The sequence below is a fragment of the Ananas comosus genome, linkage group 9 (assembly GCF_001540865.1).
Source record: "Ananas comosus cultivar F153 linkage group 9, ASM154086v1, whole genome shotgun sequence".
Taxonomy (NCBI): domain Eukaryota; kingdom Viridiplantae; phylum Streptophyta; class Magnoliopsida; order Poales; family Bromeliaceae; genus Ananas; species Ananas comosus.
The window spans coordinates 4,931,971-4,999,096 of record NC_033629.1 but is presented as its reverse complement, the minus strand read 5'-3'; the positions used below and the strand labels follow the sequence as shown (position 1 = coordinate 4,999,096).

Sequence of the window (67,126 nt, the reverse complement as noted above, 5' to 3'; positions counted from 1 at the left end):
GGGTCCGGCTACTATACTATTATGAGTACGATCGCCTTCGTACTCATAAGTTATTTTCGATGATAGAGCTTCCGAATCGACGATCCACACCGTTAAACATTATTTACAACATTTAAAACTTCTAAAAATCAAATTTTATAATTTTTCGACATCATTTACCTTACGATCAAGGGGTCACAAATTTGACAATTTTTAACGGCCGGTATGGGATACTTGCTAGTTTAACGGTGTAAAAGAATCGGAATTTGTTGAATTTTTGATAGAAAATTCTATTCACTACATAGATAAAGATCAGTAACTCTGATTTTGAATTGAAGGATCCGATCATCCTTTTTTAGAACGTTGTTCGATTTTAACCGTTCATTTTATGCCCACTTGATGGATTTTATTATGATTTCGAAAATTTACAAAATTTATTTTCTAGAAGTTTCAAATACCCTAGATCATATTTAACGGCGTGGATCGTCGATTCGGAAGCTGCATTATTGAAAACAACTTATGAGTCTGAGGGCTCCAATACTCATAATAGTATAGTAGCCACGTCATATATATATATATATAGAGAGAGAGAGAGAGAGAGTTGGGCTGCTGTGCTCTTAAAGAGCACAGCAGCCCCTGTACTATTAAGCCATCCACCATCCATCTAGATAGATGGATGGTGGAGATTGATTTCACTTTTAATATGAAAAGCCACTGTTAGCTGGGTTAAAAAGTTAACGGAACTTTCTCTTTCCTCTCTTTTGTCATTTCTTCTTTTCTTTTCTCCTATCTCTCCCAGGCTCTCTCTCCCTCTCTCTCTCTCTCTTTCTCTTTCTCTCTCCACAGTAAAATGCTCATCTTCTTCTCTTCTCCCCCAATATCTCTCCCTCTTCCTTTCCACTGGAATCGTGGAGCTTCTCCGTCCTTTTGAATGCCGCCATCGGAGAAGACGATTAGCGAAGCAGAGAAGACGATTAGCCTTCTCAAGAGGTAAGCAACTCCCTCCCCAAACCCCTCTCCTAGAATACCACCCTCACCTCGCCCCTTCCTAAACTGCACCGGTGTGACCACCATGCCCCCTTCCCGCACGCCTGCTTTCTTGCGCGAAGACCCACCCATGGCCTGCCCCCTGCGCGCCCCCACTGCGAAATCCGGTGGGACGACCCACCATGCCCGCCGCGCCGCCACTGCGAACCGCCGCGAGGCCCTCTCTGCCGGCGCGATCCACCCATGCCCCCGCCGCCGTCGCCGCCCGCTGCGAACCCCGCCTGAAGCTGCTGCTTGGAAAAAAAAAAAAAATCCTGAAGCCCCGCCCACGAACAAATTTTTTGGTTCTTTAAAAAGCCTCCCCTGTCTCCGAGGAAGAAGATACAAGAAAAAAAACTAATAATTTTACCAAATAATTTAACATGAGTAAGTTTTTTTAGTTTAATGTACTAATATTATAATCAATGTGTGCAATAGAAGGTTAATACAGAATTAAAATTAATAGCACAGAGTAGGTAGCTACCTAGGCATGGGCTGGTCCAGACAAACAACTGTCATGTCAAGTGGATGTTGTTCGGTTGCAATTGTAACTAAAGCTGGCGTTATTCGAGTTATTCACACACAACCTAAGAGCAAAGAGAAAAGAATTTTTTGGATTCCGAACTATGAAAGATCTTCAGAAAATTATTGTGATTTTTTTTATGTGGCGTGATCTAAAAGATTCATGATATCTCCGAAATTGTAGTCTCAATATTATTCCAGGAACCAATAAGTTTTTACGATACGCATCACCCAAAGTAACATCCAGATATCTTCGAAAGCAACAAAATGCGTTAGAGCCAAGTCAACAAAATGTATGAAGAGATTCAAATTTGAAAGCCAAAATCGAAGAAATGTCGCAAGGGTTAATGCAAAATAAAGGAAATTATGAAGAAGCAAATTATTTCTTTTTGTTCACTACTTTATTTGTTATTTGTTAAGTGCTTATTTAATTTCTAAATAATCATTAGTAAGCTTCTATATATGAATGCATTGTAAGTTCCACTGGTCTTTTTTTAATGAAATAATGATGTAACTTCTATATAATGAATCATACTCGCCAGTATTTAGCAGAAATGTTCAAACGAGTTTTGCACCCATCCCACCTGGAAATTAGAATCACACAAAATATAACAACCAAATATGAAGTGGAAAGCTTATGAGAGACTAGAAGCAATACTATTATACATTAGAAAGTTCTCTTTTAGAGAATGAGCACGCACACTACAATAGCGTGGAAACCACTTGCAAAAAGTTAATGCTACCTCGTAAAATACTCTCGACTAATCACAAAATCCTCCAGGAAGAAAATGAAAATGAGATAAGTTATCTCCTATTCACCACCAAAGCCACGGCTAACCATACATGTCAATGTGCATTCCGAATAGTATTCCAAACATTTAACCATTGGAAGTAAAAATATCCAAAGTATCCATTTCAACATTCCAAATAGATTCCAAAGTGCATTACACATATAATTACAAAATTAGCATTCCAAGTGCATTCCAAATACGCATTCCAATATTTAACATTCAAGTAAAAGTATCCAAAGTATCTTAAACATCCAACATTCAAAATAAAACATCTAAAACATTATGTAAATACTACATTTGAAACACCAACGTGGCATTAAACATTCAAGTACATTAAACATGCTCAATAAAAATACTAATATAATAATACTTTCATTCTTTCACATATCTTCATTGTCTTCATGATTTCACTTTTTTCTTCATGAAGTATGGAAGATTATCACCCGGATATATTGGAAGCCTCTTTACAAGTTTCGTACTATTATGGCCTTCTTTTTGGCATAGTTGGCATGTTCCTTATTTCTTACTTTGTTTCAACAGGTGGTTGGTAATCTTTGAGGCCTCCTTTGCCTTTGCATTGCGATTTGCGGGGATCCTTTAGCACATACATCTCGTGACATGTTGATTTATTTGACTTGATTGAGAAATCATAGCCAAATTATGGATCACATGCATCATCATTTCTCTCATCCTCTCTATTTGAACAGTTTCTCCATTCAGTGAGTTTAAGCTTCGTCAATAACTTTCTACTTTTGACGTGCAACCTCAAATGCCGCCATACTTTTTGTACCTTCACATAGTATTGCTTCCACTCCAGGTCGAAGAATATCTAACATTTGCTCTTTCGTGTATGTAGTCTCATTATTTGCAATAATCCCTACTTTGTTTAGTGTTGCCCCTCTCTTGGCATCTTTGGTCTATCGTTTCAAGATATATTGTGTAGGTATGGAATGCATATTTAAGTAAGGCAATACCTTTAGACAATGTGAGCACAAAATTCCGAAGAATTCAAATAATTTACAATTACAACTGACCTTCTGATTAGGCACATCTACAGAAACCATATATGAGCGAAGTCGTCGTTTTTGGATATTAGATTGAGCTAGTGGACTAATTTTGTATAATGCATTTTTTTCTACCTCTAATATGGAATAAGTTGTAGCAGCTCTCAAATGCTTTCTAAACTCGAAGAAAATAGCCTTCGTATAAATATCACGAGCTTGCCTCTCAATTGGATCATAAGACCATAAGTGTGCCTCCCCGTCTTTATTCTTGAAATCTTGCTCATCCTCTATTTCATAACAAGTTGTTGTGATTTTCTCAAATTGCATAATGAACTTATATATGGATGTATGCGAATCCAACAATAGCTTCAACCAAGCATTTATACTCTCACTCCGTTGTGAGGTTGACATGTTCGCAAAAAATGTATCTTGAAAATATACAGGGATCCATTGATGTCGTATGCTCCATAGCAAAGTAAGATGATTGTTATCATTCAAATTGTACTTTTCGATCATTGATGCCCACCCATTTTCAAATTCTTCAACTGTCAAACTACAGTTTATACAATTTTTTAATTCTTTTTCAAATCCAATTTTGGTGCTATATAATACTCCCAAATGCTCCCTTGCCTTTCTCATTACATGCCATTGACAACACCTATGTACGGTGTTTGGAAATACAATCCCAATCGCCTTCTTCATTGCAGGGTCTTGATCAGTAATTATAGCTTTGGGATGTACGCCAAATATTGCTTCATTGCTACTATACTTGTTTGTCATATACGTTGTGTCAAACGGCACTATATCATTGAAATGTTTGTAAGCCATTCTTAATCTCCCATCGACCCAAAATATGTTGCGGGTCATATATTGATCATCAACATCAATAGAATAGAAGAAAGATGAATCTTTACTTTGTAGCTCACGAAAATAGTTTATGGCACTAGATACATCAATTCCAAGAAGTCTTCTATTTCTTTCCGAAACTTCATTCATCAAATCTTTACGTGTGAAGTGAATATTTTGTCGTCCTCCCTCTTTTGCTGCCAAATAAGACATTATTTGANTGACCCACCCATGCCCGCCCCTGCGCCGCACGCTGCCGCGCGAAGACCCACCCATGCCTGCCCCCGCGCCGCCCACTGCGAAATCCGCGTGGGCACGACCCACCCATGCCCGCCCCCGCGCCGCCCACTGCGAACCGCGCGCGAGCCCGATCTCTGCCGCGCGATCCACCCATGCCCGCCGCCTCGCCGCCCGCTGCGAACCCCGCCTGAAAGCTGCGCTTGGAAAAAAAAAAAATCCTGAAGCCCCCCACAACAAATTTTTTGTTTTTAAAAAGCCTCCCCTGTTCCGAGGAAGAAGAAGAAAAAAAAAACTAAATAATTTTACCAAATAATTTAACATGAGTAGTTTTTTTTAGTTTAATGTACTAATATTATAATCAATGTGCATGCAGGTTATCAGATAAATTAATAGCACAGAGTAGGTGCTCTATGCGATGGGCTGGTCCAGAAAAAACTGTCATGCAAGTGGAGTTGTTCGTTGCAATTGTAATAAAGCTGCTGTTATTCGAGTTTCACAACAACCTAAGAGCAAAGGAAAAGAATTTTTTGGATGTCCGAACTATGGAAAGATCTCAGAAAATTATTGTGATTTTTTTATGTGGCGTGATCTAAAAGATTCAGATATTTTCGAAATTGGTAGTTCAAATTATTCCAGGACCAATAAGTTTTTAGATCACGCATCAAAAGTAACATCCGAGATATCTTCGAAGCAACAAATGTTAGAGCAAGTCAACAAAATGTATGAAGAGATTCAAATTTTGAAAGCCAAAATCGAAGAACTGTCGGCAAGGGTTAATGCAAATAAAGGAAATTATGAGAAGAAGATGTATTTCTTTTTGTTCCTACTTTCTTTGTTATTTGTTAAGGCTTTATTTAATTTCTAAATATCATGTGTAACTTCTATATATGAATGCATTGTAAGTTCCACTGGTCTTTTTTTAATGAAATGAATGATGTAACTTCTATATATGAATGCATACCTTCACAGTATTTAGCAAGAATGTTCAAGAGTTTTGCACCCATCCCAGCCTGGAATTAGAATACACAAAATGAACAACCAAATATGAAAGGAAAAGCTTATGAGAGACTAGAAGCAATACTATTATACTTAGAAAGTCTCTTTTAGAGATGAGACTAGCGACACTACATAGGTGGAAACCACTTGCAAAAAAGTTAATGCTACCGTAAAATACTTCGAATAATCACAAATGCCTCCAGGAAAGAAATGAATAATGAGTAAGTTATCATCCTATTACCACCAAGCCACGGCCTACATACATGTCAATGTGCATTCCGAATAGTATTCCAAACATTTAACATTGGAAGTAAAAATATCCAAAGTATCATTTCAACATTCCAAATAGGATTCCAAAGTGCATTACACATATAATACAAATAGCATTCCAAAGTGCATTCCAAATAGCATTCCAAATATTTAACATTCAAAGTAAAAATATCCAAAGTATCTTAAACATCCAACATTCAAAATAAAACATCTAAAGTACATTAAACATGTAAAATACTACATTTGAACATCCAAGTGCATTAAACATTCAAAGTACATTAAACATCCAATAAAGTACTAATATTAATACTTTCATTCTTCACTATCTTCATTGTCTTCATGATTTTCACTTCTTTCTTCATCGGAGTGTGGAAGATTATCACCGGATATATTGGAAGCCTCTTTACAAGTTCGTCTATTATGGCCTTTCTTTTTGCATAGTTGGCATGTCCTTGATTTCTTAGCTTTTGTTTCAACAGGTGGTTTGAATCTTTGAGGCCTCCTTTTGCCTTTGCATTGCGATTGCGGGGGATCCTTTAGCACATACTCTCGTACATGTTGATTTATTTGACTTGATTGAGAAATCATAGCCAAATTACGATCACATGCATCATCATCTTCTCTCACCTCTCTATTTTGAACAGTTTCTCATTCAAGTGAGTTAAGCTCGTCAACAACTTTCTTAACTTTATGACGTGCAACCTCAAATGCCGCCATACTTTTTGTACCTTCACATAGTATTGCTTCCACTCCAGGTCGAAGAATATCTAACATTTGCTCTTTCGTTGAGTAGTCCATTATTTGCACCCATCCTACTTTGTTTAGTGTGCCCCCCCTTGGCATCTTTGTCTACGTTTCAAGATATAGACGTGTAGGTTGGATGCATATTTAAGTAAGGCAATACTTTTAGCCATGCCGAGCACCAAAATTTCGAAGAACTTCAAATAACTCTTACAATTACAACTGACCTTCGATTAGGCAGCATCTACAGACAACCATATATGAGCGAAGTCCGCTCGTTTTGATATAGATTGAGCTAGTCGACTGATTTTGTATACCATGTTTTTTCTATCTCTAATATGGAATAAGCTTGTAGCAGGGCTCTCTCAAAATGCTTTCTAAACCTCGAAGAAAAAACGCCTTTGTATAAATAATCACGAGCTTGCCTCTCAAATTGGACCTCATAAGACACCTAGTGTCGGCGCTCCCCGTCTTTATTCCTGAAATGCTTGCTCCATCCTCTATTTCATACCAGCATTGTTTGTTTTCTCAAATTGCATATGAACTTATATGGATTGCGAATCAAAATAAGCGTTCAACCACAAGCATTCTATACTCTCCCTCCCGTTTGTGAGTTGAATGTTTCGCCAAAAAATGTATCGTTGAAAAATATACAGGGATCCATTGATGCCGTCGTATGCTCGCATAGCAAAGCCTAGATGATGTCATACATTCAACATTGTACTTTCGATCAATCTGATGCCCACCCACATTTTCAAATTGCCTTCCAACTGTCAAACATACATTTATAGCAATTTTTTAATTCTTTCTCTCAAATCCATTTTGGATGCTATATACATCCCAAGATGCTCGCCCTGCCTTTCTCGATTACATGCCATTGACAACAGCTATGTACCGGTGTCTTGGGAAATACAATCCCACATCGCCTTCTCACCTATAGCCCCCGGGTCTTATCAGTAATTATACTTTGGGATGTACGCCAAATATTTGGCTGTCATGGGCTACTAAATACTTGTTTTGTCATATACGTTGTGTCAAAACGGCACTATATCATTGAATGTTGTGTACAAGACCATTCTTATCTCCCATCGATCCCCAAAAATGTTGGGGTCATATATTGTAATCAATCAACACAATGGAATGAAGAAAGATGAAATCTTTACTTTGTAGCTACGAAAAGTAGTTTAATGGGGCACTAGATACATCACATCCCGAAGAAGTCTTCTGACTTTCTTTCGAAATCTTCATTCATCAAATCTTTACGTGTGAAGTGAATATTTTGTCGTCCTCCCCTTGTGCTGGCAAATAAGACATTATTTGAGAGTTGAAACATGTTGCTCACGCTTCCATTGATGAATTATTCTCTTTGATCTTTGTGATTTTCTATGCCGATCTGCCAACAGACTTTTTGAACAGACTCACCGATTAACTCATGATTGTCGCCTCATGTGAAACTTCGATACCACTGACCATTTTCCTTGCTCCAACATTCGGCCACTAGAATGAAACCTACAAACTGCAATTCTTCAATGTAAGGCATTGTCTTTTTTAGGTTGCTCTTTACTCGTGAATAAACCATACATTATTCATCATCTTATACAGTTGGTTGGTTTGGTACTTGTCCTTCCTGTTGAACAAGTGAAAACAAATGGTTGAATCATATTGTCAAACTTCTTAGATTTGTAATGATAGACTTTCTGAATACTAACCCCGCTTTTGAAAAGGCAATACATAGGTTAAAATGATTTTTTTAACTTCATCAGCACTACCCGGATTACTACCATTCCGATATATTCGCGCTCATGCTGATTGGTCGCGCTTCTACGTTCAGATTGCCGAAGCTCATTATCACTATAGAACTTCTATTGTTCTCTCCATCAAGAGAATTACCAATTTGTCGTTTCATACACTCCATTCGATCATGTTTCGATTGTCGATGAAGTATCAATATGTCTGCTTGACTATTATCATACCAAGATGGGTCAGATGTCGAAGCAATTTTAGAGCAGCCTTCATGCCGGCATAATCTCAACTGATTATCCGACTTTAGTGAGATTGCAATTTCATCTACAATATATATATTCTGCATATAAATTAACCAACCAATAATAATAATGAACAACAAATTTCTATCGCTACTATGATCAAGAAAAGACAAATTTTGAGAACTTAAGTAATCACATTAAATGGAAGAAATGTTGAGAAAAAGAAAAAGACAAACTACATTATGTATGTCTTGATTTTCTACATAAACAAGCAACAGAGAGCCTATGGGCGTGAGCTAAATACATATATATCAAAGGTTCCTTCAGAATATAATATATAATTAAACTAAAAACAAACTGCTTCATGTGAAAATTATTGGTAAAATTATTTAGTTTTTATCTTTCTTTTTCTTCCTCGAAGACGGCAGGATTTTCTTTTTAAAAAAAAAAATTTAGTTTGTGGGGGGTTCAGGACTTTTTTTTTTTTTTTCCAATCGCAGCTTTCAAGCGGGGTTAGCCCAGCGGGCGGCGGGTCGGCTGCATAGGTGGGTCCACCGCAGAGATCAGGCCCGCGCGCGGTTCACCAGTGGGCGGCGCCGGGGGCATGGTGGGCTCGCGTCCGCGCGGTTTTGCAGGCGGGCGGCGCGGGGCGGCATGGGTGGGTTCTTCGCAGGCCGCGGCCGCGCAGGGGCGAGCATGGTTGGGTCGCAGCGGTGCATGTTTGGAAGGGCCGAGTGAGGGTGGTACTTCTAGGAAGGAGGTTTTGGGGAGGTGAGTTGCTTACCTCTTGAGAGGCTAATCGTCTTCTCGTTTCGCTACATCGTCTCTTCCGGTGCGGCGGCGTTCAAGAGACGGAGAAAAGCGTCACAATTTCCACTGGAGAGGGAGAGGGAGAGATTTGGAGAGAGAAGAGGATGACATTTTACTGTGAACAGCAGAGAGACGAGAGAGAGAGACAGAGAGCCTGGGAGAGAGAGGAGAAAAGAAAAGAAGAAATGACAAAAGAGAGAAAGAGAAAGTTCCGTTACTTTTTAACCCAGCTAACAGTGGCTTTCAATTAAAATGAAATAATCTCCACCATCCATCTATCTAGATGGATGTGGATGGCTTATATAGCACAGGGCGGCTGTGTCTCTTAAGAGCACAGCCATCCCAATCTCCTCTCTCTCGATTCTCTAATCTCTCTCCTCTATATATATAATATAAATATATCATATATCTATAATATAAAATAAATTCGGGTTCGGGTTCGGGTTCGGGTCGGGTACAATCAAAATCCATATCCGAATCCATATCCGTCGGGTTTCTATTTTTGATATCCATATCCGAATCCATATCCATTTAGCATCGGATATATCCGTTTTATTCGGATTCGGGTTCGGATAAAATTTCGGGTATCCATAGCCATTGACATCCCTAATGGGAACGGGTTGGGTTCAAAGAAGCAACTTATTTTCGTACCTGTCTCTCAAAAAAAAAAGAAAAAAAGAAAATGGTGTTCACACAAACCTTGTATTCTTAGCATGTGGATTTTTATTTTTTATTTTTATTTTTATTTTTTTTGTTCATCTCTGTTTAAAATTTTCATTCCATATGCATACTCCTCCTAACCTGTATAAAATCGATCCCGAAAAAAATTTGAATGGAAAGCCCCCCAAAGACGGCTCACTGGGGAGCGCCAATCCGACGTCCTGTGTTACTTTTATCTTTATTCAAAAGTCATAATCATTTCCTTTATAATTTAAAATTTTAGATTTTAATATTAAAAATACCTAATAAATTGTTGGATGGAGAAAAAATTAATACGTTGCAATGGATCAGATATTGTTGGAGAGCCTAATAAATTGTTGGATGGAGAAAAAATTAATACGTTGCAATGGATCAGATATTATTGGAGAGCTCTCCTCTAAAGTTTTATTCACCAATCTTCAGCATCCTCGGAAGTCTACAACTGATCTTATATGTAGCCACAATATTTTTTACCACGTGGCATGTTATCCTTTATTCTTATAGCCCAACTTTAAATCAAACCACTTTCTCATCTTCTCAACACCCAACCTTTCACCTTCTCACTCCTCTAATTACATTTACATGCAACTTTAAATCCAACTTTAAATCATTCCGCCTTCTTCTCTTCTCACCGCCCAACCCTTCATCCCCACTCATCTAATTACATGTAAGGTGCAACATTTAATTATATGCACGTTATTAATATTCCATCAATGAGTGAGCTTTATAACTTTAATTCACTCCCCTCCTCCATTAATCTCTCACCCTATCTCTTTTGTAACTCTTTTCCATTAATCTCCCACCCCCTCTTTTGTAATTTTTTTTTATGCATCATAAAAAAATATATCATCGTCTAATCTCCCACTCCACACTCATCTCCCTCTTTCTCTCATTATCTTAACGAAGATAATGAGGAAGAAGAAGAAAAAAAGGAGCCTCTGAAGAACATTGTCTCCTTCGAAAGTATCGCAGTTCGCGAGAGCCGGGACCACAGCCTCATCATTAAGTTTCTGCTGATGCCTGGTCCTTGCGGTGTGGCCCTGCTCTCACTCATGTGATTTTAGTCATGCGCAAATTGATGCTGTTTAATATGGGTATAACTTTCTATATATCACTAAACTGTAAATATTTTTGTTTTCAAAGTTTTATTTAAAAAATTTTAAAGTTTTGCTTTCTATTATCTTACCCGCATGTTCCATCGGCGCGTGGTCTCTACACTAGGTATATGATTATATATTATGTGTTAAGTGCTAATTCTGCTATCGGAAGCACGGAGCTTTCTGTGCTTCCAGCTCGTTTTGTATGTGCGACTTTCGAATTCGCCTCGATTCGTGCTCCTGTTTATAACTTGGATCTGTAGAGTATCTTGAAGTATCTAGAAAATAAATTTTATGATTTTCGATTTATTTCCTATGATCGAAGATCTTGCGTATCAGTGCTGCAAACAATATTTTAATGGCGTCGGTAGTAAGCCGTTTGCCAAGTATTACGGTCTTTGTAGAAATTATCAAATCACTGAGGCGGCGCGGAAATTTTTGATATAAACATTCTTTTAAACTATATAAAACAAATCAATATTTTTGAATCTAAAATTTTTAATGTCATATTATATAAACGTTTGTAAGCATTATTTTGAAGCCGTTTAATTTTGAGCCCTCTTCGGTGTCACTAGGTAAATATATTATTGAAAAATCGCATTAATGGTATTTTCTAGATACTTCAAATAATCAAAGATTCATAGTTTTTAACTTGTTTGGCGTCGATCGATGATATTGATAAAGCGCTAACATGCAAAACGAGCTGCAGAAGGCCACGGAAGGCTTCCGGCTATGCCGATAGCATGAGCTAGCCTTACCTTTCTCTCTCTCTCTTATATTATTTATACTTAGTGGGAGTGCGTTTTCGCATGTTCGGATTTCGAATCACGATCGCTCGGTAGAAGTGATCTAGAGTATTTGAAGTATCTAGAAAATAAATTTTGCGATTTTTCGATATCATTTGCCTAGTGATCGAAGGGGCTCAAAATTAATAATTTTAACGGCCGTGGTGAGCCGGTTGCAAGTTTAACGGTGTAGAAATATCCAAATCACATGAAATTTTGATAGAAAATTCTTTATACCATATAAAACAAGATCAATAATTTTGATCTAAAATTTTAATGTCATATCATCATATTTTGAAAGATTTTTATTTTCAGCCGTTGATTTTGAGCCACTTCGATTACTAGGCAAATGATATCGAAAAATTACAAAATTTATTTTCTAGATACTTCAAATACTCTAGATCAAGTCTAACGGAGCCGATAGCCGATTCGAAAGTCCGAACATCGAAAACAAAGTGGAAGCACGGAACCCTCCGTGCTTCTATAAACATCCTAGCCGCACTCTCTCTCTCTCTCTCTCTCTCTCTCTATATATATATATATTCATCAGCGCAAGTGGTAAAAAAACTTGTGGTTGGTACCCGAGGTCTCGAAATAAGCAAAACGGGATAGCATGCTATCTATCTCTCAAAACTAAATAAATAAATAAATAAATATTCTATTCAAATAAATTAAAATTTTATACAAAGTTTACGAGTGTGTACTCACAATAGAGGTAATTTGTATAAGCAACTAAAGATTTTGGGCCTATTATATGTGTTCCCCATATATTATCATATTAATTATTTCTAAAACACACCTATTTATTATTAATAATTTTTAATTCATAAAAATGTACACAACTTATTTGACCTATTTAATAGAACCTTTCAAAATATTGATTTTACTATCTAATCTTCCAATTTGTTTGATTTAATCAGTCGACGATATTTTAACTTTAAAATTTTAGCTAATTACTCATTTTAATGAATTTATAGTTGCGAGAATTATACAAAATACGTTAACTAAACCTGTAAAAATAAACGACTAAACGAAATATTTAAATTTTGAAGTCAAAATGCTGTTAATTGATTCAAATCAAATAAATTGAAGAAATAAGTAATAAAGTTAAAATTTTGAAAGATTAGATTAGATGGCCTATTCACATTAATTCATAGAGTAGCGCAAGTACTGTACATCTTTACCTTTTTAATTTATCAATCAAAGTCATTTGAATTTTCTACTATATACAAATTAAGTCCACACACCAAAAATATAAAAATTTATTTTTTATATTTTTAAAATTTAAATTTATGAATAATTATACAGCGTGAGTTTCAACGCACTTTGATCTCTTTTTTTCTTTTTTTTTTTTTTCTTTTTTAATAAAATGTTATAGGTGAAGCGTTTGACTCCCTCACAAAGGCCAATGGCACCTCCCCAACTCCCAACGCGGCGGCTTCGAAGTTGTGTCGGTATTGGGCGAGTCCGATTCGTTCGAGAACAGCCAAGCTCCTCCCCTACTCTCCCTCGGTCCCTAATTCAAAATATCAGTATGGAATTCTCTCTTTTGCCCCTCTACTTTTCGGACGTTAAAATTCGATCCTACCTAAATAGGAGAGTAAATTGCGTTATTTCGCCTAGTTTGGTAATGTAATACCTAAAAATATTTAGAGATGCAAATGAATCCAGACTAGTGGAGTTTCTGCCCCGATTACCTAAAAATGAAACGGTAAATAAAAATAAAAAAATATAGAAAGATATTACTAGCTCAGAATTCGTCCGTATCCGCCAAGTAAATAAAACGGAAGGCGAAAATTTTCTTTTTTTGTTTTGATCTGTTTTGATTTAAAGAAATATATCGAAAATTTGCTCCAATGCCCATATGTCCCGAACGGAATGGTAAGTGAAGCCAAAAATACAATTAAAATTAATCTGCTTCGGATCATTCCGGATCCAACAAGAAACGGAGCGGGAGATGGGGAATCCATCCTGTCCTCAGATGCAAATGTATTGCTAAAAACATCACTTTTATACTTTAAAAGATTTACAAAAATTTAAAAACGCTTATAATCTTTCTCTCTCCAATGTTATAATATTGCGATATTTTTCAACCACTATTGAAAAAGTTTGTAGTGGTTAAGCAGTACTCACGGTCACTATCTTACCGAGCCAAGCCTATTAAGTGTAAATCTTAACAAATTAATAATTTTCTTTTTAAACAAAATGATAATTGACTGAAAAGACGAAAAATATATTACCAATTGATTTTCATAATATACTTTATCTTCAAACTCTCTAAAGAAAATTTTATAATTTAGTCAATTTTTTATATATTTAACTATTTGAAAGTCACTTTAGTATGTAGTATCCAACACTTTATATTTAATTTCAGAATTAAAGTTGCTTCTTTCTCATTTGATTTTATTTTTATAATTAATGGTGTTTTAATTGTAACAATAAAAAAAATTTATGCGACTCATTTCATTTTAAAATAGTCTTTCAGTCATTTTGTTTCTTAGATTGGCATCTTCAACTTTTTTTTTTTTTAATTTAAGTTTTTATAAATAATAAAATTAAAAATTTTATTAAATATATGGTTCAATTAGTTATTATTGTTAATAACTTAATATCATTTTTAAATATGAACTAAAGTTAAGAAAAAAAAAATATTTAGTTTAATTATCATAAAAATTCTAAAAGTAGACCATAAAATACAAATTTAAATATTATTTATTTTAAAAATAATTTAATATATATATTTTATTTTTAAATTTAGTATGCTAATTAACTCATGCAGCGCACGTAGACCTAGCAACGGGCGGATTGGATAACCCGCGGACGGGTTGGGTAATCCGCGGGCGGGTTATTATACCCCCGGGTTACTTGGGCATGAATAAAATCTACCTGCAAATTTTTGAGTAGCTAACATCTTTACCCATACTCGCCTGCGAATGGGCGGGTGGGTATACGGGTTACCCGCAATTTTATTTTTTTCGTTATTATATTTTTTAAATGCAAAATACATATACATAAGTTTTAAAAGCGTAATATAACTCATTGTTTAAAATATCATAACATATAATAAAAATATTTAAAGTCTTAAAGCAAAAATATTTCTAATATAAAAGATACGTAATAAGAAATTAGGATTATAATTTTTAGGATGAATAAATAAAAAATATATATTAATTAAGAAAATATATTTTGTAATTAAAAAATATATGTACGGGTATCCGTTGGTACCTGCAGGTTATCCAAAATGCTCATTGTTTAATGGGCACCTACCCGTTTTACCCATAATTTTTTGGGTTGAAAAATTTGGTATCCTTATCGGTAAATTTATGAGTAATCCGTGGTTACCCGCGGTTTTGGGTTAAAGATTGCCAGGTCTAAGCGCACGTATGTAGACTAGTTAATCCTAAAATCCGCATAATTAGAATCCTTATTATGTACGCCACCTTCGGCCCTCTCTCCTTATATAATAGCAGGAGAGCATCTTCATTTCTCTTTGCTTATTATTACGATCTCGGCGTCCTCCTCGTCCTTTCTCTCTCTTCGTCTTCGTCTCGTCGCCATTGCAGGCGCTTAATCTCTAATCGATCGCAATGGCGACGGCGGAGGCGAAGCTGAAGAGCCACGCGGGGGTTTGGAGCACCGTGAAGCCCTTCGTCAATGGCGGGGCCTCGGGGATGCTCGCCACATGCGTGATCCAGCCCATAGATATGATCAAGGCGAGATCTCTTTCTCCCTTTTCTAATAGTGGATTTTTTTTTCTTTTTTGTCTTTGTGATTTGTTTGGTGGGAAATGGATCCTGTTAATTGTTGATCGCGCTTGGTTTTCTCTCCATTATTTGTGGTTTTGATGCGAGATCTGATGAATTTGGGGCGTTCTTTGTAGGTGAGGATCCAACTGGGGCAGGGATCGGCGCTTCACGTGACGAAGACGATGCTCGCGCAGGAAGGATTCGGATCCTTTTATAAGGTTTTCTTCAATACATTCTGTATATTTCTATGATTCATTTTGTTGTTTTATTAGATATTTCATGGGAAAAAAAAATTATGTACGGAAAGATCCGTAGATTATGCATCGGGCAGATACAAGATGTTTTGTTCCCACACGGAAGATATTGATCAAGAAATCAGAAACGTGACTCTGCTATGCTGATTGAAGCTGTTTAAGCCTCTGTTGTTTATTTTAGTATCAGTGGAACTCTGATCTGCCACCATGAATATAAGGATTAACTGCATATCATGATCAATCATGAAAAATCCCTTTTTTTTCTCCTTTGCTTTCTCTCGTAAATATCGTAAATATTTGCTTCTGTTTGAGGACAAAATTTTTATTTTTCTGATCCATATCATAGGGCTGGATTTCTTAGATCTACTCCCGTGTTTGAGAGTACACTTAAGGTTGATGTGTAGATGATCTAGGGTGATTTTGTAGTACTAAATTGTTAGGTGGGATAGGAGGAATGCACAGGAGGAACAAAAACCTTGAGGTTGTGATGTCTGATGACAGGGCATCGCGTGAGCTGTGGAAATACTTCATATAACTGTAATTGAGAGTGGTGGGTTTCATAATTTATGTATATTTATTTATTGATGGAGTTGGATACAAGTAGCTAAATTTGTTAATATCGCTCGACAGCAATATTGTCACAGGATTTATCAAGATAGGCACACTGTTTTAAACATGATTCCAAGTAACTTAAGCCGTATGGTGTCAACACTTTCCTAATTCCAACTCTCAAGCCAGTGCGAAACCTTGAGATATTGTGATTGCTCTCTTGAGTGTTGCAGCACTAGTTGTTCTACAAAGTATTCCAAGCTGATTTGTAAAATGTGTTGATGGGGCATTGTGATATAGTATCTGTTTGGTTTTAGTTCTCTTGCGGCTCATCTCCATGTTCTACTTGATCTTCATCCGTGCTTTGAAGCTGTCTTCAACATTTGCCCATGTTGTTTCCTTCCCGAACAATCAACTTAGCTTTTGCAAATTGAACCTTCAGTAATTCTATCATATTGTACCGGTTGAAATCATTATCCATGTCAACCAATTAGGGGCCGTTTGTTTTGGTGTAAGTGGAGGGGTGAAACTCAAGTTCCATTATTTTCGGTATTTGTTTTGGTGTAAGTAAAAAATATAGTGTAACTCAAGTTATGTTAGACCTCCACTTCACCTACTATCGACTTCCCCCTCTAAAGTGCCGAACTCGACTTTCGCCACACTTAACCTTCTCTAAAAAATTTATTAAATAGTAAAATCTAAACTCTACTTCCTTTATAATGGGTTAGAATTATCTTATTTATAATAAATTAGGATTACCTTTAAATAATAATGAAAATTTTAATTATTTAATAGGTTAAATTTTATAGCGGTAAGTTTATCACTATATTCAGAAGATAACAGAATCCACTTACTTGCATCAGAACAAACAATGAAACTAAAAAAACTAATTTCACCTGCACCAAGTTACATCAAAACAAATATAAGAAGTAATTGAATTTTTTTAGATTGTACGAGTTGCTTCAAAACAAACAACAAAAAAATAATCACACTTCAGGAAAACTCAAATACCACTGCATTTGAGTTATGTTGGATCTACAGATTCGTCAATCCAAACCCCCCCTTAATCAATGGGAACTTCTAGGTTTAGCCTTTCATCAATGTCTGGTGCTGCTACCTTGGCCTTTCAAATGATCGCAATTGAAAAGTGTCATCAGATGATTCCCTCAAGTCTTTTACTCTTGTATGTGATTATTAATGTGGCCTAAGTGGTCACCCTACACATCCTAGTCATGGATTTGATGTAATGCTTGTGATTTTGCAAGTATTACGTGTTTTATGTTGTCTATGTTATGACATCCACAATTGATTGCTGAAGTTGGTTTCTCTGTTGTCATGGTTTGCTCTTGGTCGAACTCATAATATTCTCTTGGTCGAACTCATAATATTTCTCAAGTTGGTTTCGACCATAGTACCAGATGTTGACTTCACTAGCGGTTGGGTGATAAATTAGATTGATTGGTCAATTATTCTGACCTTATGCTCAATAATAAATAAATAACTTCTTTTCAAAAGTAAAACCAAGTAAAAACTACTATTAATAGAGATATGGCAGAAATTCTTTACTGAAAAAACAGATTATGTATATTGAAATGTATGTCCATCCATATGACAATCTGCTGTTAGTTGGTAAGCTCCTTTCCTTGTTGACAGAGGTCACCAGGTTGAAATCTATTCAAAGTACAAACAACATCAAGGAATACATACCCTTGTTTATTGTCCTACATAACCGTCATGCCCTTTTCTTTTTGACAGAGTTACAAGGTTGAAACATGCCAATAATTTAGTTTCCTAACTTCCACATATGTTGTAGGACAAAGGGCATGTATTTTCAAAAAGTCAGGCTGGTTTAGACTTTAGAATAGTGACTGGTAGCGACGGCCATTGGAAGGTAGGAAAACAAATTATTGGTGTGTATGAGAGGTTAAAATATCACTTAGAGAATAGACGGCAGAATTTATGTGTAGTTCAGAACAAAGTTCCCAGTGCTTTGGGTAAGGAAAAGAGGTAGTTTCTTTCTTGTGGTCCTCCATGTAGCATCTCCCATTGCTTGTTTTGTCCATTCCACAGGATTGTTAAGTGTGCATTTTATTTTCTAGTGAGTGATGCGTTACAGCTTTTATAATCTTGATTAAAATTCACGATTGCTTTTATTTCATTTTTATGCCAGTAAGCACTCTGAAATTTATTCAAGGAACAAACAACAAGAAGAAATACTTTATTCTATGATATTTACTTTTTAATGAATTATTTCTAGTTCTATAATATTTTCCTTATTTCAGGGACTATCAGCTGGTTTGCTGAGACAAGCAACTTACACAACTGCACGTCTTGGGTCCTTTAGGTAAGGACTGTTTTTTCTGTCAATTATATAATTAGCTTATAATATTTCTAGTTGCTAGTTGCTTCAGTGAAACCAACTACTACATGGGAATATTATGTAAACCTAATTCGATTGCCTCAAAAACACTATACAAGAATATTTTATATTGAGAAGTTCTGACTTTTTAAATTGCTTGCCGAACTTGATGCACGTCTATAGATTATTGAACATTAGTACAGAACATATTTATCGTAAATATCTTATATTCCGCGCTATTTATGAAATTATCTTTGATATTGAGTTAAGAATCAGTTAGATTATCAAGTTTCTCTTGATCATCCATTAGTTTCTTTAATTCATTTCTAGGTATCTTAGGACTTTGTAGCATATAACATTGTCTCTCCTTCATGGAAAGACAATTCTTTCAGGAGAACTCTTTGACCTCATATGTTTATTGTATAGGAAGACTTTTATTCTTGTTTTGCTGCATCTGATATTAAAATACATTGGTTGCAAAGAAAGGATTAAAAAGTTAGTATCAATCTCAGTAGAAAACATCTATCTATGTGGAGTTTTCTTCTGTTTAGCAGACACCCACATGGAATTTGGTTTATATCTTATAGCAATTTTAGCAGTTTCCTTTCTTTCTGGAAATATCATGAATATGCTCAATGATTAACATTGTTATATATTTAGTAGATACTCTCTTCATAAACATGTTTGAAATCCATAAAAACTTAAGGGTTTAAAACTGTTAATTGTTAGGTCCTATGGTTGAAGATAGGCATGTTCTGTCTTTTTTGATGTATGCATTTGCCATATTTTGACACAAGTATTGTGGTCAAATTTGTGTTTTCTAGGCACGTGAAACAAATGGATTTGTCAAAATGATTACACTTTTCAATCCAAACTAATGTCTCCCAAGAGTGAGCTGCTAAAGTCTGTTGCTATCCTCGTAGAAAAGCTCCCTTCACTTGCTTTCTTTAAGATCTTGCTACTTGAATAAATGTTCAATAGCTAGTCATTTTGCAGTAAACCTGTCATTGGTTAATACCGAAAACCAATTGCACATTTCATCTGCGTATAAACTTTTTGCGGGGTATATATGATATTCAGGCATTTCAAGGGTTTGGTTAAAATTAGCCCACTTCTTTTGTTTTTGCAAATTTAGACATAGGGTCTCACAAGTTGCTTATTGTTATTTAGGGTTTTAACAAACAAGGCCATAGAGGCCAATGATGGCAAACCACTGCCTCTCGTTCAGAAAGCTTTTATTGGGCTCACAGCTGGAGCAATCGGAGCATCTGTTGGTAGTCCAGCCGATCTGGCCCTTATTCGAATGCAGGCTGATGCAACTTTACCCCTGGCGCAGCGGAGAAATTACACAAATGCCTTTCATGCTCTTTATCGTATTGTGGCCGATGAAGGAGTTTTAGCACTCTGGAAAGGTGCGGGTCCTACTGTAGTCAGAGCTATGGCACTAAATATGGGTATGCTTGCTTCATATGATCAAAGCGTTGAGCTTTTCAGGGATTCACTTGGTTTTGGAGAAGTTAGTACAGTTGTAGGTAAGATATCTTAAAACTCTTGAATCTACACTTTTATTTCTTTGCTTCATATAAAACCTTCACAACCTTAAACTTTTGGAATTGCAACTTATATTTCTTTGCTTCATATATTGCATTCAACCTTAAAAACTATGCCGTACATCAATAGTTATTTCAAGTAGTATTCAAGTCATGGAAGCAAAAATGGGTAGTTAGACTATCGGTTCAAGTAGAAAAATTATGCTGTACATCATCCTAGCCTCTTGTTATCTAGTGAAGGCTAAAATTCTTTATGTGCCACCTGTTGCGAGCTAATATATCTGCAATCTTGGTACAAATGTAATGCATTTTCTTATTTTTCTTTTCTTAATGAAAGTTTTGATTCACCCTTGTATTTTTAGGAGCAAGTGCCGTATCTGGATTCTTTGCATCAGCATGCAGCTTGCCCTTCGACTACGTCAAAACCCAAATTCAGAAAATGCAACCGGATGCATCTGGCAAGTACCCTTATACAGGATCTCTCGACTGCGCCTTAAAGACCTTGAAAAGTGGCGGGCCTTTCAAATTCTACACGGGGTTTCCTGTTTACTGTGTGAGGATTGCTCCGCATGTCATGGTAAGGCCCCCATTCTTTCGTAAAACAGGATGAACATAGGAGTACCTATACTGAGAATGCGGTGCTTCTCAACTTTGCATATTATATTTACTAAAAATTGTCTTTGCAGATGACATGGATTTTCTTGAATCAAATCCAGAAGATCGAGAAATCAGTTGGCCTGTGAGATTTTCGACCATGATTTTGTCCTGCATTAAATACCTATTATGATGGTAACTTTGCGGCGTGAACAACCTTCCCACTTGCTATAACACTTGCGGTTCTTAGTGGGGTAAGAAAATTTCGTTTTCTTAAATAACAATTTTTCATGAATTATTAATTATTATCAGATTTATACAGAACTACATTTCTTTTTATTGTTTTTTTTCTGTTGCTCACAATACTGAGAGTCCTATATCTATCTTGTACTTTATTTACACCATAAAATGCAAGTGTTTTCCATGGAACAGTTTTTTTTTTTTTTTTTTTTTTCTTTACCCTTATAGTGTAGTGTCCTTTTGTCCTTTCATTTCTTCTTTAAGCTTGCTTACTAATTAAATTAGTGGCGGCTGAGGAGCTAGCTTGCTGCATTATCCACATCTTATACTTGATATGACCAGTATTATATCTTCATAATATCCTTCCGTAGTAAGTTAGCAGGGTGTTTTGTTGCATTCCCAGAATATTTTGTACATGAAAAAAATAAACACTAAAAAATTCCTCCAATAGCTGGTCGCGGCAGCATATTCAGTTCCAAAAGCTGATTTTGGCTCACCATACAGCAAAAGTTGTAGATTCTTTTTGTTTGTCAAGTACATCGCTAGTTCGTCTTCAAATTATAAAAGCTGCTTCAGAAACTAGCTGCTTTGCAGCTCCGATCTAGCAAACTTTATCTACAGGACAAATTGAAAATATGCCTTCTTGTAGTCATTCCTGAAAGTTAACTCGCTAGTTTCTGAATCTCATTCTTTCATCACATCATTTTCTTTCGTATCATAATCTTCACTTCAGGGTGGTACACCCATGTATTTTCAATTATTTGTGAGCCAACGGGGAAATTCATGTTCAGGAGACTACTTGTTCATTACCAAGCCCATCAAAAGCTAGCAAAACCGATCAATTTTAGCATAAGCTCAAATTTGATCTAATTAACCATGAATCCAGCCTAACTAACCTGTAATTCAACCAGGACTAGCTTCAAATCCATCAAGAGGAAAGGAGAAACCAACCAATTTCCGATAAGAAGTCTGCTAGAAGAATTTGGATCAAAAGTCAAGGGAGAAATCCACACAATTTTAAATTTGGCTCACAAGTCCAAATTTCAGCAATTAACTACAACTAACCTAAAATTTAGACGAAAGAACCGGTCCGCAAGATTCACTTCCTCACTAGGTCACCCCAAAGAGTACAAATTCGCTGCGAGAAGATCAAATTTAAGAATCCGATCAAAAGAATCAAGGGTATTCTAAAAAAATTCAAAAATCAGCACAATCATCATTCTAGATCAAAATTAGATCTACTATAATTTTTCTGGCAAAATACACTATAATTTTTTCGGAACACTACACAGATCAGGCCTAACATGAGGACAGTGACCCGTGGCAAATATTTATTGTTTTATTATTTTATTTTATTTTTTATTTTTATCATTGTTATCATCCGAATGGAGGTTCAATCGTGTCGTGCCTATTGCAAAGATGGCTGCTCAGTATGATCACGAGTCCAATAAGAGTAACGATCCGATATCAGGTTTGATTGTGTCGAGCCTATCGTGAAGACAATCACTCGATCACCCCAACACAAGAATCGCCATCATCGTTTGAGCACATGTTGCTAATAACAGAGGCGATATCGGAGAGACGGATGCTTAGTGAATATGCATGCACGATTCAGTAACGACCCAATGCCGATTTGATCAGTCGAGCCTATCACGAAGATAGTCATGTTGATCAAAATGAGATTGTTGGGATACCGACATCTTTATACGCAGTTAGACAAATCCTTATAAGATCTCTCTATAATGACATATCTGTAAGATTTCAAAATGGGATGGGAGGGAAAGGTAGATAAAGCCCTCCAAAACTTTTCAGTATGACATATATATATGTCCTTAAAACGAAAACAGTATGGGAGGAAGGGGGATTTTCACATGCAATTACGCAGAGCCCTTTAAGACGGCATTGGTTTTTTTTTTTTGGGCATCCCTTTATAAGCATTTTTTATTTTGCATCTGGAAACAACCTGATGTATCATGGTTACCGTGCATAACTGATCTGAGAGTGAGTTATTATCGATCGACGAAATGGATTTTGGGTGATAGATTCCTCAAAAGCACCCCAATATGTTGGAGTTATCGCACACAATGACCTAAGGCATGAATCGGCATTCCATCATCAACAACAAAAAAAAACAAAAAAAAAAAATCCTTTTATCATTGAAAACAGCACCCGTGAGGGTTTTCGCCAGAAACATTCTCCTAACTTTTGCGTGCGAGCCTAAAATAAATTTTTTTATAGCGGGGATCCTATTTTTGCCTACGGGATTTACATTGCAGCTAGGAGGAGATTTTTTATTTTTTTGCTTTTCTTGTTTTTTTTCTTTCTCTTTTTCTTTTTTTTCTTTGTTTTTTTTTCTTTTATATTTTTCTTTTTTTAATTTTTTTTTCTTTTTTTTTTTAGGGTCATGAAAGTCTTGGCCGACCTATGAGCTTTATGGTTGTGGATTGAAAATATGAAGCGAATTTGCTAATTCAAAATCTTTAGGTTAAACCATTGCAGAAAATGATTCAATGAGGGATCCTGAACTATTTCAAAATAATGTTTTTAATGAACTACACAATTTCGTCAACTTTTGATTTTCTCAAGGATTAACTTCAACCAATCTAGGAAAGTAGTCCATTACAATGAGAGCAAACTTATACCCTCGAGGCGAGAATGGACTGATGCCTCCAAGATAAAAAAAGGGTTGATTGCCCCATTCCATTTGTTCCCCACATGACAAATAACTAAGGTGCATGGGGTGTAGAGGTTTTCAAATTGATGATATATTGTGGCGTTTTTCTCGAAACAGATGGCAAAGGACCACAATTACTTATGAAAATCGTACTGCCCCCCGACGGCTTAAGCAGCATGCTAATAGCTGATCATTCTCCATAATGTTATCAAATAGGAAGCAGAATAAACTAATGCCTCTGGAATGATGGAGGATTGATCGCCCTCAACAAATAGCCAAATAAGCAACCTTCGGATAAGGAAGACGACAATTGTTAGTAGGAATCATCCTACCCCCTGACGGCTTGAGCGGCAGTTCAGGGCATGATGGTAGTCAGAATATCCTTTGTGGTGGTGCCCAATTGGAGGACTGACATGCCTTGCCTCGATTTCCACCGAGGTAGAGGAGGTGGTGTTATTGGATGACATTACTCCTCTTGAAGTAATAGCTATCAGCCGAATATTTTTACATAGGTCTCCTATCATCATTACTGGATTTGGTCTCAAAGGTAGAGAGTGAAGCCAAGGCCCACCGGGCGTGCCATTTTCTGTGCCACCACGAACGGCCCAACCTGTCGCAGGCTTTTCTCCAGCGAGTGGTCATTCATGTTATCGATCAAGTTTGTTAAGTTTTAATTTGGAATCAACTTTCTAGGTTTATGACTTCCAGCAGACTCAAGAATTTATTGTTAGTTACGCCACACTTGTAGTTTTAAGGAACTCTTGATTAAGAGACCGACTTTAATACTAGTGTAGAAAGAGACCATAGTATAAAGATGAACCTTTATTCATATAATTTTCAAGTACATAACTTAAATAGGGGCATACCCCCACTATGCATATATTAGTGAAATGCTCGGTTAATGGACTTGACGGTCATTCAAAATTGGGTTACTTAGTTTAATGACTTGGTGGTCAGATTTGTTCAGTTTATTGACTTGATGGTCAATCGAAGTTCACTTTAATTTGAACTTGATTTTCTTAATTTAATGACTTGACAGTCAATTGATTTAAATTCGATTTGTTTAGTTTGGGGGACAATTTGAAATTGAGTAGCTTAGTTTAACGATGTGGCGGTCGACTTGAATGCGAATTGCTTAGTTTAAAGACTTTACGGTCGTTTGAATTTGGGTTGTTTAGTTTAATGACTTTGCCATCATTTGAATTTGGTTTGTTTAGTTTAACAACTTTGCGGTCGTTTGAATTTGGGTTTAGTTTAACGACTTTATGGTCGTTTGATTCTGGTTGTTGTTTAGTTCAATGATTTTCTGGTCGTTTGAATTTGGATTATTTAGTTTAATGACTTTGCGATCGTATGAAGTTGTATTGTTTAGTTGAACAACTTTGTGGTCGTTTGAATTTGGGTTGTTTAGTTTAACGGCTTTGCGGTCGTTTGATTTTGGGTTATAAGTCGATTAAGTTGACTTAGCCGATTAAGTCTGTTTGAACCCTTAATCTGCTTCAATTCGAGTGGAGCCGGTTTGCATGATTTGTTAGGGTTGAGCCACGCTAGACTTGTTTGGCCTTTTTGAATTTGGTTTGGGCCGAACCCTTATTCTTTGGTTTAGGATCGGTTGAGACTTGGTTTAGGTCGTACCCTTATGACGTAGTTCAAGATTCTTTGAATTTGATTTGCGTCGAGCCTTCATGGTTTGACTCAACTTGGACCTTTTATATTTCGGCTTGGTTCGGGTTGAACCCTAATGGTTTGATTCAAAACCTGTTTACATTTGATTCAGGTTGAGCCCTTATGCTTCGCCTTGGCTTGGAATCTCTTTGCATTTGGTTTGGGTTGAATTGACATATGGCTCCCTCCAGGTTCGATTTAGATTGAACCAGTTTATGCTTGGGTTTGACGTGGCTTGGTCCTCTTGTGAATCAGTGTAGGTCGAACTGGCTTGTAGTTCGGTTCGGCTTGGCTCAAACCTCCTGTGGCTCTGTTCGGGTTGAATCGGCTTGTTGTTTGGTTTGCCTCGGCTGAGATCTCATGTGGTTCCGTTCGGGTTGAACCGGCTTGTAGTTTGGTTCAGCTTGAGTTAGACCTCATGTGGTTCTGTTTGGGTTGAACCAGCTTGTAGTTTAGTTTGGCCGAGCTCGGACCTTCGGTGGTTCCGTTTGGGTTGAATCAACATATGGTTTGAGTTGAATCCTTTATGACTTGGTTTATGTCGATCTAGTAGGTAGCTCGGTTCGGCTCAGCTCACACCTCTTATGGTTCAGTTTTGGTTAACTTGGCTTGTAGCATGATCTTCTGTGATTTAGTTCAGGCTGAATCCGCTTTAAGTTGAATCCTTTACGGTTCGATTTAGATCGAACTGGCTTGTAGTTCGTTTTAACTTCTTAGATTTGGTTCATCTTTGGTTCAGTGTAATGGGTGTGCTTCACCGCCTTGGATTTGACCTTCGATGCACCATCTTGGGTTCGATTCGCTGTTGTGAGTTCAGTTTAATGTCTTGTATGTAGTTTAACATTTAGGACTTGGTTCACCATTAAGAGTTCGGTTCACCATTTTAGATTTGGTTCACCAACTTAGGCTCAATTTATTTTTGATCCATTGTCAGTGTGAACTGTTGTGTCCAAGTCGGTTTGACTTAGGTTAGGCTCCAATTTATTTATTTTCTTCTCTTTTTTTATTAAATTCAAATTGAACTCATGAGAGAGGGAGGAGATATTGAAGAGAAATTAAAGGAGAAGAGAAATTAAAACACCCAATTTCTTCCCAGTATCTCCTCCCTCTCTCATTCTAACCATCCAACAAATTTGATGGATGATTAGAAAGTTAGGAGCACAAGGGCTGCTGTGCTCTTAATAGCACAGTAACCCTGCTCTCTATATATATATATATATAACACACATTGTTAGTTCGCCATTTCACCCTCTCTTAACCAAATCATTTGTGAGTACTCTGCTTCTCAAAACTAATCATACAAAAATCTTCATTTTAATTAGCGATACTCTCAATTTCCAAATTTGTGGGGGGTGCTGAGATCCCTTAACCCTCCATCTGTTAATAAATTATAGAAGGAGTTCACTGCAAAACGTCGATTATTAGTCCGTCGCCAATTTGATTGAATCACTTTCGTCGTTCACTTTATATAAGAAATTTTAGCCTTTTAACCGGCCGAGCTATTAGCGGCAATGCCTTGGCCAGTTATCTCAGAAAACAAGTGTAATACAGGGGACAACCAACTGGAATTTTCAAGTAAACTTTGAAACATAATACGGAGTTGCGAAGCTAAAGGCCACATCTGAAACTGAATTGCTGCTACTGGTAAGTATTGTGGCAGATTTAGTAGCAGATTTTGCTGAACTTGACGGCGTCCGAACCAATCATTCTCCGACATATCTAAGTTTTTTGATGCAAAATCAAGCAGTAGTATACCTTTCAATAACTGTTCTACATCTGTTCCTCTGTTTGCGTTACACAGTCCAATGGCCTATACAATATGCAGGTATCCTCTATCTAGTGTTCCTCTAAGCTTACATAGTATTACAATTCGTCAATAAGCTACGTAGCATTACATTTCCTCAACTATTATAAGCCTTTATCCCTTGTGTTGGTTAATTCTTCCGGCCGGCCACAGTACGTAACTCCCATCCGCTGGCAATCTCATCTAATCGGTGGAGGGTACGTCTTCATCAACCACAAGCACCCCAACAGCTTCGCCTGAATATAATAAAAAAGATACTAATAATTCTTCTTCATAACAAGTGAGAGATTCAAGGAAAAGGGAGAAAAGAATGCTATGGGTAGGTATTCTTTGAAACAAGCGACAAATTAAGAAAGAACTAGCGCTATAATAGGGTAACAGGCTCAAATTGGGGTGAAAAAACAGTAACAGACTCCAATACTTTTCCTTAATCCACATTTATGGTGTTCTTTTAAAGAAGTGACAAAATTAAGAAAGAATAAATGGCCATCTCATTCCTCTGCATGGACACTTTCTCCTGAAAAAATGTTTTTGCTTGCCTTTTCTTTTTCTCCTCCATTTCAGCTCAGGGATGGCAGAATTGGTCACTGAACCCAGCCAGTGCATTTGATCTCAAACACAGCAGAAAGTTGGACTCCGCCAACACAACAATTCAACCAAAAAAAAGAAAAAGAAAAAAAGGCTCTTGTTTTCTTAATGTTTACAAGGAAATCTCAAACACTGAAAGAAGAGACGTAGAAGTATCATTGTGGCATTCAGTTTCGAACATTAGAACTCTTCGAGGCGTGGTAGGTGTCCGATTGAGATAGTAAGTGGCGTAACCGAATGAGATAGTCTCCAGAAGGCACATTCGAAAATGGCGGACTCAAAGGCAGGAAGTCGATCGGGATATAAATCGGAGGTGGCCGTGAGCAGCGCCGCTGCCGCCACTACTGACGGAGGGAACTCCATGTAGCGCAACTCTGGTAGAGAGTCCGATTCCAAAATTGAAAAAAATTAAATATGAGAGAGAGAGAGAGAGAGAGAGAGAGAGAGAGAGAAAGAGAGAGAGAGAGAGAGATGACAATTACCGAGTTGGGCAACGTGGATTGTCCGAACCACATGGTTGGTAATGGAGCCGATGAAAGGGGACGTCGATATCGAAGGGCGGGCGGAGGAAGGAGAGAAAGTAGTCGAGGAAAGCCATGGGAGTGATGGGTCGCATGCGCCAACGCAAAATGCTCAGGACCAGCTTCTCCATCTCGATGATTCCCTCCGTCCGACTCGATTAGCGGCCCCAGCGCACTCTGATCAATTACCCCCGATCCCAATTCCACGGTGAAAACCAAGATCGCAATATAGAATCCGAATCAAGAAGCACGCGTAAAATGAACAAGGACACGATCGATACTTACGGAGAGATTGGCGACAGAGTAGTCAGAATGTGTCATCTTGGCAGCGAGGGAGATGCAGCTGGCGACGACGTGCACCTCATCATCTACGTGGTTGATATTACCCTGAAGTGCAAGGCAGAGCAAGAACCATCAACATATGCAACTTCTGGGTCGCGTATCAAAAGCGAGGCATTACCACAATGTATATGGTTCTGTCGAGGTAGTTGATGGCGAGGTAACAGCCGTACGGGTCCAGCATGCCAAGATCAACGGCCGGCCTAGAGAAGATGTCCATCGGGAAATTAGAGGGCGACAATGAAGGGAGGGTTTTAGATTTCTTTAGAGCCTGGAGATCTCTTTTCTTTACGTTAAGGATTATTTGGACGGCGTGGCGGCGGCGGCAGGCGAAGTCGACCCTCCTACTGTATGTATAGGCGGATTCGGTGGAGAAGAGGAACTGGACGAAGAAGGGGTCGTCCCTGACCTCCCGAGCCATGTTGAGAGGGTTCCAAATAGATACCATCAACACACAATTCCCGCAGAAATAGTGCTTGCACTTGGTGACGACCAGATCCTGAAATGGCAGACAACATATGGAGCAAGCAAAGGGCAAATCGCTGTCATCATCATCGTCACCATAATAGACATCGCAAGGTTAGAGCAATTATAAAGATAACAGCAGGATCAATAGTTAATCAAGATATTAATGTTAAACTCTGTTGGGGATGCGGGGCAAACTTAATTCCCTTGACTAACATGGCTTTTTGAAAAAAGTTAACAAATGAGAGAGAGGTGATGGGAGTAAAGTAAATCACGAGACGATGCAACACTAATAGCCAGCAAACTCGAAAAATTAATATCTACTCGTGTCACTAGGGGCTAACCAATTAGTTTTGAGGCACCTACAATATATATTCCACATTAACTTTTTGAACATATGTTTCTCCACTTCGTTTGGTTATCATCAAGCTATTTGGGCAGTAATGGAATGACACTTACTTTTAGCTTAAAAATAAAATAAGCAACTAAAATATCAGCAGAAAGATGAATCATAACTCTAAATTTACAGTACAAGAGCGATAGTCAGTAAGAGAATAGCCATGCTATTATTCATTATAAACATCTTGCTACCACCCATTTTTGGTTATACAGGCTACCTTACATGACCAAAAATGAATATCGAAAACTATACAAAGGTTTTCAAGTTTATAATTTCTTGTATTGGACGAGATAGTTAACCTCGAAGCATCATGATTGCCGAAATTAAGAGCAAAATAGAGACAAATGCCACCACATAAACTAGAAAAGCAAGTAGCTTAGATGCCCCGATCAAGCGCCGCCATCTTCTTCCTGATCTCATGAGCTGTGCTGAAGATGCCGAGGGTTGGCTTGTTGCACACAAAGCACTTCTTGTTCTTCGAATAAAGCTACAAATCATAGGGGGGAAAAAATAGATAGAATCAAATGATCCAGTTAAACAATCGATTAATGCAAATGGAACAACTAAAAGAATATGAGGTTTAATCACACGTCACCAAATTAAAATGAAGCAAGTTAGCATATGACAAAAATGCATGCATAACTTACAACCAGAACATTAGCAGACCTTCTCAAGCATTTCGAATAGCACAACTTCTACACATATTAATTACCATACAAAACATGTTTCCTAAGAAAGAAGGTTTAGCTATAAATTCACATAACAGAACAATACCTTGTTGTTAGTTAGCAATTTATCCGATGTCCGTCACACAGTACAAATTTAATAGGTCTCTGCATGTCAAAAAAAAAAAAAAAAAAAAAAAACCCGAAAAGAAAAGAAAAACCCAAGAATCCCTAACGCTATTGAATGTATAGTCACGTATAAAAACACATGATATACATAGTGTGAAAATTGCTTTTTTGCCAGATTTATGCCGAAAAGCATGCATATTGTGTCAAGGCAGCTTTCTTAGTAAAGCTGCAGCCACGGAGTCTTTTCCTGCGCAAGCGCAATATTTGGGACAACTGATTAACAGATCAAGAAAACAGGAAATAATAGTAAAAGCATCAAGAAAATTGCGTCGGCTATTACTACGATGCAAGGAGGACAGAAATTAGTAACCATCGACTATAGCAGAAATTAGCTAGGTACCTTCAGCGCACAATTCCCGCAGAAGTAGTGCTTGCACTTGGTCACGACCGGATCCCGAAACGGCAGCCGACATATGGAACAAGCAAAGGGCAACTCGTCGCCGTTGCCGTCGGCATCAGTGCCGTCGGTGCCGTCATCGTCCCCTCCCTCGCCGCCCGAGCATTGCCGTCGCCTCCTTCTTGGCGTCGTCCCACTCCTTGACTCCTTGTCCAGCTGCCATCCGGACTTGTAATCGCCTCTGTCCTGCAGGAACTTGCAGGCCTCCCCGTACCCGCAGAACCCCGTCTCCTTGTAGTCCTCGCACACGTCCGGCTGGTAGTCGAATCGCGCCGACGCCCGGACGTGAGCCGGCGCCCGGAGCGGGCCGTAACCGCCCTTCCCGCCCATCCCTTTGTACAGGCTCTCTTTCCCTCCGCCTCGGCCGGAGCGCTCGGATTTGGATTTGGGCCCGCGTCTTAGGGTTTCCGCGGCATCTGCGTCGGCGGCGGCCGTGGCGCGGCTGTCGTGGTCTACCTGCACGGAGCCCGAGGAGTCGAAGCAGAATAATGAGGACGACGAGGAACAGACGCTGAGGTCGCCGTTCATATGTTGTTCCAATATAGTAAATATAGTAAATTATAAATATAGTCCTATAAAATTTAACGTTAGTATGTTGTTCCAATAAAAATTCTTATGCTTGTAAATATGCCTCTATTATTAGAATTCGTTATAAAAATTTAGTTAATCATAGATTAAATATTTAATTCTGATTAGTTAATGAGGTGAATCAATTTTTTTTATCCCTCTTTAATTAACAGTTGGGACAAGGACATAGTTGTGATGGTAAAAAGATTATTTTACTTATAAAATAGACAATGCTTTAATTGTAACAATATAGATGAACATATTTAAAAATATTAAGACTTTTACAGGAATAATATATGAAAGTTGAACTTTGTAGCGATATATTTACAACTTATTATGTTTACAGGGACCTGCATGAAATTAATCCTTTATTTTATATTGTATTTGATATGCTAACATGGCCGTGGCTATTTTACTATTATGAGTATTGGAGCCATCGTATTCATAAGTTGTTTTCAATTATGGAGCTTCCGAATCGACGATCCACTCTGTTAAATATGATCTAGAGTATTTAAAACTTCTAGAAAATAAATTTCGTAAATTTTCGAAATCATAATAAAGTCCATCAAGTGGGCATAAAATGAACGGTTAAAATCGAACGACGTCCTAAAAAAAGATGATCGGATCCTTCAATTCAAGATCGGAGTTATTGATCTTTATCTATGTAGTGAATAGAATTTTCTATCAAAAATTCAATAAATTCTGATTCTTTTACACCGTTAAACTAGCAAGTATCTCATACCGACCGTTAAAAATTGTCAAATTTGTAACGTCTTGATCGTAAGGTAAATGGTGTCGAAAAATTATAAAATTTGATTTCTAGAAGTTTTAAATGTTGTAAATAACGTTTAGCGGTGTGGATCGTCGATTCGGAAGCTTTATCATCGAAAACAACTTATGAGTACGAAGGCGATCATACTCATAATATAGTATAGTAGCCGGACCCTGCTAACATACTCCATACCATATTTTTTTAAAAAAAAGGCTAAATTACATAAAACCTCCCTGTCAAAATTTGAATTTTCACTTTCCCTCCTGTCATTTAAAAACCTACACTTTCCCCCATCGTAAAATGAAAAATGCTCACAGGGGATACGGTGTGTACTGTGATAATAAAATGACCATTTTGCCCCTCACCATTTTCGTCTCTTCCCTCATCTTCTTCAACCGCCGCCTCGATCAGCCACGGTTCACGCCTCGATTGGCCGCAGTTTCTCTCCATTTTCTTCTCCACCTGCTCCCCTTCTCCTCCTGCACCCTCGCCGCCCTTCGATTTTGGCGACAGTAGGGAGGAAATCGAGGTAGGCGTGAATGGAGAGGTGGGCAAGGGCAACTAGGGCGAAGACGAGGCGGCGGCGGGGGGCGAAGGGGTGTTTGTGGGCGCGGACGGAGATGTGGGCGAGAGCGAGGCAAGAAGGAAAAGCAACAGGGAAGAGCGGAGGGGTATTTTTAGCATAAAAAATTTTTATAACAGAACCCTAACGGATCACTAACGGTAGGGGGTAAAGTGCACATTTTTCATTTTATAAGTAGCCAAAGTGTAGGTTTTTAAATGACACGGGAAAAAGTGAAAAATCGGATTTTGATAGGAAGATTTTCTGTAATTTAGCCAAAAAGAAAAAAAAAACTCTATTTTAGGTATTTGGATTGTCTCCTAAAAAAAATTACTTTGTTTTATTCTTATAAAAGATAAATTTTAAAAAACTACATTAAAAATAATAAAAAGTTTTATTTGTGGATCAAAGCATGGAAAATTATATAATTCATTTGTAAATTATGTGGAATTGAGAAAAATTGTCTTAAACAAAACTAAAAATAATATAATCAACCAAACAAATTCCATTGATTGATGAGAAGTAGAGTTGCCCCACAGCAAAATCCCTAGATAATTCAATTATAAGTAACCAAATTCGGCCTTATTCTGCGGATTCATAATTGGATTCGGATTTGGAATCACATCTTAGGTTAGAAAATTTTTGGATTCAGATTCGAATTTACATTCAATATTTTTCCTTCGTATTCAAATTATCTAAATCCGAATATGATTTTTTTTGAGTGTTTCATTGTGTAACACTCAAGTTATTTTATATTCCGCATTATTTTTTCTTATAATTCTCAATATATATTTTAGATCTTTTTTTAAAAAATTTTATAAATTTTAGAAAGTTTAAATATATGTTGGTATTTTTGTTTTCAATTTTAGTTTTGAACTAGCCAATTGTAGGTGTAGTCCATATAATACAAAATAGAAACGTAAGAGTAATCTATATTCGTTGCTTATAAGAACCAAATTTAACAAATTTAAATTTTAAAATTTAATGAATAAAGAATATATTATATTAATCTTTTATATTTAATTTCATGATACTAATAAATAAGTGGTTGAGATAGGACTGATAATTTTATAGTGTCTAAAAATAGATATTACATTTTAATAGAATAAGGAATGGTCAATTTGCATAAAAAATTCACTAGTTTTGAAATTTTGTAATAAGCTGCCTTTTTGATTTTTACAGATTCGTCCGATTTTTTTAAAAGATGACTAAACTTTCCCTCTTTCAAAATGTATAAAAAATATATATATGAAATGTTTTGAAAAATATAACTGACAAATTATTATTACAGCTACTTTTTTCTTGAGAGACGAAATTCTCATCTAACATGTAAATAAGAAACTTCAAATTATAAAAAAATGAAGAATGAATGAAATACCCATTAAATAGTGCAACATTTTTTTAAATTGTACAATATTTCCTTTCAAATAGTATAAAATATTTATACAAATAGTACAATATTTGCACAATTTATATAACGTTGTATCATTTTTATATAAATTAGGAATAATATAGTATATTACGCTCAAATAGTATCTATATCTATATATCTATATCTATATCTATATCTATATATCTATATCTATTTCTATATAAACCTATTAATCTCCGTAATTGAATCCACGTGGCATAATTATCTTAAGTCTTACTTTAATTGAATCCACCTCTTCGTCTCCTTAATATTTATTTTTTTCCTTCATACGCATTTCCACCTCTTCATCTCTTTATTTAATTAATTAATTAATTTTTTTCCTTCGTACGCATTCACGTCCCATGGCCCTCTCCTTCTCCCTGTCGTCCACATCCGCCCGTTAGCATTGCTGCGGTCCCCCCATCCCCTCCATCGCTCACGCGCCCTCCTCACCTCCCTCCGCCACCACCCCCTTCGCCTCTCCGCCCTTCGATGCCCTCGCGGGCTTCTTCCGCGACCACCACCGCAGCCGCAATAGCAACCGCCTCGGCGGCCATGCCAACTCAGCGCAACCGAGGTCACGAATCCTGGCGGTATGTAGATCTTGGGGTTCGTCCACATGCATCGGGAATACTATGTGGATCGCGGCCACAATCACAATCTCTGGGAAGAGCCTAGACCCCACGGAGGCTACCGATCTGAGGAGCAAGAAGCGCTTCCCCTATGGAGCTCAAGGTGGACACCAAGGCCGGGATGGAGATTGGGAGCTTCAAGTCGAAGTAGAACGGGAGTAGGGTTTCGTGTAGCCGATTCGACGCCACAATCACGAACGCCAAGGCAACGCCCTTGACCTCAATTGCCAAGTGTGTAAGCCCCGAATCAAGATCCCCCTCTTCCCAAAAAAAAAAAAGGGGAGATTATTATTAATATTTTTTCTTTCATTTTCAATTATGAATATTTATTTAGTTTCTTAAGGCTGTTGAAATATATTTCCTTAGTTTTGTTAATTTTTTGAATTTTTTCTTTTGTGCTCAGTAATTTTAGAGATCTCATTGTGAATTTTTTTAAAAATCAGATTAGTGAATTTTAGGGAGCTCGAAGAGAAGGTCGACGACCTCACGTTGAAGCCGTCTGAAATGCCTTCGCAGAAAGAAGACTTTCTGCCTCTTGATGCTGCTGTTCTTTATGACAAAGAATTATAGGCCTAGCTGATCATTACTAAAAAGGTGAAAAATGTTTCATAAATCTTTGCTTCTTAGATCTGAATTAGTTTACCAAACTGAAGAACTTCACCAAATTTTTGCTGAAACAAAATCTCTGCAGCAGCATCAATGCTGATGTTGGGTCAAATTGTTCATTAAAAAATTAATCATCTCTTAAACTTTTTATCTCCTTTTATATCCATTAGGAATTAACCCATGTTGATGTTTTTTTGACCAATGTATTTTCTTAGGCTTTACATGAATATTTCATGAAGCATGAGCAACTGCTCGCATTTATCGATCGCCAAGTGTAAGCCCTGGATCAAGATCTGGATTTGGTCATTTTGAAGCCGTCCAAAAAAAAGGGTAATTTTTTCTTTCATTTTCAATTATGAATATTTATTTGGTTTCATGGTATATGTGATACTGTTGAAATATATATTCTTAGTTTTGTCAAATTTTTGAACTTTTCTTTTTAATTTTGTGCTCAGTAATTTTACAAACCTCATTGTGAATTATTTTTTTAATCAGATTAGTGATTTTTTGACTGTTGCGTAGGTACAGCTGCAAGTGGTTTCATGAGGTGGAGAGTTGTTTCTGTATCCATAAGTCAACAAATTTTATTAGTCATGATATTTATCCTCATGGTTTGTTTTTAGAATTTGGCTTTCTTATCTACATTAAATATTACATAATTATCTTTGTCATCGTTATTTGTATTTCATTTAGTTTTGGTAATTTATTTTGCCTTAGGAATTCAATTGTCTTCCAGTTAAATTATCGAAAATTATTTTTGTTTTCATTCCTCTTAACTACCTTTTGGATGTTTATATCAATGTAGGTAAATCTGCTACTCTGGCTGCATGGCTACCAGTTTAAAGGTCCCAGATCTCTCCCCGATCTTGCCCTTTTTTTCTTGACTGTTTGATACTTTTAAGAACTTTTAATGTGATTTGGTGCAAATTAGAGTATTAAGATTAGATTTTTAGTAGGAATTGGATATTTTTCTTTCGTATACATCCAGCCTTTTGGTATTAGTGGTGGAGGTTTTTTCAAATTGGGGCTAAACTTGTATGACAACGATGATAAGAAACAACATGAAATCAGTTTCGAGGGGTTATAAAGGGGATTTAGATGTTGATTAGGGGATAAAGGTGGGATTTTTAAGGGAAAAATAAGATGGAAAATAATATGAAGTGAATTTGGAGTGGTTCTAGATAGGAGCATTGATTTATTTCTGAGATGTTTTTTTTTGAAGAAATTGGGATTAAAATTGTATGAAAATGAGGATAAAAAATAATATAAAATAGGTCTTGGGGGATTTAGAAAGGATTTTGTTATGTAAATTTGCAAATAAAAATAAAATTTTTGGGTGAAAAATGAACTTTTTGTTGAACCTGAGATCACTTTTGAAAAAATTGCAGTTTTTGGAGAGAAATTGGATATGAATCTTTTTACTAGATCTAAATTGAAGTGTTTAAGGTTTGATATTAAGAAAAATAGCTAAATCTGGCTATAGAATAGTTGAATTGCCTTTTAATATCTTATTATCTTCATACTGTGAAAGAGGTCCTTAACATCCCTAATATGTTCTTTTTTTATTTGAATTCTTTCTCAACTGTTAGAAACATGGTCTCAAATTACTCATGTCTATATTGTGGAAATGCTACAGTTGCTACAACATTATAACATGTTGGTAAGTTGAGGATGGGTGTGCGTCGGCCAATCTTTTTTTTTTTCCCGAAGAGAGTGGTAAAACAAGAAAAGTTGAGGAAGAAGTGTGTGCTTCGGCCATTTATTTTTTTTTCTCAAAGAGAGATTTGATAAACCGACGTACTTTTTTTTTGTCAAATAAATGGCTAATACCAATTATTTTGCATTATTGATACATACTTCAGTATGCGAATTAAAAGTTAAGATTCTTCAAATTGTATATTAGAATCATGTAACACATCTTTACAATTTTGAAGCAGCTTCATTCTTTTGAAAGGTGGTGAAGTGTTCTGTTATGGTTCTGACCAAATATGCAACCCAATCGATAATTGCTGGACGGCGTATTGGGATGATGAATCGCAATACCTGGTTCGATTCCTCGATCCGATGAGGTTGTAGCCGAGGATAGGGGATCGAAGATGATGGAAACATTATTCAATCGAATACTGATCTTGAGTATCAGTTGATCGAGATCGAGAATTCGAATGCCGTTGAGATCCGAGCTTGAGGGAAGATCTGAGATGAGGATTGGAGAAGAAGAAGATGAGAGAGAGAGGGAAAGAGAAAGGGGAGGAGACGAGCTAGAGAGAGAGAGGGATTGAGGAGAGATTGGAAATTTTATTCAAATCATCGTTGCTTCTTACAGGTAAGAGCTACTATTTATACTCTTCAATGTAAGGACTAAAATGTAAGAATTACAATGGCAAGGGTCTATCAGTAATTGTAATTATACTCAGTGGACTATTGTGGGCCTCATCTTAACTTGGGCTGGGCTTTACTTATTCATCTTCAAGCGTCTCTCTCTTCTGCTCCCGGATTCGGGTTGTCGTCCCCAATGAAAATGGTCGGACTCGTCACCCGCTAACAACATCCAGACTATTCTAAAGAGCGAACCCGTCATCCGATAGCGAATTGGGAGTCGGAGTCGGCCGCGGTGATGCTACAGAGAGAAGACACGAACCCAATACCCGATATCCCTTCTTCTCAAGACTCCACCGCCATCGTCTTCTTCATCTTAGATCCCCTTGTCTCACTCTACTCCTCCTTCTACTTTACCACTCTCCTATCCTGATGAAGCGATCATGACAATATTGGAGGAGATGAGAAATTAAAGGAGAGGATCTTAAAGGAGATGCATGATTCTCCTTTGGGGGGACATTCAGGAAGGCAGCACACGTATAAAAGAGTGAAACAAGTGTTCTACTGGCCCAAGCTAAAGGAGGATGTGAAGAAGTACGTAGAGGAGTGCGAAATCCGTCTCAAGAACAAATCAGACAGTTCTATGTACGCGGGACTTCTCCAACCACTACCAAACTCCATTTACGATGATTGGGCTATTGTGATACAGGTATGGAATTCTTAGTGATGTAATTTTTTGAGCTCATGATGGATTTTTAGAACTAGATCTACTTTTTTTTGTCATCTATTTAGGGAAGAAAGGTAAAATTTTACCAAGCTTTGCTTTGTTAGAAACCTGAATTTGGTGTTATTGTATGACATGGTAAGCTAAAATGTAAGTGTCGACGTGGGCTACGCTACAAAGTAGATCAAATTATGAGAGGTTCTGTTTTCATAGTTAATTAGACAATTCTTGCTCTGTCAGAAGCTGAAATTTTCTATCAGGCAATTAACATCTCTAGCCTCTCCTCTTTTGACCTTTAGTAACACGATATTTTTTTAGTAAAAATAATTTGACGACATAGTAAATTTAATTCATAATGAATAAAGATTCGGCTCTCCATGTCATATCAGGTTCATTATAATTTTCAACATTTATTTGGAAAACTTAATTGTGAGTTGGTGCATACTTAAACATGCAGATGTAGAATTAATTTAATTCAATGTTGTCTCATTTTAGGATTATTTACAGTTGATTCACCTAATAAACATTGAATACTAAAAGAACAAACGACAAAAAGAAAACTATGCTTTCATGCTTATGCATAAATTTGTGTCACTTAAAAAAAAAAGTACAAATGCATAATTTGCTCAAAATTCTAAAACCATACGATGAGCTTTTTATATAGAAAGTATTTGTACATCATAATATGTCCTACAAAGAAAGATGAGGGCAGACGGGTAATATTATGGAAGGAGAGAGAATCCGTTAACAAAAAAGCAAAAATAGTTAGACAATCAAAGATGAGGGTCAAATACAAGCATTATCATCTATTTTGTCAATACTTTTATGTTAAACAATTCGCTTTGCTGATGAATTTTCAGGTGAATGAGCAACCGAAGACCAAAGCTATTATGTACATCTGTAGAATATGATATCCATTTTGGATTTTGAAAATTTTCATGCGTTTTTTCAGTGCTTTTCTCTGAATGTCTGATTAATTCACTTGGTTTGTAAATTTTCAGAACAATGTATTAATGAGAAAGAGAAGTCATAACGAATAAAGATGTGTTCTTTCTTATTCAATATCATTTTTGGGTTGTAAAAAGTTTCACAGTTTTTTCAAAACTTTTCTACTGATATTCGATTCCCTATGTTTACAAGTTTTTAGAAAAATAAACCAATGAAGAAGAAAAATTATAATGTACGGAATCATATACTTTCTTATTTGATTGTGTTGGTTCTTATTTATATTCTTTTCTTTGTTTCATTCAAAGTTGTACTAGATTATATAGTTCTGAATTCAAATACTGTAATATTTATTTTTTATATTTGTTCAGTTCTCCAGTCCTCTATCAACAAGATGCAAGAAGTTACATTGTTAACCAGTAGCGACTGATGACGATGAATATAAAAATAGTAAAGAACAAAGTAGCTCAGATAGCAGTCCAAATCTGATGTCCAAATGGTAACTCTTGCTACTATTATTCCTTCAAAATTGACAAGTAAATATTGAATGGAAGAAATAATGACTCAATCTTACTACCTAAGCTCATTTATAATTAATTTTTTTACTGCTTATGATGATGATATTATTTGTATTGTATTCCTATTTAGTATTTGGCCCAAATTGTTTGGGTGGTGCTTCAATGCAGCCTTTTGGGTGAAAAGCTCTTTGAACACACTGAAGAATATTGAGCATCTGTTATGCATCTAATCTATACTAGGAGATCTATTTCTTATGGTGTACAATAAATTTGCTATCTAAATAAAAAAGTGTGAAAGAGCTTAAATAGTTGTGCCAACTGATGCATTGCTTCATATTTGAACTCATTTACCAATAAAAACTGTCTTTGACGTAATTTGGTATTTTATTCCTATTTACTATTTTACTACTCTTTCTGTTGCTGTTGTTGCTGTATTTTTTTTTCTTTCGGGTTAGTCCATTCTTGAGTTCCTTTTGTTCGCCTTCTATTTCTATTACTGCTGGTTTTGCTGATAGATCTGTTGAACTTTTTCAAAGTTTAAGTTAACTAAAAGTCAAACAATCATTTATTTGTTTATTTATTTTGTTTTCGAAAAATATTGCCATACAATTTTGCCTTATATTTTTTGAACTCACCCTGCTCTCTTAGCTTATCAGTTTTTCTCTAATTATTCATACTCTTATTTGGTATCTATTTAGTATTCTTCGTTTTTTTCCTTTCTTTTACTTCTACCTCTTCTTTTCTTCCCTTTTTTTTTTTTCTTTTCCCAAACTATTTAGAATACTAATGATTGTTTACTTCTATAGAAGCAGTCCGTCGCAACGCGCGGGTGCCTTCACTACTTATATATTATAATATATTATAAAATTCATATAATATATATATAAACGATGCATATGTTGTACTATTTATGCAAATATTTACACCATTTGCATAAATATTACACTATCATGAAAGAATGTTACATTATTTAGATGGTATATTACACTCTTTTTAAAAAAATTAAATTACATTATATATTAAATAAAGTGTCAATTTTTTTAAAAAAGACAACTGTTAAGTTATAATTGCATATACTTTTCTTGAAAGACGAAAATTCACGTTAAGATAAAATAAAAAATAATATAATATAATAATATATATTAAAATTGAGTTCTATGCTTTTAAAAGTACCAAGGCGATTGGTGCTTGTAAGTTTAGCCTTAGATTATTAACAGAATGTAACGTATTAAGATGATGGGACCCCAGGGTTAAGTGGATGGTTGGTTGTAGTATAATCTAACGCGCATGAAAGTGTCAAAGGCGCTAGATCTACGGGTAAAAAATTTACAAGCATAGAGTACTTGGTACTTTACAAAGCAACATTAACACCATAGCCGGATGATATATATTTTATATTTATATTATTCTCTATATTTATTATATAAAAAATATTATATTGAAAAGACTAGAATACTACGAAAACACTTTTACTATCGATTTGATTTTCGCTGCATAGAGCTTCCAAAATTGACGATCGGCTCCGTTAATATATCTAACCATTTAAAGCTGTCTAGAAATCAAATTTCACGCACTTTCCGATATTGTTCTTTTTCTCAACGTGAAATGAAAAAATAAATGGCTGAAATGATACTCTTTAAAAAATGATCATAGGGAGTCTTTGTAATCAAGATCAATGCTATAGATCTTGTTTTAAATAGTTTAAGAATTTTCTAACAAATTTAATTGAGTTTTGGAGTATCTTTACGCGTTAAACGAGGAAAACTCCTTCTTATCGACCATTAAAATTATAATTTGAAACTTTTGATGATTAGGCAATAGATGAGTCGAAAAAGATTTGAAATTTGATTTCTAAACCTTAAAGTGTATTAGATCATGTTCAACGGAGCGATCGTCACTTTGGAAGTTACTATCATCGAAAACAAATCCTGGTGGAAAACGGCTCGTTACTACTGATAGTATTCTAGCTTCAACTGCTCTCTCTCTTCTCTCTCTCTCTCTCTCTCTCTTCTCTCTCTTCTCTCTCTCTCTCTCTTCTCTATATATATATATATATATATATTTAGAGTCCGGTACTATGCTATCGGTAGCACGGAGCGCTTCCGTGCTACCAAGTATGTTTTCGATGATGCCGGTTCCAAATCGACGATCGGCTTTTTTTTTTTTTTTCCGTTGAATTGATCAACACTATTGAAAGTATTTGAACTAAATTTCAATTTTTTTCGACATATTGAATAGTGATCCAAAAGATTCAAAATTACAATTTAATGACGATGTGGTGTGTTTGTGATGTTTAACGGTGTTAAACAATCAAATACGATGAAAATTTATATAGAAATTCTTCTTCACTATTTAGAGTAGATCAGGTATATCTAATCTTGAATTAATCTTTTTCATCATTTTTTATGAGATTTTTTATTATCAGCCTGTTTCAATTTTTAGACTACTTGTTTGTAGGTAAATTGTATATCGAAAAATTATAAAATTTAGGTTTCTAAATCTTTCATATGTAGATTAACTCAACGGAAGGCCGATCAGCTCGATTAGGAAGCGCATTCATCGAAAACAACTTGGTAGACGGAGCGCTCGTAGCTACGATAGTATTAGATAGCTAGCTCCTATAGAGTCCGGCTACTATGCTATCGGTAGCACGGAAGCGACTCCTGCTACCAAGTTGTTTCGAGATGCGAGTTTCCATAATCCGACGATCGTCGTTAGACTTGATCGTCATTATTGAAAGTATTTGGAAATAAATTCAAATTTTTCTTATATCATTTGACTAGTGATCAAAAAGATTAAAATTGACAATTTTAATGGTCGATGTGTGTGTGTTTTGTGAGTTTAACGGTGTAAAACATCCAAACTACGTATGAATTTATATAGAAATTCTTTTTCACTATTTAGAGTAAGTCAAGTATATCTATTTGAATTTAAATCTTTATCATCATTTTTATTGAGCATTTTTATTTTCTCAGGCCGTTCATTATGACTACTTAGTTATGATAGCCGTAAAATGATATGAAAATTATAAATTTTAGTTTCTAAATACTTCGAATAATGTAGATATTAACTCTAACGGAGCCGATCGCTTCGATTTGGAAGTCCAATCATCGAAAACACTTGGTAGCCGGAGCGCTCCGCCAATTGCTACGCATTTAGCTATAGTAGCTAGCTTTTTATATATCTTATATTTATTATATATATAACTAGGCCCTGCTATGCTATTATCAGCACCAAGTCGATTGTTGCTATTCAATTTTTAGTCATTGGATTAAGAGATGTGCGGTTAGCGATGATCTGGGCCTCCTAAGGTTAGTGAAATGGGTTGATTGCAATAGTATATTCTAACGGACAGTGAAAATATCAAGGTAATCTACGGTCAAAAAACTTGTAGCACCAAGTGCTTCGTGGTATTAATAGATAGTAGCCCCAGACTATATAATTAATTATCAAATATATTATTTAATATATATATATATATATATATATATATATTATATATTATTATATTTATATATATATTATAAATTATAAATAAAAAAGTATAATATCCTTTCAAATAATACAACATTTTTTTAAATTATGCAACATTCTCTTCTAAGTAATGTACTATGGTTTACTATGGTTTTTGACCTTTTCCTCCAACTTCCATTGTACAGTTTGATAGCATAGAACTGTAAGCATGTGCTATTGCATGGACACTTGGTACTAAGAAGGACTTGGGACTTCTATTTCAACCAATTTCTAGTTTGTTAATGGAACTACAATGGCTTTTCCCTTTTCTCTTAAGGAAAAAATTTACCATTACATAAAACACCTACTTGGTCCTAAATCTTTTCTGTGCATTTAGTTGGTTCCTTGTTATTAATGCAACAAAAAAAGAACAAATTATCCAACAAGAATCTTAATCTTAAATTTCAAAAATGAAGGCATTACATTACAAATTGAAAAATGATGCACCACATAAAAAACACATACATAACAAATGCCTTTAAATGAGTGCTAATCGATATTTATTGATCTCTTTCTCCTGCAAATTTTAACTTTTTTAGTTGCACAAGATCGAGGATCAATCTATGTTGACACTTTCTTCAACACTTGCATTACTCAGGCACACAACAACAGGCATAATCGACTACAACAACACCTCAAAAACATACAGATAATATATATATATATGCAGTTCCATGAATTTTGCCTGGGGTGCTAATAAATATTCTCTCGATGTCTTTCTCCTACAAAATTTATTTTTTGAGTTGCACAAGCAGATCGATCGGTGTTAACACTTTCTTCAACACTTCTATTTCCGAGGCACCGGACTACAGAAACGATCTGACAAAGCATCTTATACTGAGACAGAACGAATCTAATCTCTCACATACGCTCTACTCCTTGGCCCTGAAAATACATACGGAAAAAGCTAATGAATATGAGATTGCATGGAACTGCAAAGCAGCTTTGGCAAATCCCATTTGAAAGAATGAAAATTATATTCACAAGTACCCAAATAACTCAAAACTTCCTATTAGAAACATCCAGTTCTAATGTCAAAGCAAACCAAAGAACAACTATGGATACAAATTTGAGTGCGAATAACAGCAATATATAATGTAATTTTCTAGTCCATCTACATGCGACTAGAAACATAAACCTTATTAAAAGTGCCTAGGGATCTGTAGAAATAGCAGGGAATGGTTAACATATGCAGATAGATGCCAACACCATATCTATTTTCTATTAAATTGCATTAAAGGGTAACTTAGGGGATCCTCAAGGTGACACATGCCCTCTAACCGCCGTCTTCTCAACCATCTTCATACTTGTATGTTTCTTTTATTAGTTTATTCGAATTATTTTAATCACTTCATTACTAGTTTTTTACGCATATAACTTCACAACATAATCTAATAGTTAATAAACACCTATACCTCTCCTCCACTCTCTTTCTTCTGATCTTTTTAACCAATATTATTCTAAATTGGAATAATATAAGGAAAAAGAGAATAAATATGTGAGTTGACTCACCTAGTCATATACGAGTCATCTGTAGTGTTGATGACAATCTCATCACCGGCTTCAACAAAGGGTGGAGCCTACAGCATGGAAAAATGTCAAGAAAATTGAGATATTTTCGATTTTTTTGAAATGTCCTAGGAGAAAGAAATAATCTCATGAGGATACAGGTTATCTAAGCACAAAGCAAATCAAATTGGTACAGCTTGCTCGTAATGAACTCCAACATTCTACCAAGAGGAAATCAGACAGCACATGATCAAAAAATAGAAAAAGAGGATGAAGATATAAAGTCTAAAATGAAAACTATAAAAAGAAAGAGTAAAGTCTCCCTAGAGTTGCTAAACTTTGCTACAACTTGTCAACGACGAAGGATTACCAAAGAATCAGGCTTATATGAAATCTCAAAAATGCTACGAGGGCAAAAAAAATTACAATTGACGAATATTCATATCAACTCAATGTTCAATTAGGGCTAAACTTTTGCTCTGCTATTGGTCTGGACTTTATCGTATACTCTTAGTTTGCTCATTTATGGCCTACATGAAGGAGTTCGACGTTACATTGCTAGAGGAGATCAATATTTTCAATTATGAAACATAGATTTTCTAGAAATCTGGTATTTATACAGATAGTCTGCATCCAAAAAAAAATTTCCTAAGGTGATCATATCATCATAGAGTCCACATATGAACAAAATATTTTGCTCTCTACCAGACTGCTGGGATCTCATAGTCTGGGGGTTTTGGGGCATTTTCTTGGGTTCCAGTCCCGGCCAGGGGAAGCCTCTGGGGCAGGTTGTTGGGGTTCAAATCTCTGAATTCTCAAATATATATATATATATATATATATATATATATATATATATATTTGTTCTCTTCTGAAAAACCACATATAATTGCATAAATTATTGATTAGTACTTCTCCCATCTCTTTCTCTACAAATGAAGAAAACTCACCTCTAAGAAGTAAATCCTATCTTGAGGACGAGCAATTTTTATTTTTCCCCCTTATGAGTTAAGCATGAAATCAATAGAAATCTAACTTTCGCCATGTAGCATCAAAAGTGAAACAAAACGAAAGTATAGCATATCAAAAGGTAAACCATTCAATTCTATGATATCACAAAATAAACAAATCAAAAAATCAAAGTACATTATTTCTATAGCTTTATTTTAAGAGTTCTAATTAATACATAGTTTGCAAGAAAAATTTGCACCGAAGAAGAGGGCATGTAATTTAGAAAAAGGAAAGTTAATCTCAGTAGAAATGCAAGCTTGAACCTCTAATTGCTCAATATCTTGTTATATGAAAAGATAAGAACATGGAGCACAGAGAATAAAAACAATTGGTATGTATTAGCATGCTAGTGGTACTTTTTATTGACTTACAAGCACTGTGAGACCATTATCCAGCACCACTCGTTTATACCTGCGTGTACAAGAGTTCATGAGAAAACATTCTTAATATAAGAACTTGAAAAGAAAATTACTGTTTACTGCCATTTTATTGCAATTGAAAAGTACTACCAATGGAAGTAGCAAAGATATCTTTTGTAACTGTCTGATCTAAGCGGGAGAAAATCGTGGGGATATTCATTGTCTAATTTCTTCTCTTTAAAGAATCGTTTGGTTCAGGAATAAGCAGCTCTTGCTTATTCCTGGTACAGGTATTACTTCTGGAATAAGTAGAAACTAGATCAAATGTGTTTGGATGAGAATTGAGTTTTTCTCAAGACTACATATAGCGTTTGGATTGTTAGACCGGAATAGTGGGAATAAGAATAATTATAGATTTTAAAAATATAATTTATCAATTAATTGATATCAAAATATGAATAATTTAATAAGTTAATTAATTTATTAATTAACTATAAAATAATTAATTATAAAAATGAGGCAACATATTAATTAGAAAAAATAATAATTTCATAGGTAAATTAATTAATTACAAAATTAACTTAATATATTAATTAATTAACTAATTAAAAAATAAGTGACTATATTAATTATATTAACGAAGTAGCTAATTAATTTCTAATTAATTAGCTTAATGGGGGTGAAACAATTGTTCCACACCCCTTAGGTGGAACAACTATTCCCACCTCTTAACGTGTTATTCTAGAAAAACACGTTAACGGTGAGGAACAAGAATTCCATCCCTTGTTTGGATGTAAGTGAGGGGAATAAGAGCTTATTCCCTACTTATACCCAGACCAAACAGCAGCTAAGAGGTGATTTTTGTACTAGGCATAGTTTAAAAGCACATCAAGGCGAAAGGCTCCTCAAGCCGAGGAAGACATAAGATGTGCCCGAGGAAGGTGAGCCGCATATTTACACAACTTTTCATAAACATACTCATCAAAAAAACAATGTGGCCACTAAAAAAAATAATTCAAGTTCGATTCTTGAAATTCATGTGGTTCAAAAACTAAATTATCACAATAAAGAACTCGCTCTAGCAAGGCAAATTGTACATCGAGAATGATAGAAATGACAAATAGGCTCAACATGGTCGTGGAAAACTGCTTATGCACCCATGCATGCTTGCCCCATCGTGGAGGAGAGTTGTTCTAGTCAAATTTCTCTGATGTGGGCCATCTTAGTGGTGACACATAGGTTTATGCAAAGAAGTTAGCATCTTACTCTATTGTTCACCTAGTGGACTAATATTGAGGATTAACACTAAAACTATGACCCTTTTCCTAGTTTATTAGATATTATAGACGAGCTTTTAAGAATATATTAGTCGCATCACCACCGCATAATCGTTTACAGTAAAATTGCAAGACAAATATACTGTATGCAAATATTTCAAAGAACAACCCATAGCTGTGTAAAAATTTTTGATAAGTTACAAAATGGCAAAACCTTCGAATTTCAAAAATGTGCGGCCAGCACAAAAAAAGATGCCAAAGACTGATAAGCATAATAAGTCTAATAATCATTATAAGATTGGATGAGCAGTATGAAATTCTTAAGATCATGGATATTAAGCTGAAAGTAATTTCCAAACTAAAATAGCACAAACTTCAAGAATCAAAAAAAGGTTCATGGAAAGAAATTGTATAAAATACTTACTGAGGAGCAGCAGTTAACCCCTTCGTGTTAGGCTGTGCTTCGACCACAGTACATGTGACGCGCTGAGGTACCGATGCAGACATTGGCCGGCCATCATAGTATTGTACTGTCACTGACATGTCATCTGTTTCACCATTCAATAACAAATATTTACCATCACCAAAATAACCAAGAACTTTAGCCAGCATCAGCAACATCTTGAGAAAAAGGGAAAAAAAAACACAATAGAAAATAGAACACCAAAAGCTTCAGCACTAGGTGAACAAATAAAATCTCAAAAAGAACAGGCATCTTTATGAAGACAGCTCACACATAGTACCAGTCGTGAAATCATAACAATGCTAAGACAAGATACAAAACACTTCTGTAAGTACTAAAGCTGATAGATAAAGACTTGGAGATAAAATTTAAAGTGATCTTTTAGGTGAAAAGATAATAAAGACACTTCAGAAACTTCTGAATACAGCCAAAGAAGGGCTTTTTTTGCAAATAACCCCCTTACAATTTTTTTTTTTTAAATTGGCCCTGTCAAAAATTTATTTGCAAAAATGGCCCTGGCCCCGCCACGCAAGCGCCACGTCAGCGCCACGCGGGCGGGGCTGGGCCAGATAATTAAGTTGAACACGGTGAACCATTCACCGTATTCAATACAAAGTTTTTGTATTGGACACGGTGAATGATTCACCGTGTCCAATACAATATAGCTAAGATCGAAATATTTGTATTGGACACGGTGAACCATTCACCGTGTCCAATACAAATAATTGGACACAGTGAATGGTTCACCGTGTCTAATACAAATACCTCCAACTTAGCCATCATTAGGGTATTTGTATTGGAGACGGTGAACCATTCACCGTGTCCAATACAAAAATTTTGTATTGAACACGGTGAATGGTTCACCGTGTTCAACTTAAACACCTGGGCCCGCCCTGCCCGCGTGGCGCTGACGTGGCGCTGGCGTGGCAGGGGCAGGGCCATTTTTGCAAATAATTTTTGGACGGGGCTATTTTTGTAAATAAAATTTGTCAGGGGATTATTTGCAAAAAAAGCCCGCCAAAGAATCTTACAGGAGATACGAAGAAAACCAGCATCAATTTTCTTTTCTTTCTTGTCAAGAGTTTGTATATCTACATGCTTAGATGAAGCTCACCATACAAGAAACAACTATCCCTTTCTTCAGATAGTTATACTATGTTTTCTTAACTTTTCCAAATCCGGAGACGAAGGGTATACAAGTTGGTTAAGAATGCAGAGTTCCTCAATTGAATTACTTCAAAAAATGATTCAATCACTTCAAGATTATAACGATGCAAAGGATCAATTTCACAAAGGTTCAAACTGGAATCCTGGAACAGCAATTTGGCAAAAACATAATTTGAATAATACAAATATGAGAATCTTGGGTACATAAACCAGTTCAGTCTATTAACAAAAACATAAACTAACAAAATGCCATTAACAAAACACTTTTCTCATTTTCCATTTAAACCTGGTTTTATTAAAACTAGCAGCCAACAATCCCTAAGCAGGAATTGTTTATTTAGACCAAACAAATCATAACTATGTAAGGAATTTTCCGTTAATTCTTTCAGTATGTTAAAGGTTGTCATCTTTAGAATCAAGTACAGCTATGCACAGACAGGAGTAAATTGGAATTTCAAAGGTACAAGAGGAGAAGTAAAAGAGACATACAAAAGAAAGGCAATTCTACTGATAAATAATTACATGGCTTTCTTCTTTCAAAAACAAGCATATAAATTCAAACTAGTAATCCAGCCTTTTAATATTTATTCTGGAAAAAATGCAGAAAACATAGGAAAACTCAAATAACAACTGTATTTCCAATAATCAAAATTCCAAACAAGGCAAAAATGACAACAGAATTCAATAAACAGATAAAGGATACACAGACAGTTATCTACCCCAAAATCAAATACAAAACCAATAGAAAATTGAAATATTAGCAACAGTAGCATATGTCTCTAGTCATTATGGTTCATTTATAGTTTCACCACATGTAATTGTGTCAATGAACAAGAAAAATCAGTTTCTACTTTGAGCATCGATAATTATCACCTTTTAGGTAGGCAGCAGCTTTTCCAAACATTTCTTTGGGAACTTCTAGTTGCTCAAACGTAGTAGGCCTGATAAAACAATGATCCACAGTTAGTTCATTCACAAAAGAAATTGTATGGATAATGTGAAAATTTAAAATAAGCTATGAAAGTATAAAACTGAAGGAAACCCACTCCATCAACATCACAGAGTCGCCTTCATGATACAAGAATGTGAATGACTTCTCTTCAACAAAAACCCCTGGTCACATGGGACAAAGTTAATTCAGCTTTATCAAATTGGTAAAATATGTAATAAATATTTCTTCCATTTAAGGATAATGTCTCTGCACTCCAATGATTTTCAAAAGATCTCTTAATTTCAAATTCATTATAGATAACATATCAATCCAAGATAATGTTGACTCTCTGTAACTTCACATGCTCCTAAGGCCCAAAGTACAGAGATGGAGTAACTCAAACTGCAACAGTCATTGAAATAGAAATCTTTTTGACTATCATTCCATGCAAGAACAAAAATACTCCCATCTCCTAAGAGTTCTCCTCAAACTTCAATCTATTTCAACCAAAAACTTGATGCAAGATGTGACGAGCCAGTATCAATATCAGGCAAAGTCTACTAACACAGAACATAGGAGGCATGCCATGACAAGTACATAGATGATGAGGCTTCCTTGAGATTGGGCATATCTAGAACAACAGTAGCATCAACACAGAACAACAGCAGCATCTACATGCCATATAATCAGAAGACTAGACAAAAGAGAACCTTCTATCATCTACAAAAATAACTCACTAGAGGATATAATTATCGATCCACACTAGTGCTTTAAAATCCGAATATTCACCCACACTAAATATTGCTTAACACACCCTTCTTAGAGATTAGATCTTTCAAATCTAAGTGAAAATTTGACTGGTATAAAAATCAACTAATAAGATAGAGAGAGGATGATAAACGCAGGAAGTTCTCAAGGTGCATCTTTGGTTTGTCAAATAGCATTCTATTTTAACGTCTTACCCCTAACCTAAACACCATAGACAGAATACTTAATGCAGTCCAAATTCAGTTGAATAAATTAAATGAAGACTAGAGTGAGCACCATACAAGCCTAACAGTGTCTTGATCAACTTATGTGTGCCCAACAGGATATAGGTATAAATCAAGTGAGAACAAAGAGCAATATGCTTATTCAGTGGAATAGTACTTGAAGTGGAGTGAAACCAAAACTAAGACAATATTATGATGAATTGCAATGTTGGTAGTCAGACAGGCTCAAACCAAAAAGAAGAAGAAGAAGAAGAAGAAGCCATCTGAGTCCCTCGATGCTCGTACATGCCAATTCATCAAGTTCTGAAACATGGCACCAATGATATCAAATCAAAAGGACAGCCCTAAAGTGGCTGTACAATAAATGACACGTATTGTGTCGAAGATAAGAATAACTTCAATGGCTTCATAAACTTCCTAAGAGTTAACCACATGATCAACATATAACATAGTCCACAACTCAGTTGACTACCTCTCAATTATAAGTCTTATCGACTTATTAATGGAAAAACTTTAGCATCTTCAAGCATCAACTTGTGCAAATTAGTATATGATTTTTTTTTTTTGATTCCCTGGCACCAACCAATGGTGATCCTTAAGCATACAAATGCATTTTCCAAGTTTTGCTCCAGAGCTATTTTCCATCGTAACAACTCAAATAGTGAAATAGATTATCAGGTAAATACCCTGTCCAAACATCTGCTGATGTTGTTAAAACAATTTTCAACCAACCAACTATTTTCAATTTTTTAAGTATCACAGCAATCAATTAGGGCAAATGTAGGGCTTCTTTCTAGATAAACGAGTTGATGACTAGTTAGATAGAGATAGAGCTAAGATAACATTAAAACCAAGAGTCATCATTTCAGAATGGACAAATATGGACAAATATACGACGTATAAAATTGGGAGGTTCTTGGAAAGGACTAGTGTAGTCAAAACCTTCTGTTCATTTCTAGCACTAGTTTTCCGTAATCCATACATGATGCTCACAGTAATGAAGAGAAAGTGGTCTACATATAATTGTTTCATCCTAACACTGGATATGCAGTTCTAACTATTTTAGGCTAGCACAACACTTTTTTTTGAATCATTACTAAAGGTTAGGTTATGTAATAACCCAGCCCACTAGTACTAATAACTTGATGGACCCAAACAATCGACCCAAAATTATTAAGCCCAATTATTAGTATTGCAGGCTTACAGCCCCCTGTTCCCTATATTCCTATCCGATGTGGCAATGTGGGACTATTGATGCATTACAGACTCCCTTGATTTAGACCCTAACGTCCTCGTCAGGTCTCCAATTCCCAAGCTCAAATCACCAGGCAATGTGAGAGTGAGACCGTTCTTACACTTCCGACTAGTACACCTGCTCTGATACTAAAATGTAACGACTCAGCCCACTAGTAATAATAACTCGATAGGCCCAAAGCCCCAAACCATCAGTCTAAAATACTTAAGTTCAGTTATTAGTATTAGACTCTTTGGTCCTTATATTCTCAATTATATTCCCTTTTCTATCCAATGGGGGATGGGACTATTGGAGCATTATAGGTTACACTTCTGTAAACACTTCAATCATGAAGAAATAATTGTGCACTACAAAGGAATTATATGAAACATAGCTCTCACAGCTTTGACACAAAGCAACCTTCTATGAATGAAAGACCTCAAATTACTGTGATTTGCAATTTATTTAACATGCAGGAAAGGAGCAATTGAATATATAGGTACGGTCCCCTCTCTCGACTAAATATTCCTACGAACTTATTTATCTTTCCATGTATTTTCATGTAACAAAAAGTTCAACTTCACCACCTAGTTCCTAAGTTGAAAGATTTTGCAGTCCAATGCAATAAGACTCAGTAGGACAAAGAAAAAAAAATGCAGAGTATAGATGAAAAGCATATTAAACAAACAGAGGATAATATGTAGCTGCTTGCTGAAAAGGTTCTGGTGTGTATATACTCTCAATAGCTTCATCGGTGCGAAATCTTTCAGTTGTCTTGTTACCAGTATCAACATCGCGAAGTTCGACCTATCAAGACAAAAAACTAAGGTTCTGGTTGCTTAAGGAAAAAACATATGTGAAATGTATAAGAAAGGAACCGTAATAGGTTAAAAATGCTGCAAATGATGAAAAATATTACGATTAACTTTTAAGAGTACTGTAATGACTACATTTCTTAAAAAGCAACTACATAAGGACGATAATATACTCATTATATAACAAGACCATGCCAACCTAGGCCGATCAGCCCAAAAATCGAAATGTAAGTTCTAAGATCTAGGCCCGATATCAAGTCCACTGAAACAAAAAATGCCATTGACAACAATATCCTTCAATTATATATCTAGCGGAATGAACCTATTATACAAAGTTGAGAAAACTTTTTACTCAAGAAGTTCAATGTGAGGACTAAGATTTTTCCCCATGTAAATTTGACACGTTTTTAGTGTTATTGTGTGTAATTTAATTTGAAAATCGCTCGTCAAATTTCAGCGAAAAATGATTTAAAATAAAGATTTTACTCAATTAATACGATTCACTTAAATGAATAGTAACTCGCGTTTTCAGTTGCAGCCATTGAGTGAAGTTGGCTTTGGACGCGAATCTGACTACGTTTTGGGCGATCCAATAGCTCGTTTTCGCTGGTCCGACTATGTGGTGCTGATGGATTTTGTGTTCGACGCACGGTTTTCGAGAAAAGTGGCTTTTATCACGTGTAGGGTAGTTATTTCTCACTATTTTTGCTTTTTAAAAGCACCCGATGCTCCGTTTTGCGTGAAAACCCACGAGCGGGGGTCTTTTTGTGAGAGTCAGTGGAAAGGGACTGGATCGTAAAAATTGAGGGTTGGAGGACTTGTAGGCGATTATTCCTTTAGAATACTATTGTGATTAGGATGAGTAATTAGGGTTCAATAAACCTAAAAACATCACCCTAATCCCTAATCCTCTCCTCCTTGGTCCACCTGTGAGATCCCTGTGCCTGCGCCGCCGCTGACCAGGACCATTGCCGCCATCACCCCCTAACCCCGGCGACCGTTCCCGTGCAATCTCCGACGCCGCCGTGCACCAGGAGGCCACCACGGTTGAGGAGGAGCCGAAAGAGCTCATGAGGCCGTGGGGACCCACCCGGCAGCCAGCAACGCACCGCACCGCACCACCATGAGCCATCACCGGCAGTACCAAAAGGACCTCTGGCGCCGCCCCTGCCCTTCCCGAGCCGCCGCTGCAGAGGGTGCCCTAGTCGCGGCCTCTCTCTAGCCCTCAACACCACTGCAGCCTCCTGCCGCCGGCCAAGGGTCCCGATCACCTCCCCTGGGTGCAATGACCTCGCCCTGGCCGAAGCCCCACCCCGCCGTGCTGTCGACCGTCGGCTGCAAAAAACCCTAGCTAGGCTTGGACCAAGGTTTTAAGTGCCCGTCGGCACGAGCCATATCCACCGTGCCACACCGTGCCAACAAGATACCGACACGATACAGACCCCGTGCCGATGGCACAGCTCAAAACCCTCTATTCTTTAAATTAGTAAGTAATTTCCTCAATAACGTTCAAAAAATGTGATAAAAAAACATAATAAATAGTTAAAATATTTTATTACTAAAGAAAATAAATATTTCATACTATTATGCGTCGGCATACAAGAATTTTTTTGACCGGCACTCATCGGCACGTCTCGGCACGCACCGTGTCGGCAAGTTTCCGACACGACCCCGTGCCACAGCACTTAAATCGTTGGCTTGGACGCAAACCAAGGGTGGGCTAGGGCTAAGTTTGGTTTTCCGACCACTTAAGACATCACCAAACCACCGAAGCGTGAGCACAGCGTCTTTAGGGCCTTGTGGAGTTCCGTGCTCACTTTTTTTGCGGTCAGTGGAGTCCCGGTGCGTGCGACGAACTCGGCCGCTTCCAGGATCGTGCAAGTGGAGGGTTTTTTTTCACTATTTTGAAGTTCTTCGGTCATCTTTTGCATTTCGGACAATAAGCACGAGTATTGTTGCGTTGAGACGAACCAAATAGATAGGCTGGTTTGATCCGTTATGACGCAGATCGGGGCAACGAGCCTAAAACTTGTTTTCTATGCATTATTTGAATAGTAGTTGATGCAATAGTTGGATAGTTTGCGTGTTTTATGCCATAGGGACCCTGCGCACTGCCCCGGACAGCGTGTGATCGCTGTCAGCCACCTCTTGACTGATCTTCAAAGGTCCGGGAGCCGTTACGGAGTGAAAACGAGGTTCCACAGCGTCGTTTGGTGGAAATTCGCCGATCGAACGCGGTGCAAGCTATAGTTTTCAAATTCTAGCATTGTGGATACTTTAAGAACCCCACCAAGCCTTGTTGGCTGGTTTCTACTGCCATCCTTGAAGATCGGAGGTAGTAGATTAGCGACGGAAGGGTTTTGGAGCCAAATTCGGCGATTTCGGAAATCCGATTCGATAGATTCTAGCGTAGTTGAGCCTGTAGTATTGGTTGAGGTTTGTTGCTGCCTGGACGTTTGTTTTGGTGCATTTGGGGACAACGAATAGTTACGGTAGGAATCGGGAAAATTCCGGAGCAGTTTGACAGTTCTGGAGGCATTCCACTGAGTTTTCGGAATTTTCAGCGTTTGTTAGGGGAATTGGCTTCTGTAATCGTTCCTTCCCAAGTTATGAGTCATGTTTGCTTTGGTTGGGTTCGTGTGAGGGTAGAACCTGACTTAGTGGATCTTTCTAGGTCCGGTAGACGGTTCCGTGCTTCCTGAACAGCGAGATTTACGGTATACAGATGGGTGCTTCAAGCTAGTAGTCGATGAGATCGTTTCACCTATTTTCCTTTTCTTTGCTCTTCTATATCCATATCTTAGTCTCTACATGACGGTTTTGCCTTTGTTTACTATTCACATACCTATACTTGTTGTTTGCATGGTGATAGTTGTTGTAGACATGTAGAGTAGGCTTGTACTTTACTATCTATCGGACCTTTAGATCCAGGCATTGCAATTCTTTTGCTATTGTTGCATATCACACTAGTTGATCATGTTCGGCGTTTATACGCTAGGCATCTGCCCTCGGCCAAGACACCGGCTTTCTACTGGCTTTCATGTTGAGCATACTGCATGACTTAGTCACAGCACTTTGAGGCATATTCATGACACCAGGTCGGTTTGGCCACCGACCAAGTAGTGTACTATCTGGATGGGTTGTCCAGTGAACGCATGGTACAGGTCGGTGCAGGCAATGTAACAGGCAACGCTTACGGTCCACAGACCGATATAGTAGGCACCGGATTGGGTTCAAGTTGTTTTGCTTATCCTTGAGGCATTCCTTCGTTTGGATTACTATTACAGTAATAGTTACAATTACTTGCTTCTTTACTGTTCCGCATTCCTTACTACTGTAGTTCGCTTTCATATCACAGCGTATATACTTATTACTCGTTCTCCTTTGTTTTCAGTGAATACGGCTTGCCTTCGTGGCTTTGTCGTACACACAGAGAAACCTCTTTTTGTGGTTTTTCACACCCTCTTTTTCCCAGGTGTCATGGAAGGAGGGATGGGTCACAGTGTGACAGGAGGACGCACTGGCTAGTGGATTTAGTGGTTACCCGGTTAAATCCCTCAACTTAGTGGTAGTAATAAATATAATAAAGGGCTTTTTTTGCAAATAGCCCCCTCACAAATTTTTTTTAAAAAAATAGCCCTGTCCAAAATTTATTTGCAAAAATGGCCCTGGCCCTGCCACGCAAGCGCCACGTCAGCGCCACACGTGCGGGGCTGGGGCCAGGTGTTTAAGTTGAACACGGTGAATGGTTCACCGTGTCCAATGTATCATACACACCCATGTTTGGGTGTCTATAATACATAGGACACGGTGAATGGTTCACCGTGTCCAATACGCGGTGAACTGTTTACCGCGTTTAGACACGGTGAACCATTCACCGTGTTCTTTTTGAACACACCCCCTAAGCTGTCTTCCTCTTCCCCCAAACTCTCTCTCTCTCTCTCTCTCGCTCTCTTCCTCTTGCTCTCTCTCTGGCCAACGCCGACGCCGCCGCCCTTCGCCGCCGCCGCCGCCCTTTGTTGCCCGAGGTAGCTCCCCACCCTCATTCTCTCTCTAGCCTTAGAAGCCCTCCCTACCCCCCATCTCTCTCTCTCTCTCTCTCTGTGGCCCACCCCGCCGGCGCCGGCGCCGCCCTCACCTGTCCCGTTTGCTCTCTCTAACCGCTCTCTTTTCCTCTCATTCTCACTGTGGTGCAACGCCCCCCCCCACAATGGCTTCTCATTGTGAGAAGCCTCTGTGAGTCTCACAAGGGCTTCTCACAGTGAGAAGCCTTTGTGAGGCCTCTCATTGGCAACCCCCCTCCCCCCCCCTCACAGTGTCTTCTCTCTGTGAGAAGCCTCTGTGAGACTCCCTCACAGTGGCTTCTCTCTGTGAGAAGCCTCTGTGAGTCTCACAGAGGCTTCTCACGGTGAGAAGCCTTTGTGAGGCCTCTCATTGTGCAAACCCCCCTCACAGAGTCCTCTCACTGATTGTTCTCGGTGTCTTTGTCACATGTCAATCCTTAGCTCTTAATTGGCAAAGCAGTCGCGCCGACCGTACTTGTACAATGGTAATAGCATCTCTTACCCTCTCTTTTGTTGTATGTTAGAAATGTGGTATGTCTTGAGTTTAATATTTTTGTACATTTTATTATATTACTTTAGAACTCTATATCTGGCGATTGTGTTCCTTTCTATATTCATTGGGATGAAAATTTTGTCGAGAACAATAATGTACCACGATATATTTGTGGCCGTAAAGAATTGGTTGCGGTCCGAAGCCATATCTCATTTCGAGATTTAGAGATGGAAATATACAATGTTACTAATTATGATCGAGTGGAAGACCGTCTACGCACACGGTGAAATGTCTAATGGGAGGCGAATGGAAATTAGTTAATGTATCAAATGACAATACACTATATGGCATGATGAGAATTTTTTCGTTCCATGGATGTATAAAATTATTCGTGGAGAAAGATGTGTCGACGACACACGACCGTCCAAATACCGTTTATCAAACGGAAATGCGTCGTAGTCGCAATGATCAAAGGAATTACGTCAATCGCGAACGAGTTCGTACATCAAGGTATAAAGTAATGGTCTTTATAATTCTTTTTCGTGATTTCTCAATTAGTTTAGGTGCGCGAAATTAATAACTTTGTCTTGGAAGTGTTACAGAGAGTTTGGAGTCCCATCTCTGCCAGTTAGTGCGGTATTGCCATCTGCTATGATAAATTCGTCTCCGTTGGTTGATCAAAATAAGTGGTAGGTGATTATATAATTTAGTTACATGAAAAATTAATGTGAATAGTTAATCTTATATATCTCTACAGGTCTACTGTCCCTCCTTATCAAAGTGAAGGTCCATCATCTTATGTTCATGAATGGACGGATTGGGAAGTCAGAACCACTATCCCTCCTTATCAAAATGAAGTTCCATCATCTAGTGTTCATGAATGACCGGCTTGAGAAGTAAGAAATACTATCCCTCTTTATCTAGATGCAAGTCCAGGACTATTTAGTGTTCATGAATGGCCGACTTGGGAAGTAAGAAATACTATCCCTTCTTATCAAAATGAAGGTCCATCATCTTGTGTTCATGAATGGCCGGCTTGGGAAGTAAGAAATACTATCCTTCCTTATCAAAATGAAGGTCCATCATCTACTCATCGTGAATGGACCAATCGGGACGTGACTACAACTGATAATGAGGACGTAATTCGAAATTCCATCATATAGCAAGGCTTGGCGGGCACATAATAAAGCATTACAAATTATATACGGTAGTTGAGAGCAATCATACAGCGACCTTCCTCGATACTTCTCTATGTTGGAATCAACAAATCCAAGAACTATTACAAAGATTGATTATATTAGTATGGCGAGCAATACGAGAATGTTTTCACGAGCCTTTTGGGCTTTTGGACCGTCGATTCATGGTTGGGAGTATTGCCGGCCATTATTTAGTATCGATGCTATCCATTTGTATGGAAAATATGAAGGCCACGCATTAATTGCCACAAATGTCGATGCCAATGGTGGTTTATTTTCGCTAGCTTTCGCAATTTGTGAGGGGGAGAATGGCTCGAATTGGGAGTGATTTTTAAGTTGCCTAAGAAGGTATATAACAAAATCTCGAGTTATTATACTAATTTCAGATCGTTTTAAAGGCCTAGCGAACCTCGTTGCACTTGTATTCCCACCAACTGAAGATCATGCTCATCGATGGTGTTTGCGACATATGAAGGCCAATATGAATATTCATTTCAAAGCAAAACACTTATTTAAAATATTTTATCGAATTAGGAATGCTTCAGAAGAACGACAATATTACGCATTAAAGGAAGAATTGAAAGCTATGGATGAAGAAGCTTGGCTTTGGGTTGACAATCTTCATAACGATAGGACATACTGGGCTAAAGCTTTTGATGGTGGTCGACGATTTGGTATTATGACAACTAACCGATCGGGAAGTTTAAATGGGGTGTTGAGGGGAGTTCGCGCCTTACCAATTACAGCTTTTGTGATGGCAACGTTTCATCGAGTGGTTGAATTTTTTCTAAAACATCGGGCGGAGGGCGCTGCAATGTCTACGCAATTTGTATCGACCGTTGAAAACACCATCAATAGCCGGATGAGAATTGCCTGAGCATATACAGTTCGACGATTTGGATTTCACGAATTCGAAATACTTACTGGCGGTGATGATCGATACCAAGTGATTATCAATAGAAGCAGTTCTACATGTTCATGTTTGTGTTTGCAACTCACAGGAATCCTTTGTTCACATATTTTGTCATGTTGTAGTTCTTCACACATGAACATAGATTATTATGGCTTATGTTCTCCTTGGTATACTGTCATATCCTATTGTAAGGCTTATGAACCGCAGTTCCACCCGGTTCTTGATCGTCGTTATTGGATCGCGTTATATGAATCCCCTATACTTCTACCGCGCGGGAGAAGGAAAAAGGGACGACCCAGATCTACGCGTATCCGTAATATTATGGACGAAGCCGCTGGGAATAGGAGGGGCAAGTGTAGTATCTGTAAACAGCTTGGACATTATAAAAGCACTTGTCCTGAAAATCAGTAAAGAAGGACCGAGAGACGTTGTCGATAGATTTTTCTATATGAAAATGACACTTAACGTCTTTAATATTTTATGCTTACGCACTAATATTACATCATGTTGTTTCTAACTCAGATTTATTTTGCCAATTGCAAATGGACGATCATGACGAGCCGGGACCTATTGATACATCCGTGCTGACTGAGCAGCCACGGCATAGATCTACTTTGATCAGAGAGGAGGTGAATTTTTTTTAAACATTTCTAATTTACGTAGATGTTCTTTAATTTATGTACTAATTTTGAGCTGATATTCACAATCATGCAGGGTTATTTTCCTGTTCAATTTACGGAGCATGGCCGTAAAAAGAACATATGGCAGTGCGAGCATCCTGCGATGTTGGACTTACTGCGACGAGCAGGATTTTATTACGTTTCACGATTGCGCCGCCTACAGCTCGATCAGTCGTTATTGGGAGCATTAGTCGAGATGTGGCGGCGGAAGACGCAGAGTTTCCATTTGCGACACGGAGAGATGAGTATTACATTGATGGACGTCGCAGTTATTACGGGACTCTGCGTCGATGGTGGGGTTGTGACTGGAGGGGGATCCTATCAGTGGGCAGAGCTCTACGGATTACTTCTCGCGGTGGTTCTGCAGGATATTAGGGGTAGTGAGATCAAGATCGACTGGTTATATCAGCATTTCCATGATATCCCCTTAGATGCACCTCCCGCTATTGTTCGAGCTACAGCGAGAGTATATATTCTATTTGAGATAGAATGTAGTTTATTTCCAAATCCAAGCGGGAATAGGGTGCATTTGAAATGGTTGCCACATCTAGAGGATTTTGACCTTTGTGGTGAGTTGGCATGGGGTGCAGCCGCGCTAGCTCATCTTTATCGCGCCCTAGGAAATGCTTGCATCAGGGGGAAGGTCGAGTGTTGTTGTTTTGGGACATTAGTTCAGGTACAATTTGCGACACGGACCCTTACAATACTTCTATTTAAGTCATGGTTTTTGTTTCCATTTCTAACAAGAATGTTTTATTTGTATAGATCTGGGCATGGGACCACCTGCACATTGGCCGCCCTGAGGTAGTAGGAGCGCAGCCTGAGCTTGTCGACATGCCACTAGGGTGTCGGTAAGTATTTTTTCATTTTAAGGTTTTCTATATACTATTTATTCATAACTAATATGATATAAATGAATCAGGTGGAATACCAGGCTGGCTTTTCGGGACAATGTCAGGACTACTGACATTGAGTTTTATCGTGATCAGCTGGATCAGCAGTTAGAGTCTCAGGTAAATAAAAGTTACTCAATCTGTCGAATTTTGTATTCAATGCTAATCTACTTCTTTTTTGGATTGAAATTTTGTTTTAGTTTGAATTCTAGGAGGTCAGTATAGTAGTTTAAGGAACAAACAAAGAGGCAACTAGTCCAAAAACTGTAGGAAGATATGGTTTTGACGTGATATGGAGCTAGTTCAAAAACTGCATCAAGTCAACAAAATATGGTTTCATGATTAAGTGATTTGACGTGTATGCAACTAATTCAAGTACTTGAGTAATAAAGAAATCGAAATTCGATTATCATTCCATTTTGAAGCCGAAAACGTCCTTTTGGCCATATCTTCGCGTAGGCTCGACGGATTGCCGAACCGACTTCACCAACGTGTTCGCTTTACCCTCAATTAGGTTTGTACGCGAGCAATTTCAAGTTAAGGTCTCAATCCTGCAAAAGTGCATTATCGAGCTTAGTGAATACACTTTACTAGTTTCAACTTCCAACTAGTTTCAACTATTTATGATAACATAGTTTCAACTTCCAACTAGTTTCAACTTCGAACTGTATATTAACTAGTTTCAACTTCCAACTGCCAACTGCCAACTAGTTTCAACTAGTTTCAACTTCCAACTAGTTTCAACTATTTATGATTACATAGTTTCAACTTCCAACTAATTTCAAGTTCCAACTGCTTATTAACTAGTTTCAACTTCCAACTGCCAAAGCCAATATACTATATATATATATATAGCTTTTCTAGGTTTCATAACAAACATGGCTTAATAATCAAGAAACCCATGTCAAATCCCTCTTAGCATCAATACCATCATCCTTAACAAAAGAACAGTGTATAATTACTTTGGATTTTCTTGCTGTTGCATTTCTTCTCACCTCCACTTCCATCTTACTCCAAACCCCTCTAAATACTTCTCACCTCCACTTCCATCTAGCCCCACACTTCCAAATTAACTCGGGGACACCACACATTATCCTCAAGCCTCACTTTGATCTATTTAATCAAAGTTAGCGTCCCAATCCGAAAATTCCTTTCTCACTTTGTTTCGTGCCCAATTCGCGCCCAAACACTCATTTATCTTCGGATTTCATTCTCACACGTCCAAAATCACTCGGGGAAGATGCCCAACTAGCTCCAGTTTCACTTCGATCCTCTAGCTCAAAGTTGACATCGCAACCTAAGGTTTCCATATATTACAACACCAATATATGTGATTTCCTTTCAATACTTCGTCATATTTTTATAGTAATCATATGTATTTTTCACAATAGTTCATTTTTTATAACACGAGATCAACATAGTTTAATTTTGATAACTAATCATATGTATTTTTCACAATAGATTACATGGAGGCCTTATGACGACACAGTGTTAGAGACGCTCCCACTTTTTTGTCTGGCCGGGTCCCAGGTTTGGCGATCGAGGTCTTTCTTAGTCTGCTTCCACATTATTGAGCTCCATCATCCCGATCGTGTGCTTCGACAGTTTGGGCTATTACAGCATATACCTGAAGCAGTGCTTGTCATACCTCGCATCAATTCACGAGGCAGAGCAGATAAGGATTGGACGGCATATCATGCTTCATACATTCAGCGTTGGAACAATAGACTGGTAGATATAGCAGACGTGGCCCCTGGGACAGATCCAGATCCGATACGAGCTACTACTGTTTACATGCAGTAGTATTGGACGATCACCAGGAGGTGGATATCTACACCTGTACAGCGGCTACCACTCGCGTATCAGCCACGTGGGCACGTCGAGAAAGTATTGGTATGATTGTAATATATAATATCTTTTTATATTTAGTTTTATATTTACAAGAAAGTTTCGTATAATCTTTTTGATTGTGCTTTTATTTCAGGTCGATATCGTGCAGAGATCACATTATACGATCAGACGTGTCCTACCAGATATTTCAGGAGGTAGAGTATTAGATGCCCTATCACAGGTTGCCGATCAGATAGAAGCAGTTTTGGAGAGTTTACCTACGCTTCCACACTATGTACCTCCAGGACCAGCAGACTATGGTGGAGCATCGACGTCCGACCATGCACCAGTATATAGTCCACCGAAGCCATCATCACCTATAGAGGAGCCACCTTATGCTGATGTTATGGACCCGGCACGAGCACCAGTACCACAGGATCCACCTCGAGCAGTTGATATTGTTTATTATAGGCGCCGACGACATATGAGGTCTATCCGTACAGATCAGCCCTCCTCTTCAGCTCCCCCATGGCCAGACATACTACCGACACCTACTACTGCTGTGATTGAGCCGGTTATTAAGGGTGCTGCTATCGAGCATCCTCAATAACCGGTTATCAAAAATGAACTATTGTGAAAAATATATATGATTACTATGAAAATATGACGAAGTATTGAAAGGAAAGCACATATATCGGTGTTGTAATATATGGAAACCTTAGGTTGCGATGTCAACTTTGAGCTAGAGGATCGAAGTGAATGTGAGGTTGGAGTCTAGTGGGCATCTTCCCCGAGTGATTTTTGGACGCTGAGAATGAAATCCGAAGTATAAAGTGAGTGTTTTGGGCGCGAATTGGGCGCGAAACAAAGTGAGAAAGGAATTTTTCGATTGCGACGCTAACTTCGTGATTAAAAGATTGAAAGTGAGGCTGAGATAATATGTGAGTGTCCGCCGGATCTGTAGTTAATTTGGTAATGCTGTGCGGGCCTAGTTAACATGAGTTTTAGAAAGTATTAGGGGTTTGAGCAATGATGGAAGTGGAGTGAGCAAGAAATGCAACAACAAGAAATCCAAAAGTAATATACACGTTCTTTGTTAAGGATGATGATATTGATCCTAAGGGGATTTGAAACAAATGGGTTTCTTGATTATTAGCATGGTTTGTCTATAACACCTAAAAAGCTATATATTATATATATATATATATATAATATATATATATATAATATATATATATAATATTGGCCTTTGGCATGTTGGAAGCTTGAAACTAGTTAATAAGCATATTGAACTTGAAACTAGTTAGGAGTTTGAAACTATGTATTCATAAATAGTTTGAAACTAGTTGGAAAGTTGAAACTGAATGTGAAACTAGTTTTGCAATTGGCAGTTGGAAGTTGAAATCTAGTTATATAGCAGTTCGAAGGTTGAAACTAGTTGGAAGTTGAAGAACTGATGTTATCATATAATTAGTTGAAACTAGTTGGAATGTTGCAAACTAGTAAAGTGGTATTACACTAAAAGCACTCAGATAATGCACTTTTGCAAGGATTGAGACCTTTATACTTGAAGATTCTCGCAGTACAAACCTAATTGAGGGTAAACGACGACGATTGGTGGTGAACGTCCTGTTCGGCATCCGTCGGGCTACGCGAATGATATGGCCAAAAGGACGTTTTCGGCTTCAAAAAGGATATGATAATCGAATTTCGATGTTCTTTATTACTCAAGTATTGAATATTGCATACACGTCAATATCACTTAATCTATAAACCATATTTGTTACTTGATCAGTTTGAACTGTCATCTCGGAATCATCGTCAAAAATACATATGCGTTCTACCAGTTTTTGGACTATTGCCTCTTTGTTTGCTTCCCTTAAATCACTATAACTGACTCCCTAGAATCAAACTAAAACAAAATTTCGAATCCAAAAAGAAGTAGATTAGCATTGAAACCAATCTTCGACAGATTGAGTAACTTTATTTACCTGATACTCTAAAACCTGTGTATCCAGCATCACGATACAATCAATGTCTAGTAGTCTGATATTGTCCGAGAAAGCCAGCCTGGTATTCACCGATTCAATTTCTATCATATTATGTTATGAAAAATATGTATATATGAAAAACTTATAACATGCAAAAATACTTACCGACACCCTATGCATGGTCGACAAGCTCAGGCTCCTCTACTAACTCAGGCGGTCCAATGTGCAGGTTGTCCCATGCCAGATCTATACAATAAAACATTCTTGTTAGCAATGGAAACAAAAACCATCGACTAAATGAAAGTGATTGTAAGGGTCCGTGTGCGAAATTGTACTGGAACTAATGATCCCAAACAACAACGACGTCGGACCTTCCCCCTGATATGCAAGCGATTTCCTAGGCGGATAAATGACTACGCGCTGCACCCAGCCCAAGTCACCACAAAGGTCAAAATCCTCTAGATGTGCAAACCATTCAAATCACTCCTATTCCCGCTTGGATTTGGAAATAAACTACATCTATCTCAAATAGAATATATACCTCGCTTAGCTCGAACAATAGCGGGAGGTGCATCAAGGGGATATCATCTGGAAAATGCTGATATAAATATATGACCAGTCGATCGTTGATCTCACTACCCACTAACACTCCTGGCAGAACCACCACACACACAGTAATCCGTAGACTCTGCCCCACCATGATGCCATCCCATACAATAACCAACCCACGATCGACGCACGAGTCCCAGTAATAAGCTGGCACACACACACACTCCATAACCCATGTAATCCTCATCTCTCCGTGTCGGCAAATGACCACACCTTCCGCCGCCACACACCATCACAACATACAACACACCAATAACTGACTGAGTCGAGCTGATAAAACAACGCACAACACTACACACACACACGTAATAAAATCCTCTCGTCGCCGTAGTCTAACATCGAGATGCTCGCATGAGTACTTGTTCCTTTTACGGCCATGCTCGTCGTAAATTTGAACAGGAAATAACGCTGCATGATGCTGAATAATGCACTCAAATTAGTAGCATAAACTTAAAGAAGCATCTACGTAAATGAAAAAGTTTAAAAATAAATTCACCTCCGTTCTGATCAAAGTCGAATCTATGCCTGGCTGCTTCATCAGCACGTGAGGTATCATAGATCCAAAGGCTCGTCATGATCGTCCATTATTGCATATTGCGGCAAATAATCTGAGTTAGAAACTAACATGATGTAATATTAACGTGCGTAAGCATAAAATATTAAAGGACGTTTTAAGTGTCATGTTTCATATAGAAAAATCTATCGATCAACCGTCTCTCGGTCCTTCTTACTATTTCAGGACAAGTGCTTTATAAGTTCAACGCTGTTTAGCAAGTACTACACTTGCCCTGCCTATTCCAGGCGGCTTCGCTCCATAATATTACGGAATAGACGCGTAGATCTGGGTCGTCCCCTTTTCCTTCTCCCGGCGCGGTAGAAGTATAGGGGATCATATAACGCGATCCAATATTTACGACGATCAAGAACCGGGTGGAACTGCGGTCATAAGACCTTACAATAGGATATGACAGTATACCAAGGAGAACATAAGCCATAATAATCTATGTCAATTGATGTGTTAGAGACTAAACAACATGACAATATGTGCACAAAGAATCCTGAGAGTTGCAAATCACAACATGAACAATGTAAAATCTGCTTTATTGATTAACATTGGTAATCTGATCATCAACCGCCAGTAAGTTTTCGAATTCGTGAAATCCAAATCGCGACTGTATACTCGCAATTCTCATCCGGCTATTGATCGTGTTTTCAACGGTCGATACATAATGTTGCGTAGACATTGCAGCGCCTCCGCCCGATGTTTTTAGAAAAAATTTTCCATACCCCACTTCGACTAAAACGTTGCCATCACCAAAAGCCTGTAATTTAAGGCGCACTCC

At 37.2% G+C, this 67,126-nt stretch overlaps 4 protein-coding genes and 1 long non-coding RNA gene across 18 annotated transcripts; 3 read left to right on the top strand and 2 right to left on the bottom strand.

The window, feature by feature from the left end:
- On the top strand, nucleotides 15,274–21,274 carry LOC109715742 (mitochondrial dicarboxylate/tricarboxylate transporter DTC-like). The gene is made up of 6 exons (XM_020240884.1): nucleotides 15,274–15,504; nucleotides 15,672–15,755; nucleotides 18,623–18,684; nucleotides 19,870–20,231; nucleotides 20,612–20,826; nucleotides 20,936–21,274. The coding sequence occupies exons 1-6, from the start codon at nucleotides 15,379–15,381 to the stop codon at nucleotides 20,990–20,992; spliced, it is 906 nt and encodes a 301-aa protein (XP_020096473.1). The 5' UTR covers nucleotides 15,274–15,378; the 3' UTR covers nucleotides 20,993–21,274.
- On the bottom strand, nucleotides 27,147–31,354 carry LOC109714857 (zinc finger CCCH domain-containing protein 15-like). 4 transcript variants are annotated; one of them, XM_020239571.1, is made up of 6 exons: nucleotides 30,734–31,354; nucleotides 28,967–30,026; nucleotides 28,796–28,877; nucleotides 28,621–28,722; nucleotides 28,297–28,512; nucleotides 27,147–28,188 (listed from the first exon to the last, which is right to left on the bottom strand). In XM_020239571.1, exons 1-2 carry the CDS (start codon nucleotides 31,316–31,318, stop codon nucleotides 29,916–29,918), a joined length of 696 nt encoding a protein of 231 aa, XP_020095160.1. In that variant the 5' UTR covers nucleotides 31,319–31,354; the 3' UTR covers nucleotides 27,147–28,188; nucleotides 28,297–28,512; nucleotides 28,621–28,722; nucleotides 28,796–28,877; nucleotides 28,967–29,915. The 4 variants fall into 4 exon arrangements, with proteins under 4 accessions (XP_020095160.1, XP_020095159.1, XP_020095158.1 ...); XM_020239570.1 differs by having other exon boundaries at nucleotides 28,796–29,173; nucleotides 29,839–30,026; XM_020239569.1 differs by having other exon boundaries at nucleotides 28,796–30,026.
- Nucleotides 34,554–39,444, top strand: LOC109715524. Of its 10 annotated transcripts, none has more exons than XR_002217625.1 (7): nucleotides 34,556–34,969; nucleotides 35,178–35,328; nucleotides 35,556–35,670; nucleotides 35,863–36,185; nucleotides 37,278–37,663; nucleotides 37,755–38,365; nucleotides 39,241–39,444. It is a non-coding gene; the product is annotated as an uncharacterized LOC109715524 (long non-coding RNA). The 10 variants fall into 10 exon arrangements; XR_002217631.1 differs by having other exon boundaries at nucleotides 34,558–34,969; nucleotides 35,863–35,951; nucleotides 36,146–36,185; nucleotides 37,295–38,365; XR_002217627.1 differs by having other exon boundaries at nucleotides 34,559–34,969; nucleotides 35,869–35,951; nucleotides 36,146–36,185; nucleotides 37,278–38,365.
- LOC109715182 (elongation factor P) lies at nucleotides 43,805–59,929 on the bottom strand. 2 transcript variants are annotated; one of them, XM_020240068.1, is made up of 9 exons: nucleotides 59,792–59,929; nucleotides 53,037–53,106; nucleotides 51,297–51,368; nucleotides 50,189–50,255; nucleotides 50,016–50,083; nucleotides 47,937–48,060; nucleotides 46,248–46,287; nucleotides 44,869–44,936; nucleotides 43,805–44,241 (listed from the first exon to the last, which is right to left on the bottom strand). In XM_020240068.1, the coding sequence occupies exons 1-9, from the start codon at nucleotides 59,918–59,920 to the stop codon at nucleotides 44,229–44,231; spliced, it is 651 nt and encodes a 216-aa protein (XP_020095657.1). In that variant the 5' UTR covers nucleotides 59,921–59,929; the 3' UTR covers nucleotides 43,805–44,228. The 2 variants fall into 2 exon arrangements, with proteins under 2 accessions (XP_020095657.1, XP_020095658.1); XM_020240069.1 differs by lacking the exon at nucleotides 51,297–51,368.
- On the top strand, nucleotides 60,273–63,934 carry LOC109715181 (serine/threonine-protein phosphatase 7 long form homolog). The gene is made up of 5 exons (XM_020240066.1): nucleotides 60,273–60,409; nucleotides 60,495–61,136; nucleotides 61,226–61,311; nucleotides 61,383–61,473; nucleotides 62,815–63,934. The coding sequence occupies exons 1-5, from the start codon at nucleotides 60,323–60,325 to the stop codon at nucleotides 63,154–63,156; spliced, it is 1,248 nt and encodes a 415-aa protein (XP_020095655.1). The 5' UTR covers nucleotides 60,273–60,322; the 3' UTR covers nucleotides 63,157–63,934.

Excerpts from the sequence above, each read along its gene's own strand:
- LOC109715742 (XM_020240884.1), top strand. The coding sequence starts at position 15,379 with ATGGCGACGGCGGAGGCGAAGCTGAAGAGCCACGCGGGGGTTTGGAGC. Across the intron at positions 15,756-18,622 it reads GATTCGGATCCTTTTATAAG|GGACTATCAGCTGGTTTGCT; the intron begins GTTTTCTTCAAT and ends TCCTTATTTCAG. Across the intron at positions 18,685-19,869 it reads GCACGTCTTGGGTCCTTTAG|GGTTTTAACAAACAAGGCCA; the intron begins GTAAGGACTGTT and ends ATTGTTATTTAG.
- LOC109714857 (XM_020239568.1), bottom strand. The coding sequence starts at position 29,122 with ATGGTATCTATTTGGAACCCTCTCAACATGGCTCGGGAGGTCAGGGAC. Across the intron at positions 28,513-28,620 it reads ACTCTGTCGCCAATCTCTCC|AGTGCGCTGGGGCCGCTAAT; the intron begins GTAAGTATCGAT and ends GTAATTGATCAG. Across the intron at positions 27,463-28,296 it reads AATCCACGTTGCCCAACTCG|GCGAAGCTGTTGGGGTGCTT; the intron begins GTAATTGTCATC and ends TATTATATTCAG.
- LOC109715182 (XM_020240068.1), bottom strand. The coding sequence starts at position 59,920 with ATGTTCATGTGTGAAGAACTACAACATGACAAAATATGTGAACAAAGG. Across the intron at positions 48,061-50,015 it reads AGCTGCTGCCTACCTAAAAG|ATGACATGTCAGTGACAGTA; the intron begins GTGATAATTATC and ends ATGGTGAAACAG. Across the intron at positions 44,937-46,247 it reads ATAATGGTCTCACAGTGCTT|GCTCCACCCTTTGTTGAAGC; the intron begins GTAAGTCAATAA and ends TCCATGCTGTAG.
- LOC109715181 (XM_020240066.1), top strand. The coding sequence starts at position 60,323 with ATGGACGATCATGACGAGCCGGGACCTATTGATACATCCGTGCTGACT. Across the intron at positions 61,312-61,382 it reads GACATGCCACTAGGGTGTCG|GTGGAATACCAGGCTGGCTT; the intron begins GTAAGTATTTTT and ends TAAATGAATCAG. Across the intron at positions 61,474-62,814 it reads ATCAGCAGTTAGAGTCTCAG|ATTACATGGAGGCCTTATGA; the intron begins GTAAATAAAAGT and ends TTTTCACAATAG.